The following is a 61,906-nucleotide window of genomic DNA, read 5'->3' as shown; positions in this document are numbered from 1 at the left end:
TCTTATATTTTTAAATTATTTCACACTTAATATTGATTGTCAATGTTCGCCTTTTCTTTGCACAACTCTTCATTCCACCTGTTTGCTTTGGATCCATTGTTGTTCACTTTGCATTATGCATTAACTAACGGGGAAAAAACACGGGAAAATGCAACGCCCGGCCCAGTGCTCGTAGAAAGAGATGCGGCAAAAAGGGTGCGTTACAATGATAAACAGCCTCTCATAACTTGGCCACCTGGCTTTTTCGCGTCTCAAAATGTTTCTCATATCTAGAGACAATTATTTGCTCAAAATTGTATCCGTATCTCGAAATGCTCGTATGTCGAGGTGCTCGTATGTCGAGGTACCACTGTAATATAAAAATTTAAGAATCAAATCCCGTTAAGGTAAATACTAAAAAATGCCTAAACTTAGATATTATTCCTATCCACGGAGATTCCGGTGGTCTCGAGATGTCCTCGGGGACATTGCGGGTTCGTTGGCAATCTGCAGTGATGGATATATGGCATCTTCTTCTGAGAGCAAACAAATCCTGGCGACTTTAGATAAGCAAGACTGAGGAAACAAAACACCAAACTAGAGGGCAAGAACCAGCTGCACCCGTGTGCGCCGCCATCTTGAATTACCTCGTCACATACCTTCAATCAGCCAGCAGGAGGCAGATCGCCACCCAATGTCTTTCATGTTACCTGACCCCAAAGTTATTGCACAGAAGGGAATGTGTCGCGGTAACGCAAGTTCAGAGTCCTGATGGCTGTGGGAAAAAACTGTCCTTAAGTCTATTTGTCTGTGCTTTGTGAGACCTGTAGCGTCTGCCAGAGGGCAGCAACTGGAACAGGTTGTGACCAGGGTGGCATGGGTCTCTGACAATGTTCCCGGCTCTTCTGGGCAGTTTTGATCACTCTCAGAATGGCCTTTTTGTCTGCTGCCGTGCTTTCAGCGTAGTACACTGTAATGCAGTTTGCCAAGATGCTCTCCAGTGGTTCTGTATAAGGTTACCAGAAGCTTGGTGTCCAAGTTGTTCCTCTTGAGTACCCTTAAGAAATGGTCGTTTCTGGGCCTTCTTCACCACTGCCGTAGTGTTGGTAAACCAGGAGAACTTGTCCGTGATGTGGAGCCCCAGGAAGTGGAATGACTGGACAATGTCTATGCATAATCTACTTATGAGTGAGGCCAGATCTGTGTTGCGTTTGCGAAAGTCCAGGATTATTTCTTTAGTCTTTGTGGTGTTCAGTGTGAAATTGTTCACCAAACATCACAGAGACAGTTTGTTGACCTCATCTCTGTAGGCAGACTCATCCCCTCCTGAGATGAGTCCGACCAGTGGTGTCACCGGCAAATTTGATGATGGAGTTCGACTGGTGGGTCGGTGAATAGTTGTATGTGTACAGGGAGTACAGAAGAGGTCTCCGCACACAGCCTTGAGGGGAGCCAGTGCGCAGTGTAATGGAGGAAGAGAGGTGGGAACCAAGGTGGTCGGTTGGTTAAAAAGTTCCTTTTCCAGCTGATTTTAGGCAGGATGGGATGATAGATTGTTGCAGGTAACAATTCAAAATCTTTGTGAAAACACAAGTCAGCTGGTCAGCACAGGCTTTGAGCACCTTCCCAGGTACTACGTCAGGCCAAGCAGACTTCCTGGTGTTCACAGTCCGCAGTACCTGTCTCACTTCATTTTCCTAAAGCTTCAGTGTACTGCTGCAGGGTGGTGGTGGATGTGTTGAGACTGGGTCTGCTTTGTCAATCTCAAAGGCATCTGCGTTAACAGATACATTATTGCAGGGTGGTGGTGGATGTGTTGAGACTGGGTCTGCTTTGTCAGTCTCAAACGCATCTGCGTTAACAGACACATTATTGTCATTGTAATTGGTAATGTGTCGTATTCCCTGCTACATCTTCTTTGGGTTTTTTCCTTTGAAGTGCTCCTTAATTTTCCTTGTAAATGCTGCCTTGGTCTTTTTAATTCCTCTCTTCAACTCTGCTCTGACAGCTCTGTATTGTCCCCTGACCTGAAGGCGGTGTTACGGCTTTTGATGAGTGCCTGTGTCTCACTGGTCATCCAGGTTTTTTTTGTCAGGAAAAACCTGTATCCGTTTATTAACAGTGACGTTGTCCGTGGAGTTTTTGATGTAGGAAAGTACAGTATCCGTGTAGTCTTGGAGGTTGTGGTGTTCAAAAAGTTCCCAAATGGTGCGGGATAAACAGTCCTGCAGCTGATAAAGGGAGTCCTCGTGCCATGTTTTTATTATCTTTATTTGTGGCCTTGTTGTGTATATACACGCAAAGTCCACCCCCTGCTTTTACCTGATTCTTTCGAACGGTCATGACGGTGTTGCGTACGGCTAGCCAAAAAATACCACGGTGTGTGAGATTTGCGGGTATAGCCACGTTTCTGTGATGAAAATAATGTTGCAGGTCCCGAAAAACCTGTTGGTAGCAAGCTTTAGTTCCAAATTGTCCATTTTGTGGGTGATGAATCTGGCGTTGGTCAAGAAGATACTCGGAAACGGTGCTCCGTGTGATTGTTTCCTTAGCTTAGTGCAGTGCTTCTCAATTATTTTCTGTTAGGCCCCTCCTAGCAAGAAGAAAACTATTCGCGCCCCCCCCCCCCCCCACTTCCCACCGTGACTATAAATAAAATCATTTTATAAAATTGTTATAAGTACAACATTTTATCCTTATTAACATTAAAGAAAAGGAAAGAAATATAGTCAAACTTACAAAGAACAACTTTATTAAATCTTGTTTTAAGTCTGCAACAGAAAAGATTTTAAGTGCATCAATGCCTGAAATAAAAAATAAATGAGAGCGCCACCGCCAGGCTTACACCTATTTAAGAGCTACAAACCAAACAAAGGACTATAAATATCCCACATGGGCTGGCTAAAAACTTACTTAATTGAAAACAGATAAAAAATACATGATGTGATGACGTGATTATAAGAGGTGGCTCGGTGGCGCGAGTCGTTTGCGCGTCGGCCTCACAGCTGAAACACCGGTCATGTTTACCTACCTGTGCACAGTTTCCATGTTGTCCTGCGTGGCTTTCCTCCGGGTACTCCGTTTTCCTCCCACCTTCCAAAAACATGCATGGTACGCTGATTGGACACTTTAAATAGACCCTAGGTATGGGTTTGAGTGTACATGGTTGTCCGTCTCTTTGCGCCCTGCGATCGGCTGGCCAATGATTCGAGGTGTCGTACGCCTCTGGCCCAAAGACAAGTGGGATTGGCTCCAGGACCCTCCCTTACCCAAATGAGAATAAAGCGGTTCAGAAAATGAGATGAGATAGATGAGTATTTCTTACAGTTAGACATAAATAAAATTGTAATTAAATTTCTACCTGTTATCAACTTTAACATAAAAAAGATAACAATTTACAATTGACTTCAGATATAAATTGCCAGTCTAATTTAATTGCATGCATGAAACACAAAGTGTTAAAAAATGAACTCAAAGTCAGTTGTGTTCGGTTAAAAAGAAGAGGAAAAAAATGTATCAAATGGAAGTAGCTTACAACACTAATTAGAATTCTGAAAAATCAAATAAAACAACATTTAACTTACCGTATTCATTCGAGTATGGCGTGCAAAATTTTGTACCAAAAACTGAAGCCAAGGCGCGTTATATACAAATCCCGGTGAAACACTGCCCTCTGCAGATGAAAACGTCCACTTCACAGTTGATACGTATAATGGGAGACATACAACATGTCTTTGTATGCCAGATGGCGACAATCTACCTTCTTTTACAAATCCCAGCCTTCTCCAAAAAGCCTTTGGCAAGTTAATAGGGATATAGGGTTGTAAAAACAAAACAAAAAAAAGTTACTCCGAGGAAACGAGTCCGACCAGGGAGTGCTATCCTTGATCAAGAAGAAAGCAATCAATTGTTTGGTGAATGAGATGATGATCAATCATACTTTGAAAAATGTTAAATATTATGATGATGAATTAGACTTTAAAAATTAAAATTGTAAATTCCTTATGAGAATTGTGTTCATATCGGTAGTGGTCTGTTTTACTAGGTTTCCGTACCATATGTTGTGAATAAATGTTTTGTTATGTTTTCAGCATTTGCCATTTACCCGTTCTGGTGCAGATCTTGGTGTGAGCTGAAAAAAAAAAAACGGAAAAAAAGATTATACCAATTTTTAGTTACAAATTATGGGTGTGCATTATACATGGGTGCACGTTATTTATAATCCTTATTATGCGTGATTTATGGAAGTCGGAGTGTGTGTGAGTATGTTAAGATTCTCTCGCTACGTTTGTCCAATCTGTCCAACGTAGACGTATTTTTTTAGGTGGCCAGAAACGGCTGTCGTATTCTAATAGACGAGTGATTGAATTTTTTCGACTTCTCTAAGTGTTTAAACTCAACTTTTATATGTTGAAGCTGAAAGCAGAGTTGATGTATGAAGCGTCGGTTTTACATGGTGTGCCCCAAACGCACTCCGTGGCTGATTGGTCGTAACGTAGGACGCCTTTTCGCGTCTTTTACAAACGTCATTTTCGGAAGAATTTCCACCAGCGAGTTTCCCGTTGCTCTCCGAAACACTTTTTCCCCTTGTCGTTACGGTAAGACTCTGCGAGACATGTTGCTGCTGGCTGTGCTGACCCAATTTAGTAGTAAGGTAGGACCCCTTTCCACGTCATTTACAAACATCATTTTTGGAAGAATTTCCACCGGCAAGTTTCTTTTTTTTTCTGGCCAGAGGTGACACCCTGAATTTGTGGCCAGCAGATCAAAGGGCACAAGGAAACAAACAACCATTCACGCCGACACGCATACCGAGGGGCAATTTAAGAGTGTCCAATCAGCCTACCGTGTATGTCTTTGGAATGTGGGAGGACACTGGAGTACCCAGAAAAAACCTACACAGGCCCAGGGAGAACATGCAAACTCCACACGGGTCGACCGACCTGGATTTGAACCCAGGACTCACGCTAACCACTCATAATAATTGTTATGGTTATAATTAGAATATTTATAATTATCATCACCACTACACACTGAGTTCGGAGAGAGGGAGCTGAAATTTTTATCATTACCAATTGTTAGACGGATAGTTTTAGCACCTGACTTCAATTCTTTAACTCTGTCTTATCCCGTCTAACAATGGAGCGTGTTCAGCATCAGAAGAGACAGACCAGGCCAGAGTGAGTTGATCCACAGATGCTTTATTCCTAACAAATTGATCTATACAGACCTCTGGGTCCCCCTCCCAAATAATAAGCCCGCTGAGCGTTTCTATGCACAGCAAAGGATGAGAAGAACAGTGTCCACACGCAAGTTTGCCTGGTTATAGTGATACAAAAATCAATATTCATTAGCTGATTAACAACACTATGTTGACTGATTCACAACTGTCCAAGTGTCTGTCTTTGCTCAGGATTCCCTAGTCCATTGTCCACGTACAACTTTCCTTGTTCTGTTAGCCTGGCATCTTTCGGCCACTTCTTTTTTTTGGGGGGGGGGGGGGGGGGGGACCAGCCAGCAATGCCTACGCTGTCACACACATGGTACTAGCTGTTACAATACGCAGCAGAAGGAGCAACACCTCGGTACCGTCGGAGGTCTGGAGCTGGACAAAAGTGCTGGGAGAAAAGGCAACGCTTCTGACCAACCATTCCATCGTGGGATGGGATGGAAGAGCTGTCGGCCCCTACCAGGAACGGAGTCGAGGTTTTCTGCCCTGCTGCTGTTTTCTTCAGCTTCAGACTACTGAGTAATTGTGCGGATAAGCTTGCAAGAGCGACTCTGCGTATTCTCCACCTTGGTCAGTCTGCAGCAGTTCCCCATCTCGTGGAAGACTTCCTGTGTGTGATTCCAGTTTTTGTCCAACTTTAGAAGGTCTTTTTGAGTCCGACTCAGTTACCGCAACCAAAATGGCGCTGTTTAAGCGGCAGCCGGCGGCCACGGTAGCTCTGTCCACTCTTGTTTTTTGTGTTTTTGCTGCTTTTATGTTTTAATGATTTGATGATAACATTTACTTTGTTTTGCTTTGTACTTGTGCTTTTGATTTGCTGTTCTGTGGGGTTCCAGTTTTTGTCCAACTTTACGTCTTTTTGAGTCCGATTCAGTTACCGCAACCAAAATGGCGTTGTTTAAGCGGCAGCCGGCGGCCACGGTAGCTTTGTCCACTCTTGTTCGTTTTGTGTTTTGCGGCTTTTATGTTTTAATGATTTGATGATTCCATTTACTTTGATTTGCTTTGTACCTTGTGCTTTTGCTTTCCTGTCTATTCTGTCTAATCAACCTCTAGCTACTGCCACAATGTAATTTCCCGAATACGGGATGAATAAAGTTATCCAATCCAATCCAACCTCACAAGGATTTTGGACAAAGGGCCCGTTCTTTGTAAAGGCACAAGGAATTTTGACGAAGGGCCTGTTTTTGTAAAGGTCTCATTATAGGGGAACCTTGACAGTCTGTGTGATACTAAGTTAAAACAAATGCTCAATAATACAACAGAAACATACAAAATGAATCAGCTACAATAAAAACGAATAAGCAAAATTGATAGGTTCATCAATGATTACCCTTCTTTGTAATTATCAATAACTGCAGGCAGACATCTTATTCAATTATTGACATTTAATTAAATAGATTGGATCACAGATAAGAACCTTAGGGGAAGATACATCTTCAAAAGTGTTGGGTCTGAAGTAACAGATCAACGTAATTACCAACCGTGCACAAAGGAAAAACGAGGCAGAGACTGTGTTATATTTTAAAGGCACCGGCCGGCGGAAGAGAGGTCGAGGCGCGAGGTGGTGTCTCGCCCTCGGCCCGGTGGTTCTCTCTATATCTTTTCAAGGTGAAGGATGCCTTTATTGAATTTCACCATGATGTCATGGAAAAGTACAGAAGTTGAGATTATAGGCATCATGGAAAAATACAACAGTTGAACACTGAGGCGAGTTGTTAAGATATTATAGACATCATGAAAGAGCATAAGATTAAGACAGAGATTATAGACAGGATGTTCTTTAGAAATGCACATTATATTAAGACTCCTGTTTTAAGCAACTTCACAAAAAGTATCCTCTCGAACAGTATTTCGCGTACGGCTTTAAGGCATTTGGATAAAAACAATCACTTCATTTGACCTAACAATCATATAACAATTACATATAGAAAGACCGAAGTGCAGAAACAACATCTTTGTGATTGGCCAGTGACCCTGGCTCCGTTGCAAAAGAGAACAACCGATCTCGAAGCCCCAGATTGGGTGAGTTGCTGTATAAACAATCCTTGGATAAGAAGTCCAGGTGAGAGAGGACTTGAAGATTGTTTATGACCTCGAGCACTTTAAGACTAATAAGAACAATGATTTAACAAAGAAATGAATGACTACAAATATATGTATAATAGTACTACAGAATAAACCCAATAAAAGTATATCTTCATTCAACAATCATACAACAGCAATATATAGAAATGAAGCATCTATTATAAAATGAATGAGTAAAACACATCATAGTCTTCTTTAGATTATATGGTTAAAATATGTCATCTTCTTCACCAACAAAGGGCGCTGAAAATAATGTAGTTCAGGCTATCAAGACATGGATTAGAGCAGGGGTGGCCAACCCGCGGCTCTTTGCCCGGTTTCATGCGGCTCTTACGTCCATATCAAAGTTTGTATTTGTGTTTTATTTGCGTGTGCGCTTCGCTTGAGTTCAATACGGTATTTTCGTCAAATGCGCATGTGCTTGGGATGAAAACACCTCAAAGTTTCCCAGTAGGAGCAAGGTCATTTGAGTAAACGTTTTTAACAGAGTGGGAGAGCTCCCGTGAACCAGAAGCGACAATGAACGGCGTCGCGCACACAAAAAGTATCCCAAAGATCGAGCGTCGGCTGAAAAAGCCACACCCCCTGCGAGGCAGACCAAGGCGAGAGTGCTCAGCCGGGAGCAGCCAATAGGAGAGCGAGGGGTACACCCACGTGGTGGGCACGCTAGTTAAAAGCCATTCATAATAAATGACAGCTCACAAGGAGCGAATGTTGCGCAAAAATAGGCTCTGATTTTATGACAGAAGTCCCACTAAGTAACATGCATAGTAAAAGAAAAACGCTAGTGTAAATTATTATATTTTTGTTTGTGGACTTGGTTGAACTGAGAGTTTGTCTGTGTGAGACAGTGCACACAATGTTCATTGTTGATAATGACTGGCCTGTGCTGTTAGTACTGTAGGAGTCAATTTATGTCATTACTATTCTGGTGTGTGACATTTACAATAAATCTGTGTGATGTGGCTCTTTGCGGTAACACGGTAAAAAATGTGGCTCTTGGTCTCTGACTGGTTGGCCACCCCTGGATTAGAGCCTGGCAATTGTTAAATGAATCATATATGGTAGTTCAAAAAAGTGCGAGTGTTGTGGTTGGAACATTGCAATGTTGTAGTACAAATGAGTGTTCAGGCCCGAAAAAAATAAGACTAAGACGTTCTTACAATTTTTTTTTCAAGTGAAGGGTTAATTTGTCTTAATGTGTCTCGACCGTAGTCCAGTTCGACTTGTTGTAACAGAACGTCATTAAACCAACAACATGAGACGTTTAACAGACCTAAAAGGGACTTAAGTGTCATCATACTGACTGTGAAGATACCTGCCATTATACATTTAATCATCTCCAGATTCTTTGGGAGGATATGTCGAAAGACGCCATTTTGGCTGCCATCTAAATCGTCAGCAAACTAAAGTCATGAAAAAGTACGAATTAAAAGCAATGGGAACTTTTGGTGAAGGAGGGTGGGGTTAATATTTCTTACAAGCATATAATTTTACTTTGATGGTACCAGAAATCAGGAGAACGTTGTTTTTATATCGACTCCACAATCCATCGGAAAACCCCTTGAAAAGCGACCGTAAGTTGCATTTCCATTGCAAAAATCAATGAAAGTATGCGCTTTTTTAAAATAGTCCCAACATACACATGACTGAAATTTAATGCACTTACCCAACGTCTGATATGATCACTTCCTAACATCTGCGCCTACAAAAACAAACGAAGTAGGTTTGTGGGTGAGACCGTGCTAATATAAACGAGTAACAACACAGACCAGCTGCAATTTTAAACGTCGAATAATTTTACCAAGACAGACTTACTGTGAATAATGTTGAACGCATAATTCTGCAAAACGATATGATATATCTATTGACATTTGATAATACATTTTATATTCAAGCCATCTGGTTTATTTTGAAGGTACCGGATGTCAATTCCTGAATCACTTCGAAATTCTTCGGGTAAAAACTTTTCCCAAGTCTGATAAATATTTAACGACTACCACTCCGATTGTAAGTTTGTTTTACTTTTACCATGGTATAGTGATGGGTTATTAATACAAACCTTTCACGTTCGTTGCAGCAAATGCCTATTTTAAGGTATCGGTTAGTTTGTGTACGCAGACAAAAGAAAACAAGAAATGGGGCTTTCTCCGTGTTTTTCATTGTTCCTAGTGACATTATTGGCGGATTAAAGTTTAACCATGTTGTTGTAATGCGAACCCCGATTGTATTATTGTATCATTGTTTGTCGGATTAGCAGTGCAAACTGAATGACCCCTTTTCAAAAAAAATGCCCATCACGCGCTCTGCAGGTAAGCTAACTTGCTAACGTGAAATGGTGGATTTCACGTTTTTATGAAGCACAATTTATCTCACTCAGAACCCAGTCCGGCTACTGCTTGTGTTGAGGAAGCATTGGGGTGATTAACTGCAGTGTTTTGATTATTTTTTTCTCCCCGGCGAAGCCCGTTTCCACAGCAACGCGGCGTTTGTCCTCGTGGCTGTGAGAGGGCGGAACAACATAGAAAGACGGCTCCTCGATTTGCGATCCTTGCGGGAGTCCCGAATTTAAATATGGTAAGGGGACTGGGCTACTAACAGTTTAAAAGTGACATGAAAAGTTTCTGTCAAAAATGTAGGTCTCACGATGTTGTGCGAATTGTTCAGTTTAGCGGATCTAGTCACACGTCTGAGGCATGGTTTATTGTTTGTTGCAGCCATTTCAGGGCGGAGTCTACTACACTTACGGCAGTGACACTCATGGAAATCATTCGTCCGCAGGAATCCCATCCCTCTTGAATTCCCCACTCAGCCAGCACTCAGTGAAAGTCCAGTCTTTACTAGGAATGGCTCCGTCCGACGCACCACAAGCCACTCTGCCTTTTAGGTTCCGGCAGCGCAGGGAAAGCGTAGACTGGCGGCGGATCCATGCTGTAGATATTGACCAGGTGATCAGTCAGCTTGATGTGGATGTCCTTCAGGAGCACATAAGCACAGTAACCTTCTGCAGCTTGGATGGGGAGCGATGTCAGCGGTGTCAAAGCCCTGTGGACCGAGCGCTAATCAAGATCCTCCAATTGGCTCAGCTCACGGTGGAATGGCTCCTTCATTGTCAGGAATGTCTCACGCTGAATCTGCAAGGAGCAGAACAGAGGTTGGCGAGTGCCAACATGCAGCATGAGCAGCTACTGGCTCAGCTAAAGGAGCAAGACGAAAGCATGATGGTGATGACGGCTGAGCTCAAGAACAGGAGGAAAATCATCCGCAAACAGCAAAACCTGTTCGCTCCACATATCACCAACAGCCAAAAGGTATTGGTTAGTTGATGAATTATTTTTTTGTTTGGGATGCTGCATAACTCTAGAAGTAAAAGAAATGACAACAGAACTGATATAATTTTTGTGATTGTGTGTAATTTGCAAAAACTCCAAGGCTGTATATATATATTTTTTGATTACCAAAAAAAGACAGCAGGGGTTAGAGTTACTGCTGGCCAGTAGATGGTGAGTTCAATAGTTTTAATCCACTTACAAAGGGGTACCAAGTGTTATCTGGCTTGTGACACTCATTAATTAATTCATTTTTTGAACCGCTTTATCTTCACTATGATCACAGGGGTTACTGGAGCGTATCCCAGCTGAACTCAGGCCAGAGGCGGGGGTTGTCCTGAAGTGGTGGACACGAATTAACATGCCCACTCACAATAATACCTAGGGGCAATTTAGACTATCCAATTAGTCTACCACGCATGTTTTTGGAATGTGGGATGAAACCAGAGTACCACGCAGCCCCGGTGATAACATGCAAACTGTACACAGGTGGACCGACCTGGATTTGAACCCAGGACCACAGAGCTGTGAGGCCACCGGGCCACGGTTCATCACACTCAATCGATGACTATTCTTTTGTTTCATTTTTTTATATGGTATTTGTATTGCAATAGAGAAGTTATGGATATACAGAGTTCAGAATTTTTAGGCAACTGAACTAAAAAACAAATGTATTCTCATCTCATCTTCCGCTTTATCCAAGGTCGAGTAGCGGGGTCAGCAGCTTCAACAGGGAAGCCCAGACTTCACTCTCCTCGGCCCCTTCATCCAGCTCTTCCGGGAGGTTCCCAAGCCAGGAGACACAGCGTGTCTAAGGTTGGCCCCGTAGCCTCTTCCTGGTGGGACGTGCCCGGAAAACCTCCTGAGGGAGGCGTCTAGGGAGCATCCTGATGAGATTCCCAAGCCAATTCATCTGGCTCCTCTTGATCCGGAGTAGTAGCGGCTTTACTCTGAGCCCATCCCGAATGACCGAGCTTCTCACTTTATCTCTAATGGGGAGTCCGGACATCCTGCGGAGGAAACTAATTTCAGCCGCTTGTATTCGTATCTTGTTCTTTCGGTCACGACCCACAGCTTGTGACCATGGAGATCATTGCCTTTTGGCTCAGCTCCTTCACCACGACGGACCGAGGCGGACTCTGCATCACAGCAGACGCAGCAGCAATCCCCCTGTCGATCTCCCGCTCAATTATTCCCTCACTCGTGAATAATAACCTGATCCCTGACCCAGAGAAGGCATACCATCTTTTTCCGATTGAGGACCATGGTCTCAGATTTGGAGATGCTGATTCTTATTTCGACCGCTTCAAACTCGGCTGCGGATCGTTCTAGCAAGAGTTAAAAGTCACGTCTTGATGAAGCCAACAGAACCACATCTGCAAAAAAAGCAGAGGGAATATGGCCAATGAATATGACCGTGAATGGTTGTCTCCTTGTGCCCTACCAACTCAGGGTGTTCGCCGCCTGGTGCCCATAGTTGACTGGGATAGGCTCCAGCCCTCCCTGGAACCATTGTAAGGATAAGCGGTACAGAAATTGAATGAATGAATTTTCAGAAGTGACCATCAATGACCAACATCTCCTTTGGGGATCAATAATTATCTTATCGAATTATCCCATTTTACCTGATTCACATATGAGACATCAATGAGTTCTGTTTTGTTTTATTAACACCAGTTTTCTTGTCTTTCAGTGCGGATTTTGTAACAAAAAGTTCCTCACCACTTCATTTCTCCAAGGTCACATGCAGCGGCGTCACCCTGATGAGAATGGTATGCGTAAATCAAACTGAAACAATTTGAATAACCTTTTGATTGTAGAACACTTAATACTTAGGTAGCACTAGAATTATCTTTTGTTTTGTTTTTTTCAAACCAGAGTTGCAATCAAATGGTGAGGAGAAAGCACAGATAGAATACTGGAAATCGGAGATGAACAGTCTGAAGCAGCAGATCATTCAACAGCAACAGACACTGGAAGCCAAGACAGCTGAAGTAAGATTGAATAAAATTATAAGGAATGTGCTTTATTTGAAAATAAATAGATGAATAATTAATAATTCATTATATTTCTCCACAGAATCAAAAGCTGCAGCGACTCATTGAAGAAAGTGAACTACGTGAGTAAGCTACCAATTTGGCAATTTAGAAGGCAAGAACATGTACCACTATTTAAATCCATATCTAACAAAAATATTTGATTTAAATCTTTTCAGAGATACGTGAAAGTGAAAAGAAATCTCAGATTGAATGCCTCAAATCTGAGATTAAAAACCTAAAGGATTTTATTCAAAATCAACACGTCATACAAACAAGAACAGCTGAGGCAAGGAAAAGCATTACATCACATTTCTTTCTATTTGGCTACTTATTTTTCATTATATGCTTTGCACTTCCAGGATGAAAAGCAGCAATTCAAGGATATAGATATGCTGAAGGAAATGGATAATTTCAAAGCACTGGAAATGGTACACATTCAAGCCTTTCAAAAACTGGAGCACCAACAAAAACAGCAGGTATAACAGAATTTTGTATTTTTTTAATTGCCTAAGAAAGGTTATTGTAGTAAAAACTACCCTGTTAGGACAAAAAATGGGAGACCAGGCTTGGAAAAATCACAGCTTTTCATGAGGCAGAAAAGAACAATGTACAGTATATTTTCTTTTATTAAATCTCACCTTTTACTAAGTATAGCACTGAGCGAACAATTATCTTTTCAGTTGCAAAAAAAGTTACACAGATTGCAGTCAACTGTGTTAGAAAACCAGGAGAACAGCAAGAGCCAGCTGCAAGTGATGCGGAGGAAGTTGCAAGAGAAGGAGCAAACCATCCGGGATCTGGTTAGTACTGTTTGGCTTCGATCAATGTTCACTGTGAGTGTGGATAGCAGGGAAACCAGAGTGGGATGTTAGCCCTTGTTCAGGATATCCTATATTCGCCATGTGTGGTGAGTGATGTGATGATGATGCTTTAAATCGGATAGAGAGCTTAATCCACAGGAAGCTCATACGTTTCCTGGAATAGTTAAATTAAATGTTTGTTTAAAAAATGCACTACTCCAACTGCAATATTTCTTCCACAAAATGTATGAGACGCAAGAAATAGCATGTTTTAAAAATTTAGAGTCTAATAACACTTCATACGGCTTCCGGCTTCCCATGTTCTGAAAGATATTTTATTGCTGCAAAGGATGTATTTTCCCATTTCTTGAATATATATATATATATATATATATATATATATATATATATATATATATATATATATATATATATATATATATATATATATATATATATATATATATATATATATATATATATATATATATATATATATATATATATATATATATATATTTTATATATATATATCTCTATCTCTATCTATACACACATACCTACACTTACATATATAAGCACATATATACATACCCATACATATATTACATACACATAGATGTACATGCATGCATACGTTAGGTCCTAGCAGCCATTTTTTTTGTTAAAGAGCCTGACAGCTGATGGGAGGAAGGATCTGCGGAAGTGACCCTTCCTGCAATGAGGGTGCACCAGTCTATACCTAAAAGAGCTTCGAAGGGACTCCACAGACTCATGCAGGGGGTGGGAGGTGCTGTCCATGATGGACATCATCCTGGTCAGCATCTCCCCTTTCCTCCAGAGAGTCCAAAGGACAGCCCAAAACAGCTGGCTCTCCTGACCAGCTTATTCAGCCTGTTCCTGTCTCTCTCCGTGCTCCGCTATCCCCAACAGACCACTGCATAAAACACTGTAGATGCCACCACAGTGTCGTAGAAAGTCCTCAGCAGTGTCCTGCACACTCCATAGGACCGTAGACTCCCCAATAGGCGGCTCTGGCCCCTTTCGTACAGGGCTTCTATGTTTGTGGACCAATCTAGTTTGTTGTCGAGGTGAACACCCATGTATTTCAAATTCTCCACGATTACAATGTCTGTACCTTGGATGTTCACCGGAGTGGTCTGTTGAGGAGTACTGCCATGCTTCCAGCGTACCACACTGTAATGCAGTATGCCAGGATGCTCTCCCCAGTGACTCTATAGAAGGTTACCAGAAGCCTAGTGTCCAAGTTGTTCCTCCTCAGTACCTTCAGGACATTGTCGTTTCTAGGCCTTCTTAACCACTGCAGTGGTGTTGGTAGACCAGGAAAGATTGTCCGTGATGTGGACTCCCAGGAATTTGAAGGACTGGACCCTGTCTATGCATACTCCATTTATGAGGAGTGGGGGCAGATCTGTGCTGCGTTTGCGAAGGTCCAGGGTTATTTCTTTAGTATCCGTGGTGTTTAGTGTGAGATTGGTCACCAACACCATGAAGACAGTTTGTTGACCTCGTTTCTGTAGTCAGACTCATCCCTCTGAGATGAGTCCGACCACAATAGTGTCATCGTTAATCAAGTTAGTGATGGGTCGGTGTACAGTCGTATGTTTACAGGGAGTATAGAAGAAGACTCAGTACATAGCTTTTATCATGATCAGGTTGCACACCCAAATGTGAGTGACAATAGAGCAAAAGAGTGTTTTAGCCTGCAAGCACGAGAGAGAGATTTGAGCCTCACCAGTAATTGCATGTTTGGGGTTGTGGTTTCTTTTTAATGGCTTAATAAATAACTTATTTTCACACCTGTACGTTTGAAAGGGTGCAGTCTCATTTGTGGGTATATTTTGTTTTCGTCAATATATTGGGTGCTTCTTCAGTAAAGGCGCTAGCATGACACTGGGCTAGCGTTTGCTATGCTAGCCGTACCTATATTAAGCTATCCGCCAGCATAGATGCTAGCATAAGTTAGCCTGGCCCCAAACGTGTTTGTTTTTAAAGACATCAAGAGCTAAACTAAGTTTGATAATCCTTTCTAGAGGTAACAGGTACACTTATATAAAGACTTCAGTGTTCGACATGCTAGGCTCACCTGTCAGTCAGAGTTGTGTATTCTGGGAACTTGGCGAAAGCTCAAACAACAGTGCTGGCCAACACTTGAGCCCAGTCATCCACAACCTATTGTAACTCGTGACATGCATCACTCGCAAGCCTTCGACTCTCATCACTGTTACATCAGCATCAACAATTTATTCCAAATCCCGATCTGATATGTTGGCCATCCGTTAGCAATCTGTTAGCAAAGCTGTTAAATTGTGGTCGATCCATGGCTTCAGTCCATTTTCCAAGCGCTCACACCACATTTGGATGTCATTCACGTCAGACATTTCCTCTGTATATCTGTAATATGCTGTTTGAGTATTGAGTGTTTTGGAGAGTTAAAAGCACTGCAAGCAAACGGAAGTCAAATGCCTTGCCACTCCCCCTGGAGTCATTGGATGGATTTACCGTAATGCTCGGGGAGGCTATTTTAGGGTGAACATCTTCAGGGTTGATCACGATAAGTAGCGTGGCGGCAAGAAATAAAATCAGTCATTCAAGCAGTCAGGGCCATACAAAAATTGAATTTAGTACATACAAGTCACATACATACATTTGCATTCATATTTCATACATAATTGGTATATTTTTTTCACTTTTAAAGGGTTTGTAGTGGCAAGTATTAAATATATTGGAAAAAAGTATGCTGTTTCAATGGAAAATCCTGCTCTTTTTAAGAAAAATCCATGACATGAAAAAAATCCAATACATGCTAAATTAATGTATCAATGGGTTAACAACGGCAAAACTTCCCGACATTATTCATTGATTTCATACTTATATTGTGGTTAAAGTGCATTTTAATGAGCGGCATGAGATCTGGAAATTACTCAATAAATTAGCCAAAAGCACCTCGATTCTATATTTTCGCTAGATATATTATTTTGTAACTGATGTTCCCTGTTTCTGATTCATCTTCCTAACCATTTATCCTTATTTTTCAATAATTCATATTTATCCACATCATATTCATTCATTTTCTGCTGTGTCATTTCCAGTTTCTAGTCACAAGATAGCCGTTTAACGAAATTGTTAAATTATGTTTTTAATTATTATCATTTATAATTTAATTATTGAATGTATATATCCTAATGTTTTATTTTGTTTCTTTGGCAGATCCAGACTGCTACTTTAAGTCCCTCTAATAAAATATTCAAAATACCAGGTAACCACTCTGCTTTGGACAATATTATCAGGAGAAATAATATAGTAGTAATCTGCCAATGATACGATTTTGTTCTCTGTTTGTGTCAGTAAGCGCACCAGCTCCTGAGCCTAAACCAAAGAAAGTTTTAGTTGGTGAGTTCTGTAGTTAAATAGTGAAATTACCTTAAATTCCCATAATCTCTGCCCCAGGGGTTGTTGCATGAAAAATTATTGGAGGAATACACCCACCCATCTCTCGTTCCTCTTTTCTTAAGTCTTATTTTCTCTCCCTAACCTTTAATGACCCACAAATCTGCTCTGTTAGAAGAGCTTGTCTTTGTTACTTAGCTGGATCCAATACACGGGCTCTCAAAAGAGGACCAAGGTAAAACAGAACCAGAAATGAGCCAAATCCTGTGCATGCTGTTTGCATGATTAATCATCACGCAGCATTTTTTTTGTTATCCTCAACCACCCATCGATCTTAATTGTTAATTCTTGGGCGGTTCAATCTTTTACAGACTTGACAAGTATCCATGAGAAAAAGGAGAAGGAGAAAGGGCCTCAAACTGTTATAGAAAAGAAAATTAAGGTCTCCTCCAGAAACAACCCAAATGAGGCCGAAATCAAGCTACATCTTGAGCAGATGGTAATGGCAAAGCTTGAGAGCCTGGGAGTGAAGACAGTAAGCTGCACCTTCCTTATTTGGACTATGTTCATAATGATCTGTGCATACATTTATTCTTTATAAGAAATGTTGGGTGAGGGTTCAGCACGTGTACCTCAAAGTTCTGGGATCGAGGGTTCAATCACTGGTGGGTTCCGACTTTCCTGTGGACTTTTCATGTAATCAGTGGGTTTTCTCTGGCTAATCCAGTGTCTTCCCACAGCCTAAAAAACACCCATGGTAGGTTGAACACTGTAAATTGCACATAGGGAGAGTGACTGTGAATGGTTGTTCGTCCGAGTGTGCCCTGCAATTGGCTTGCAGCCAAATAGGGTGTTTCCCAGGATTATTTCATTAGTTTTCGCGGTGTTCAGTGTGAGATTGTTTACCGAGCACCCCGAAGACAGTTTGTTGACCTCATCTCTGTAGGCCGACTCATCCCCCCCCTGAGATGAGTCCGACCACAGTGGTGTCATCGCCAAATTTGATGATGGAGTTAGACTAGTGGATTGGTCTGCAGTCGTATGTGTACAGGAAGTACAGAAGAGGAGTCAGTACACAGCCCTGAGGGGAGCCAGTGCTCAGTGTAATGGAGGAAGAGAGGTGGGAACCAAGGCTCACAGTTTTGTGGTCGGTTGGTTAAGAAGTTCTTTATCCAGCAGCAGGTGGAAGAGGGTAGTCCTAGGTGGGAGAGAATGTCCGGTTTTATGGTGTTGAAGGCTGAGCTATAGATAATGAAAAGCATCCTCACGTAATTTCCATGGTGCTCCAGGTGGCTCAGTGCTGTGTGCAGAGCAACGGCGATACCGTCCTCAGTGGATCTGTTTGCTCTATAAGCAAACTGGTGAGGGTCAACTGAGGGAGGGATTGTATCCCTAATGTGGCGGGCGACCAGCTTTTTGAAGCGCTTCATGATCGCAGGTGTAAGTGCAACGGGCCTTTAATCATTCAACCTGTCAATGGTTGGCTTTTTAGGAACAGGGATTATGGCGGCAGATTTCAGGCAGGATGAGATGATGGATTGTTGCAGGGAACAATTGAAAATCTCTGTGAAAACCCTAGTCAGCTGGTCGGCACTGGCTATGAGCACCTTCCCAGGTACTCAGCCAGAGCCAGCAGCCTTCCTGGTGTTCACAGTCCGCAGTACCTGTCTCACTTCATGTTCCCGAATCTTCAGTGTACTGCTGCAGGGTGATGGTGGATGTGTTGAGACTGAATCCGATTTGTCAGTCTCTAAGTGGGCAAAGAAACATTTCAGTTCCTCAACTAGTGAGGCATCTGTGTTAACAGACACCTTATTATTGTCATTGTACTTGGTAATGTGTCGTATTTACTACGACGTCTTCTTTGGGTTATTTCCTTTGAAGTGGGAATAGGGGGGATATATTATAGTTTATTTTGCGATATATTATAATTTATTGTTTATCTTTTATTTGATATTTATTATTTATGAATACAGTGAACCCTCGCTACATCGCGTTCCACTTATTGCTGCCTGCAGAGCTTCGCAGATATTAAATTAAAATTCTAAATTACATCGTCCTACAGGGTGTGGAAACAAAATATTCAATTTGAATTAGTAATTTCATCATTTTATAAATTGTAAAACACAAAAAAATGCACGTATGCGCAAAGCATCATGGAGGATCACGGCCGTGTCACGGCCGCGTCACTTCCGCATCACGGCGTTTCACTTCCGCATCACGGGCTTAAACGCAAGCTGATTGGCCAGCTGAATGTACTCGACTCCCCATTGGCCCATTCACCACGGAAACCCAAACTTCTCCCTATGCCCATTCTCAGTCCACGCTTGTCTCGTGCTGTACAGGACGCTTCTCGCCAAGTTAAGCTCAAAAGTTTTGTGAAGTCCTTCGTGATGCCTCCCAGACGCTCTTCATTCCTTGGTGCTTCTAGTGAGCCGAAGAAAAAGCGGAAGATGTTGACAATCACCGAAAAAGTGAGTTTATTGGACAGGTTGAAAGCAGGAAGTAGCTACGCTAGCGTAGCTCGACATTGCGGCCTGAATGAATCCGCGGTGCGGTACATAAAGAAGGAGGAGAAGAACATCCGCAGAACTGCTACAACATCTTTCACGAAAGATGCCAAAAGGGTTGTGAACACCCAGAACAAGATCATGGTGCGAATGGAAAATGCACTGGTTATTTGGATCTGTGATTGTAGGGCGAAGCAAATCACCCTGGACGGAAACTTAATCCAAAGCAAGGCTAAAACTTTGTTCGACGCCATGGTGCTTGAGAGTGGTGACGACGACCTCAGCGTTCTGGACGAGGAAGAAGAAGACGACGTCGGCGAAGGTGATCCTCTGCCCAGTGCCTCAAGCCAGACTAGCCCACTGCCGGTTTTCAATGCCAGCAAGGGCTGGCTTGAGAGGTTTAAGCGGCGAGTCGGGCTAAGAAATGTGTCGCTGCATGGAGATGCAGCCTCTGCAGACAAAGCAGCAGCGAAGCGCTATGTTGAGGATGTGTTTCCGGAAATGATTGAAGAAAATGGCTATGTCCCGGAGCAAGTCTTCAATATGGATGAGACAGGACTTCTGGAAGAGGATGCCGTCCCGGACCTTTCTTTTCAAGGACGAACTTCAAAAGACGGGTTTCAAAGCCCACAAGGATCGAGTGACTCTGCTCTTGTGTGGCAATGCAGCAGGATTCATGCTGAAACCCGGCCTTATCCACAGGTCACTGAATCCTCGAGCATTGAAAAACAAGAACAAAGCCTTACTGCCAGTGTACTGGATGTTAAATAAAAAGGCATGGATCACCAAGGCCCTCACACTTGATTGGTTCTTTAACTCTTTCATACCACAAGTGAAGCTTTACCTGGCCGAAAAGGGACTGCCCTTCAAAGTGGTTCTGCTCATGGACTGCGCAGGAGGACATGCAGCTAATTTGCACCATGAGGGGGTGCAGGTGGAGTTCCTTCCCCCCAACACCACTTCCCTCATCCAGCCCATGGATCAGGGGGTTATCAGGACCTTCAAAGCCCTCTACACCAAGGCGACAATGGAGGGTCTCATCTCTTCCATCAAAGAGCCCGATGAGACCTTCAGTATGAAGGCATACTGGAAAGACTATAGCATTGCTACGTGCCTGAATAATATCCAGAATGCTCTAAAGGACATGAAAGAGCAGACCCTCATCTCCAGTTGGAGGAAATTGTGGCCAAACAAAACCACCCAGGACTATGCGGGTTTCACGCCTACCGAGATCCATCAGTCTGCCGTCGATAAGGCTGTCAGGCTGGCTCGGTTGGTGCAGACTGAAGGCTTCTCGGACATGACGGCTGATGAGATTACAAATCTCATCGACTGTCACCCAGCCCCACTGATGGAGGAGGACCTGCAGGAGATGACCAAGTCGGCGAGTGAGGAGGAAGAGAAGCCTGCTGCCGACGACGACGCTGACGAAGGTGGCCTTACTTTACATAATTTGCAGGACCTCTTTAATACAGCCAAAGACCTCCAAAGAAAGGCCAAAGACATGGACGATAACATGGTGAGGGCAGTCGAGTTCAGCAATCGCATCGATGAGGTCATGGCTGTTTACAAGCGCATCCTCACCGACCATAAAAAACAACGTTCCCTACTCCCCATAACAATGTTTTTTACGCGCCGCCAAAGAACTGGGGAAGATCCATCCTGACTGTATGATGTTTTTGAATTGCTGCTATGATGTTTTGTGAATTTCTCAGTTTTCTGAATAAAAGTTTACATTTATTACATTTGCAGTGATTTTTTTTTTGTATGCACTAACATAACACCTGCATTCTAATGTGGAATAAAACACCTGAATGAACAGCATATTAGCCTGGTGGTGGTTTTGGTCACGTGTTATACGTTTCTATAAGCGTTTTTTTTTTTTTTTTTTTTAATGGCGCCCGGCTACTTCGCGGTTTCACCCTTCTGCGGGGGTGTCCCGGTCCCCATTAACCGCGATAAGCGAGGGAACACTGTATCAAACCGTATTAGCGCTACGGAAGCAGCCCCAGACGCTATTTCCGGTGCTGGGATGTATAGTCCTTTTTTCAATACACCCGGGTTGACGGCTGTGATAATTTTGCACTAATAGTAGCAATATACTACAACGGCGAACATCAATTCCTGAGGAAAGTTACATCCCCCAGCAAGTTTTCAAACGCGATGAAACAGGTCTTTTTGGGGAAAAAGATGCCCAGGCGGACATTCATCGTGGCAGAGAAGAAGGCATTACCGGGACACAATCCCATGAAGGACCGCTTAACGCTAGGGTTGTGTGCGAATGCGAGCGGTGACTTAAAAATTAAGCCGTTACTAGTGTACAATGCTGAGAACACGCATGCCTTCAATAGACCTACAAGTGATGTGGCGCACTAATTCTAAAGCTTGGATTATGCGTATTGTGATGATATTTGTGTGAGTCATTTTTGAAACATTTTGAAGGGGTGACAAGTTCCTAACAATGCTTGATGCGTTCGTTGTGAAGACTCAGGAAAACGGCCGGGTGGGGTCAACCCGTATAACTAACTATCTAACAAAATTAGAATTCAGTTATGTGTGAACTTACATTAAAAGTTGAGTGTTTGTATATAGTTATCCAAGTTAATTTAATGTGTTTGTTAATTTACGAGTGCGTTGTTGCCGTGGATAAAGTCCCCCTAAACAGCCCCCACCTCCGCCTCTGTGTCTCTATCCCAATGCGTCTAATTTTACACCCATTAAACACATTTTATTACAATTAAACCACTCGTTATTTACAACTTTGTCAATATATGGTGAATTAGAAGAAATAAAACCTATTTTTCAATCAATATCCTGTTTTTGGTGTTTTTTCAGGGGGTTGGAACCAATCAATTTGTTTTCAATTCATTTCAATGGCAAACGTCCGTTTGAGTTACGGTATGCTTGTCATATGATCACAGTCTCGGAACGGATTACAATCGTAAGTCGAGGTACCACTGTACTACATATCCCAGCATTCACTGCGCAGTACTTTGTCTACTGGAAAATAGTAGCATCGGGGACTGCTTGCCGTAGTTTTCCTATCGACTGATTTATTTTATTTTTATTTGAGGCTGCTGGAGATCATCCCAGCCAACTACCTGGAATGGGAAGGAGACTGAATTACATGCCTGCCAATCACAGGTTGCAAGGAGACGAACGACCATTCACACACACTTAGACTCCAATACAAAGGGAGTTCAATCATTCTATCATAAATGCTTTTTGTTTGTGGGAGAAAACCAAAGTTTGAGAGCATGTAAACTCCAAACAGGGAGGTAAGAAATATCCAGGGTTTTAACCGTACGTCTCATAAATGTGAGGTGGACATGCTAACCACTCTTCTGCTGTGCCACCCACCGAAACCATGATTAGTTTATTTTTTTCTGGTTCAGTCTACTAATTGAATCGACCTTCTGAAACAGATTTTGTTTCATACTTTTGATTTATCTCAACCACTTCTGCCAGGAGCAGCACAAACTGAAAACCAAGGATCTGAGGTCCATTCTTGCAAATTTGCACATAAAGAAGCAGAGCCTTGGAAAGCAGTTGCCTGCCTATTTGCGCCATCGGCTGGACATAACAAACACTTTGGAGCGGAAGTTGGCCAAGTGGAAGAACAGCTGCCAGTCCCCAAACAAATCCAGACACGCTTTTCAGGGTATGACAAAGTCATTTAGCCTCAGTGTTATTTTCTTTGAAGTACTCCTCAATTTTACTTGTATATGATGCCTAGGCCTCTTTAATGCCTCTCTTCAGGTCGGCTCTGGCAGCGCTGTATTGTACCTTGTCCCCTGACCTGAAGGCAGTGTTACGGCATTTGATGAGTCCCTGTATTTCACTGTTTTTTGGTTAGGAAAAACCTGTATACGTTTATTAACTGTGACAATGTCCGTGTAGGTTTTGATGAAGGAAAGTACTGTGTAGTCCTGGAGGTAAGGGTGTTCAAAAAGTTCCCAAATGGTGTGGGAAAAACAGTCTTGCAGCTGAGACAGGGCGTCCTCAGGCAATGTTTTTACTATCTTTATTTGTGGCCTTGTCAGCCTCCAGATCCAGCAAGGTGAGGAAGGGGTGTGGCTCTATAAGCATTTTGATGTTAGAATAAACATGGTCTAGAGCAGTGGTCTCAAACCGGTCCTCAAAGGGCTGCAGTGGGTGCAGGTTTTCATTCCAACTCAACAAGGATACCTTTTGCAAGTGCAATCAGTTAATTAGAGTCAGGTGCTACTTATTTTAAAGACACCTGATTGGTTAAAATGTCGGCACTGGATCGGTTGGAACAAAAACCAGGACCCACTGCGGCCCTATGTGGAACCGGTTTGAGACCACTGGTCTAGAGTTATCTCCTCTGGTGTGACACTTCACGTACTGGATAAACTTAGGCAGAACAGTCTTTAAGCATGCTTTGTTGAAGTCACCGGCGACAATAGAGACTCCATCGGGGTGGTCAAGCTGCTGTTTCTTTACAGCCGCTAGCAGGAGGCTAAGTGCCGTGCTAATGTTAGCATCCGGTGAGACGTAAACAGCCATTACAATGACAATCTTTAGCTCTCTAGATAGAACCATACTGACAAGAGCTCTAAATCAGGGGGAACAATGAGTGTTTAATGATCCTACTGTTGCACCACTAGTCGTTGTGTATGTACTCCTTGCTCTCCCGGATTCTGTTGATCGATTGTGCCGATGTAGCGTGCAGCTATTGATGAGAATAATGTTGCAGTTCATGACAAAGCTGTCGGTAGTAAGTTGCAGTTCCAAATCGTCCATTTTGTGGGTGATGGATCTGGCATTGGTCAAGAAGATACTCGGAAGTGGTGCTCTGTGCGGTTGTTTCCCTAGCTTAGCAGCCAGGCCCGCCCCGGCTTCCATGCTTTTGCTTTCTTTACCTTTGCCGCCTCCGTCGTGGGCTGACTATCCACAGAGATGCCGGTGGTCTCGAGATGTCCCCGGGGAAATTGTAGGTTTGTTGGTAATCTGTTGTGATGGATGTCCTCCCGAGAGTGATTAAATCCTGAGAGTAATTAAATCCTGGCAACTGTCGAAAAACTTTGCCTCGCAGATGTTTGTAAATAAGGATAAGATTGAGAAAACAAAACACCAAACTGGGGAGCAAAGAGCTGCTGCACGTGTGTGCTGCCATATTTGATCCTCATATTTCTTGTTTGTTGGGTCAGTCCTATGTCAAGTTATTATTGTATTTATTTATTGTTATGTTATGTTAACGCTTGTCCTTCCCCGTGATGTCAATAATAGCTTAAATGCACCAGTGTTTGAACCTCATCAATAAATACTTTTTGCGTTGGTTTAACTGACGTCACAAATTGGCTGCGTCATTGACGACCCTAAAATCTTTCATGTTTAAACTACCAGAAGGGAGGGCTCATGAAGTTATTCGCTTTGTTTTCAATTTGAGGAGACTAACTAAATAGGCACCTCTCCCTCCATTATTCGTGGAAAGATCATAATAATTTTTGTAGCTATATTCTAGGGATGTACACATTTCAATCCTCTTAGCCTGATTTTATTCTATTGCTCTCAGGACTGATTAATTAAATATGTAATTACTCCAATAATCAAAAAGATGGCAGTATTGGGTCGCATCAAGACTTTGTGTTCGTTTGTCTTTAAACATTCCTTTCTATATTTTCAGAGGCCTGAGAAACTCCCATTTGCATACTTCAATTCAGTGGGGGGGTTGTGCATTTCACATCTACACCTTAAGTATTGCTACATCTGAATGAATCCACCCTTCAATAACTATTTTATGGCTATGAAACCTTTACTCCAGCTACAGCTGCGGCACATAAAAAGCATCAATAATAACCTCATACAATTGAAATATTATTTAGGAATAAAACCACATTTTACTCACTAAAAATCCTTTTTATTTGTGCACAAAATCCATTCTCCTTTCTTTCCTTCTTTACTTTCGCCATCAAAGCTAATGACTGAACATGTCTGTTCCCACTTATGTCAGGCTTGCTTACTTCGAAGTTGTCCGACCTTTCTTAATGGTGTGCAACGTTTCTTGAAAATTCCGTCTTGAAAATGGCTTTGACTGTAAATCTGCGACCATATCCATTTCTTCTCCTCCAACCATTGTGGTTTGACAAAACCGCTATGAAATCAACACAACAATATATTTGCTTGTGCAGCTCGCTGCAGATACAGTTTGGTAGCTCTGGCTAGTCCACTCAATTACTGGCCAATCATAGTTTGTGAAAGCGATAATTATCCCTACGCCTGCGAGAAGGCCTTGGTGTCGCCAACTCAAAATGATTGGTTAAAGCAACAGTTTTATCGACACTTGTTTTATGCTGCAGGGCCTGGAGAACTGATTGTGAAGGCCTCCAGGTAGATTTCTGATCCTGTTAACAAATAATGGCTGAAATGTGATTGGTGAAGCAGCTCAACCAGGGGAAAATAAATGAAAGGAAACTGACAGAAAATTTGGAATTATTTATTAAGTATTCATGGACAAGATATACTATATAACATCGGTCTGTGATTCAGATATTTTTTAGGCCAACAGAGAAGGTGTTGCAGGCCCTAACGGCCTTCAACTGTTTAAACTGCCTTTACTATTCAGGTCAATTTTTTTTCAAAAAGCTGTTTGTCCCTTTACGTTAGCAATGGCTAAGCCTTTCGGACAGACATGATCATTGGGGTTCTCTGTAGTGTTTCAGACACGACGTCGAGCAAGCAGTTTACCCTCAAGGGTGACAAAGAGTGTCTCTGAAGCTGTAGCTCAACAAGCTAAGACCCTAAAATCTTCCCCAAGAGTCCAGACCAGCATTCCACCAAAAACATCTACACCTGAAAACGAAGCTGGTCAGAGAGAACGCAAACACAAGTAAGTCAAATTTAATGGAAAAAATAGATAATAACATGAATGCATACTTTGTTGCTTTTTTTGTTACATAGTAAAATTTACATACAGTGTTCCCCCGCTACTTCGCGCTTCAGTTACCGCGGACTCAGAGCTTCGCAGATTTTTTTCTGGAAAAATAAAAATTAAAAATGTAAAGATATTAATTTTAAATTATAAATTACATCATTTTACAAGAGGTGGAAACAAAATATTCAATAAGAAGTAGTAATTGCATCCAAAAAAAAAGGCCAAAGAAATGGTCAATAACATGGTGAGAGTTCACAAATCGCATTGATGACTTCATGGCTGCTTAAAGGCGCATCTTCACCGCCCAAAAAAACAATGTTCACAACTCCCAATAACGATGTTTCTTACGTGCAAAAAACTGCAGAAGATCCTCCATCCGGACTACTATGATGTTTTTGCTTTGTGGTGCTTTTGTGCACGTGTTATACGTTTCTTTAAGCATTTTTAAAGCGGCACGCCTACTTCGCGGAAATGCAGCTATTGCGGGGTGTCCCGGTCCCCATTAACCGCGATAACCGAGGGAACACTGTATATGATTTGAGGGATTACGGTATTTTACGGACTTTAAATTGCAGTATTTTTGTTTGTTTGTTTGTTTATGTTAACTATTTGGCCATGTGTGCGACTTATACAGCAATGCGTTTTATGAGAAGTTATTCACACAATATATCATTCCACCTTTTATTTTAATACTGACCCACAAGAGAGCGCTCTCTTTGTGTTAACAATTTCAGAATTGGGGCTGGGTGAACTTTCGGTTTATCACCTCAGAGAATGCCACGGGAAACCCGTAAAATCGCCTCTAGCATATAAAAAGACTGAGATGGATTTAAGAAATAACACTTAATATTAAAAAAAATAAAGATTGTACTTTGTTGCGATGATAATAACAAGGCTATGTTCTTTCGGTCGTTGGCTATCCAGATGGCCAAAACATGTTCCAAGGAGATGATAGTGTTAAAATTGGACATAACAACCCTCTTTGCTGTCGTATTTTAGTCTCCCCTCTTGAAAGAATGAATAGTAGACTCATTTAGGTAATAAAACTTGAGCAAGTAGGTGTGTCTGTCTGATCATTTTCTTCTCCTGAGCATTGGTCTGGAACTAGCATTTATGTCGCAACATCGCTCCCATTTTCTGTATGGCCGGGTGATGCAATTGTAGTTTTAATTTTTTAATTTTTTTATTGAGTTTCTTATTGTTGACAAAAATAATTTCACAATAATTATCGTTATCGTTTTATCGCCCCAACTCTAGATGGACACTAATTAAGAACAGAGGAGCCAGGGGAGATATAAATATATTGTACCATCGACTAAGAAGTTGCCAGCTTTGTCAGGTTTTTAATAATTTATTTGTAATTCAAAGAAACACGAGTACCGTCCACCACAGCACACACAAACGACAACAACCTGCGTCGAACTCTTCCGCTCGTTTGATCCTCTTTCCCTTTGCCTACTCCTACGCTGTGTTTAAGGACAGTACGCAAGCACAACTTCAACATTGAAGCCCGATTTGTTGCAATAATTTGACACTGACTAAGTATGGAGAGATCCTGTAGTATATACCTTGGAAACTAAATGAGCGAGGAGAGGAACAAGGGGAGATGTTTTAAAATATATTTTTTTAAATGGTGCGGACGCCCGGGTAGGCGCCAAGTGAGATATCCTGTTGGTTTTATTATTCCTACAATATGAACAGGTCTGTTCTTTGTTTTGGATTTTATTAAATATAATTCCTCCAATAATTCGAATTATACTCCACAGTTTTTTTCCATTTGATTTTGTATTTTTGGGCTAGTATGACATACAGCCCGAAAAATATGCAATTTAAAAGTGAGTTTGGTTTTGCTTCAGAACATTGCCTTTCAGTTCTTTTATGGATTCCGAAGAGGGCGATACAGATGTGGAGGATGATGAGCCCCCTCGGCATCACTTGAGCAAACCTTCACAAGCCAGAATACTGCAAGAAGATACAGTTGAAACTATTGCAAGAAAATCTAATTTGATCAAGGCCAGACCAGCTCCAAATGGGCACTCATCCTCCAAAAGCCAACTGGCCGGAGGCGTGACTAAGACAACGATTATGGAGATGAGGAATGTTCATGATGATGATGAAGAGGAAGAGGAGGATTATGATGATGACTTCTCAGAGGTCAGTGAGCTGCAAGAGATTGTTTATGGGAAGCTACAGAGTATGAAGGACCAGAATGGCAATGAGAAAAAGGCAAGCTTTTCTGTAGGTAAGTTTGTCAAAATCATCTTTTTTTTAAAAATCAGAGTCAATTGTAGTTGGCAAAAATGCTATTCAAATTTTATTCAAGCAAGAGTAGCATTAATAATGTTATTTACAGTATTAATTCAAGTATATAGTTAGTAATATAGTTCAAGTATAAATCAAATAAAAAATAAAAACTTCAGTAAAACAATACTCAAGCAATGAGTGACTACTTGCAATGTCTGGCACAGTGGAACTGACGTTGTTCCAGAAGTGGGTTTATAACTTGGATTCTTTTACATTGAATTCATTCCTCAATCTTTAATGTCTTTAAATCTTTAACCCATCAACTATTTAAGACTACCAATTTTGTATGAAATATGTATGCATAAATGATAAAAAAAAATGTAACTTATTTTACGCACACTTTGGAAATATCAAGGAACATCTCCATTACGAGCGAGGGTCGTAGGCACACAATTCGGGAACTCATTGCTGGCTGGATCTGATTAGCCATGGGCCCTAAGGCCCAAAACGAAGCTAAAAGTCGGACGATCACACTCAAAACTGTGCTGGTGGCCATTACCCCATTTCAAACTGTCTCGAGTCCATTTGGCGCAAACCGTTGTTGGTTGGCACTGTGACCTCTTCACGGGCCTGTGTTGGCTTTAGTGTCTGCCTACAGAGCGCTAACCTGGGCATCATGGAGACGCCTTCTTTCGTCCCCAGTGATGAAAGAAAACACAAATCAGGGACTTACAACTGGCCGAAGCTTCTCCACCATGGTGCCGGAAAAAGTGCTTTTGGTCGAATGGTCGTGCCCAATCTCTGTCGCTGGCCACTATCCTGCACAGACTGGGTCTCGTGTCCACCCACCTACAACGATTATCTATATTTAAATTTTTTACTTTTTTTTCATTTAAATCTGTATACCAGATTTTCACGACTATGGCACATTTTAAACCGCAGTGTCAGTAATGAGTGCCATTTCTGTATTTGATACACACAAAGGATGCACCATTTTTAAAGACACAGCCAGGCATCGTAAAACATACGGACACGCTAAAAACATGTTTTTAAAAAGGCAACGGAAGCAAAACTGAGTTCGGTTGTACTTTATTTAGCCATTTTACAATGTACTCTCGTCATCATCAACCACATCATCATCCATCAAAGTCCTAATTTTTCTGTGTCCAAATTGAACAAATGTCCAAATGAGTCATCAAAAACGCTGAGTGTTATACGTTCGTCGAGGCGGCCACAATCCATTCGCAAATAGTGTTCCCCCGCTACTTTGCGGTTCAGCAATCGCGGACTCCGAGCTTTGCAGATTTTTTTGGGAAAAAAAAAAAAATACAAATATTACATTGAAACAACATATTTTACAGTTTTTTTTGTTATAACATGAATTTCACTCTCTACCCATATTCTATATGGTGTACTGTATACAGGGGGTAAAACATTTTTTTTTAATTCTTTTTTTTTGGAATTAAATTCAAATTAAGCATTTTTGAAGGGGAATCCCTACTTCGCGGAAATGCACTTATCGCGGATGGTCACGGTCCCCATTAACCGCGATAAGCGAGGGAACACTGTAGTAGCTAGCGTAACTAGCCCGACGCTGGCTGCCGCCCACCGTAAAGCTGTGTTGATGTCGATGTCCAGGTTACAATCCATTCGCAAATAGTACCTAGCTAGTAGCTAGCTTAACTAGCCCGGTGCTGTCTGCCACCGTTCATAAAGCTGTGTTGATGTCAATGTCCAGGCCACAATCCATTCGCAAAATAGTTGCTAGCTAGTAGCTAGCGTTACTAGCCCAGAGTTGCTTGCCACCGTTTGTAAAGCTGTGTTGATGTCGATGTCCAGGCCACAATCCATTCACAAATAGTAGCTAGCTAGAACCAAATTAGAGTGTGCTCGCCGTCATACTGGGTGTATTGACAAAATAACATCAGTCACTGCAGAGTACTTTTTCTACGGGGAAGATAGTAGAGTTGGTGGCTGATTGCCGTAGTTGTGAGAGCTGTAGAGGATGGTGTACCCTATCGACAGATTTATTTTATTTTATTGTGATAACGATTTTAGTATTGGTCCATATATAAAGTGCACTGGATTATATGGCGCCCTGTCTATTTTGGAGAAAATTTAAGACTCAAGTGTGATTTATAATTGTGAAAATACGGTATTACAATGGAAAAACATATTTTTACTTGTTTTAATTCGCCACCTACTTAAAAAGTAACAAATACCTATCTGGACGTAATGATCTTCAATATAAAATGTGATCTTATTCAGTACAAACAGACGGTAGCGCGGAGTGCTCGGTAGATGGAGAGTGACTTGACGGCAACGCACTCGTAATTTTAAATTTAACTTAAATGAACTTAGATTAGTATACACACACACACACACACACTTAAAAATAAGTTTTAATCTGACCACACAAAATGTAAAAAGTCTGGGATAACCAAAGCAAAGGTGTTAATGTATTCCTTCCTGGCATTCGAGTTGGAACTTCCTGACTTCTGCATGCCTAAGACCCGAGTGTTGGTTTTTTAAAATTATCGAACCAGCCATTGGTGTCTTTTTCAGATGCTTGCTTCACTTTCAAGTCCATGTAGATTCGGTCTTTTTTGCACGGTCACGCTATCTCCAGTAAAAAATGTAACCTGTATGGCCCTGGTGCTCGTAGATATCTTTATGCGAGGGAGATGTGGCGAGAAACACAGAGGGATACTGTTCTCATAGTCAGCGTCACGCATACTCGGCCACCCAGACCGCTGCATCGGGAACCATCTGGTATGGTCGTATCATAAATTTGTCTCGTATCTGAAGGCAAAAATTTGCTCCGAACTTTCCTCGTATCGAAAATTTAGCGTGTGTAGGGACACTTGTATGTCAAGGTATTGCTGTACCAAGTAAAATATGTAATTGACCCAGGAATGCTAACTATTCTGTTGTTGTTTGTCCTTTTTAGAAAACAAAGTCAGTGACCTCGCAAGAAAAATTGAGTCACAGGTTGGAAATACATCCTCAAAGAAACCAGTAGGGGGAGTGAGCATCTTACCTGAGATAAAAGATGAGGTACAGGAATTCTTGGTAAGACAGACGGAACAGCAATGTTAGATTTTTATTTCTTTATTATTATTAGTTTTAATTGTATTAGTATTTCAAATTTGAGGTGAGTTATTGATGGAATATTTGTTCAGTCTTCAGGTTTGGATGAGAGCAGCGAAGATGCATCTTCCTTATTTGATGACAGACAAGAAAAAACAAATCAACTTCCTGGAACAATGATGAAAAGTCAGGATTCAATCAGCACTAGCGTGTGGGACTCCTCCACAGGAAAAGACACATCCCTGGGGAAAGTTCCCAGATCAGGTGTGTGCCTTGCCTATACACCTCAGTGGCCTTTTTTACTCAGCATTGGTACAGTGGTTATAATCTGTGCCTAGATTGAATTCACTAACTTCTTGACATTGGATTGGATTGGATAACTTTATTCATCCCGTATTCGGGAGATTACATTGTGGCAGTAGCAAGAGGTTGATTAGACAGAACTGCAAAGCAAAAGCACAAAGTACAAAGCAAATCAAAGTAAATGGAATCATCAAATCATTAAAACATAAAAGCAGCAAAACACAGAACGAACAAGAGTGGACAGAGCTACCGTGGCCGCCGGCTGCCGCTTAAACAGCGCCATTTTGGTTGCGGTAACTGAATCGGACTCAAAAAAGACGTAAAGTTGGACAAAAACTGGAACCCAACAGAACAGCAAAGCAAAAGCACAAAGCAAATCAAAGTAAATGGAATCATCCAATCATTAAAACATTAAAATATAAAAGCAAGTAAAATTGGACAAAAACTGGAACCACACACAGGAAGTCTTTCACGAGATGGGGAACTTCTGCAGACTGTGACCGAGGTGGAGAATATGCAGAGTCGCTCTTCCAAGCTTATCCGCACAGTTACTCAGTAGTCTGAAACTGAAAAAAAACAGCGGCAGGGCAGAACACCTCGACTCTGTTGCTGGTAGGGGCCGACAGCTCTTCCATCCCATCCCACGATGGAATGGTTGGCCAGAAGCGTTGCCTCTTCTCCCAGCACTTTTGTCCAGCTCCAGACCTCCGGCGGTACCGAGGTGTTGCTCATTCTGCTGCGTATTGTAACAGCTGGTTCCATGTGTGTGACAGCGTAGGCATGGCTGGCTGGTTCCCAAAAAAAAAAAGAAGTGGCCGAAAGATGCCAGGCTAACAGAACAAGGAAAGTTGTAAAAACATTAAAGTAAAAAGTATAAAGTACAAAGTACAGTAAAAAGGAATATATTAGGAAATATTAAAATGTCATTTAAAAAAAGATAAAAGGGCTGTAAAACATGAAAAACATAAGAGTCTGACACCCTTGGTGCAGAGCTACTGCCACAGGCTCCCGCTTAAACGGCTCCATCTTGGATTGCCAATAGACCAAGTGTGAACTATTCCACAAAGGACGGCGGTGGGTGCGGACTTTCATCCCAACCTATCAAGAGGACACCTTTTCACCAATCTGGTGTCCAGTCAGGCGCTTCTTGTTTAGTGCAGGAAACTCATTGGTTAAAGTGTCTGTGGTAGATTGGATGGAACAAAAACCTGCACCCACAGCGGCCCTCGATGACCGGTTTGCCCACCCTGCGATAGACGTTGAATCCATTTTGACTGGGACGGATGGCAGGAATCATTGATAATACAGTCATACGTCTGCTTACAAAATTAAGTAGTTCCAAAACTTTTTCGTAACTTGAAAATTTCATAAGTAGAGGTGTACTTTATATATAAATTATCTAATTTGTTCCGTGGTCCTCACACAACTGCAAACTAAACCCTTGAAAATTGGTCAGTGTTCCAATTTTGTATGAAAAATGTGACCAAACACAATTGAGATCAAGTTAAAAGTAAATCATTTTATTAATGTCTAAAAATGAGGAAAGCGTGTGAGGGAGAGAGAGATGTAGAGGGGGAGCGAGGGGAGAGAGGGAGTTATTTTTAATCTCATTTAGCCAAGGTGGACAGGTATGTAAGAGATAATCTTGAAACATGGATAGTGGTTGTTGTAAGACAGCCACTTCAATTGAATTGAATGCTTTAGCTGTCATTATATAAGATAGACTGAGAGCCTAGTTGATTGATTGATTAGCCTCTCTGGTACTAAATTCTGGGGGTCAAGCTTCTTTTTGTTCTGTATTGTATTGTATGTCGGAGTGATAGAAAAACAGGTTACAAATGTTCTCTTAGTCGTCTAGTTTTAAAAATTCTGCGACCAACTTTGGTCTTGTCCAGAGGTCTTGGATGGTTAGATTTGTGGGGTCATTTGTACACGAAAAAAGATGTTCAGTATTGTGGGGGGGAAAGTTGCATTTTGGGCAGGCATCTTGTATTCCTGGATCGATCCTGGACAGGTAGCTGTTTAGTTTCCTGCTGTAGCCTGATCTGAGCCTGGCGAGCTCGGATCTCACCTTCCTGCTCAGCAGTTTTTCTTCTTGGTTTATTAGAGGTGGTAGGGCATTGAGGACTTTGTTGGGTTTTGCGTTGTTGAGGATGTTTTGAACTTCTTTGGTGTGAATGGATTTGACGCATTGTTTGTAGTCTTCTTTGGTAGGATTTGGCTTGTCGTATTCTTGTTCTATTTCCTTGCCATGCTGTGTGATGATGGTCTTTTTCATCTTTCTTGGTTTCTGGTTTGCTTGAAGAAGTCTGTGACCTGGATGGCCTTCAAGATGGCATGCCGCCAGGTACTGCTTTCCGATCATTTCACAGTGCTCCTTCAGAGGCATAACCGCACACTCAGCATGCAGGTGGTCTATGGCTGACATAGAGAGACATCCGGATGCTATCCTGAGTGCTTGGTTTTGAATTGATTGAAGCCGGTTCCAGTGTGTGTCTTTAATTATTGGCGACCATACTGGGCTCGCATATTCAAGGACAGAACGGACGATAGATTTGTATGTTAGGAGTAGTGTTTCTTTTTCACAACCCCAGCTGGAGCCTGCTAGTGATTTAAGTAGGTTCAACATTTTCTTTGCCTTTGCAACTGTCTGCTTGATGTGCGGGCCAAAACAAAACATAGTGTCAAATGTGACGCCAAGTAGTTTTGGCGTTTTTTCCAGTTTTACTGGTACCCCTTTGATGGTGATCTTGGGATGGAGGTTAGCTTCAGCAGTGGCTGGGTAAACCAGGTCACTGTGGATTTCTCCGGGGACACAACCAGCTGTCGTTCTTCTAAAAAATCTGCCAGCTTCTCCAAGAAGTTGTTGGCTTTGGCAGAGAGAGATTCGACGTTCGTACCTTTTGAAGTTGAATAGTATTGGTGAGGTAACCGCTCCTTGCGGCACCCCTGTCCTGACATTGCGCGAGCTGGATGTAGCATTCCTGAAATTTACTCTTGATTGTCTTCCTGACAGGTAGCAGTTGAGCCATCTCTTTATACAGCTCGGTAGGGTGGTCAAATTCAGGTCTTTGAGTAGCTTTTCATGAGAGACCATATCAAATGCCTTGCTAAGGTCGATTTGGACTAGCAGGGTACGGTTTGCCGGTTTATTCTCATTAAAGCCGCCTGCCACTGATTCTGTGAACTCGTGCAGAGCTGTGACAGTGGAGTGGTTTGACCTGAAGCCATGCTGGATGTCAGGGACTGGTAGATGTTCTGTGAGGGTTGGTAGAATAACTCGTTCTAGGATCTTTATGCTGGGACATAGAAGAGAGACGGGATGGTATGATGAGGATTCATTTGCAGGTTTACCAGGTTTAAGAAGAGGAATAATGCTTGAGGACTTCCAGATTGCAGGAATCGAACTTGTTTTCAGGGACAGGTTAAAAATGTCAATTAAATATTGTAGTCCTTTGTCGCCTAAATGTTTAAGGTGAAGAGTAGATATTTTGTCTGGGCCTAAGGCTTTCGAAGCCTTAGCTTTCTTTATTGCTTCCTTTGTCTGGCTTATAGTAATTGGTTCTATGTTGTTGTTGTTTTTCTTCAGGTCTTTTGTAACTCGTCTTGCTGTTCTTGTTGTCTTGTGGGGTATTACTGATGAATATTGTTTGTTGAATTTGTCCGCTATTTTCTTTGGAGTTGTTATGTACTTACCTTTAAATTTTATTGCTTCGTTGTTGCTTGCTTGTTTGCCGCCATTTAAATGTTTTATCAGTCGGAATAGTTTGGTTGTGTCCGATTTTTTTGTCTTCAATTGTTTCTTTCCATTTCTCTCTCCTATGTTTGTTTATAATTGATTCTATCTCTCTATTTAGTTCTGTTATACGTTGGGAGTCCGGGTCAGTTTGTCTTAATTCGTCTCTTGTTTTTATCTTGTCTATTGCTTCTGTTGGTACCTCGGGTAGTATCGTTTTTATTCTTCCTGCTGGAATGGTTTTGTTGGCTATCTTATTTATAATTTTCCTAAAATGTTGTTCACCCCTGTAGACATCTGTTGGGGCTGGAAGTCTGGAGAATTTGTTTTCTGTGTCAGTCTGAAAGTCTTGCCAGTTAGCTTTACGAAAGTTGATGAAAATCCTATTTTCGCTGGTTGTTGGTCTGATGTCAGTTTCTATCTTGATTATGATGGGAAGGTGGTCGGAACCAAGGTTGGTTTTGACCTCCCAGGAGGTGTAGGACATCAGGGATAGGCTTGCTAAGGATATGTCTGGTGATGATGGTTGTCCGTTTGTTGGTAGTCTTGTTGGGTTGTGTTACGGCTGGCAGCCTGGACACACACTATGTAGGAGGTGTGTGCTTTCTTTTCTTTACAGGTATCTGCAACTGTGGCTCCACCCCTGTGACAGAGCCCTGCCCAGGCCAACACAGCTGTAATTAATTCCCCAATCATCCCTCCTGCCCTTATTTAAAGCCTTTTCATTTGTCAGTTCACCCCTTGCCCTTTTGCCTTTGCCCTTGCCATTGATGCCTTGATGCCTTGCTGAGTTGCAGGCTGTCAGGTTTAAGACCATATACATTCAATAATATCGGAGCAGAGGAAACACACAGCCAGTCGTGATGAGAATTTAAACCACTTCATATGAAGGAGGACGCCAGTGTAGCCAGAGCAGAAAGATAGTCTATCTTCCTGAATGACCGCTTGGAATTCCTGGCGACTCCCTACAAACAACCTGGTTTTATTAGAGACAAGTCATAAAAATGGGAGGCGTTAATACAAATGAAGGAGGTGGAAAGCAAAAGGTGTAGTGCACATTTTAACCAATAGGTGTAAGTTAAATTCTATTCTAGTAACTTAATACATCATAGTGAAAAGGGTGCAATACTAAATATAAGAATACAAATGTATTTCACATTTCCCCCCTGAAGTTACTTTGAAAGAATTTTCATTTTCATCAATCTATATCCCTCCTCTGCAGGTTTTAGAAAACAAATATCATCAATAGTCACTCAACAGGGTATGGAAAATAACAAAATCACTTGTGAAGGCAAAGGTGAAAAACGTGAGGTAATTCAAGGTTATCTAAGAAAATTCCTTTGCGTCCCTCTTTATGAGCGAACACAGTTTTGAGGTTAAGACATGTACAATTACCCGCAGGACTCGACATACCGGCACTCGTAAAATGATGGGATATTCTTCATCACGGCATGTCACACGGTGATACTGTATGTCGCTGTAAGCTACCAGCGTGTGCTGGTTAGGTTTTTGAATACTAACTTTCATACCAAGGATTGCACACATTGAAAAGATACAGTATAGAAGTAAAACCGCAAGAAAGGGAGTTGCAAATTTAATCTGAATAGAGAACCATGATCCGGTTGGTAACCACGACCACAGTGATACCCATTTACGGCTGAGTGATCTTGGGCCATGGTGTTGGCTAAGATTTTCATTTCAGCTATGGCACGAGTTATGTTACCTTTGTCACCGGTTCCATCTTGGATGAAGGTGCAACAGTGCTCTCCAACTATGGCACACTCACCTCCATCCTTGGCTGTTATCAAATCTAGGACCGTCCGGTCTTGCAACTCCATTTCTCTAAGGGCTTTTAATTCATCTGCTATACCTTGTAGGGCTTTGAAAGTTTGGTTAATGAACACTCATGTAACAATTCAATGTCCAAGTTGGGAAGTTAGTGACAGAATGATTTTCTGGGGGGGTGGACCACAACTTATGGTCACCAGGAACATCACTGCCCCAGATTGAATTACGTGGTTTGAATTCCACTGACTTTGATCTTATATATCTTACTGTTGTGTTCACTCCCCTTCAAAGGAATGCATTTTGGACCACCTGCATCACTGCAGATGTGCTAAAAGTGACACCTAGACCCAGTGAATTCAGGATATCAGGATACCTGTGGAAATGGGTATACGGCTACACACATAACAACTTTCATTCACACCAGTTAGTTTTTGTCTGAAATGCCATGAAATGATACCACATATTTTCTTCAAAGTGGTTATTTGGATTGCTCTTTTCATACCACTTCACTTTCCTCTGTGACAGCAGCACGGCATTGTCTCGTTTTTCGACTCGAATCTCTGGGGGCGGGGCATTCAGCCACACCCAGGCTGCCACTGATAGTACAGTCACAGGAATGGGGGTGGCAACTGATTTCATTTTGGCTTCTGCGTGAGGGTGTAAAAACTATGAGAGGTCAAGGTTAGGTGAAAGGTGCTCGTGGCAGGTGAGTAGACGTCAGATGATTTTTTCACGGACAAGGGTTTTGCAACCGCCCGATTTCCAGTCTACTCAGAGTCACCGTTGTCTCGAACTACTTTGATTTGGGATTGGTAAATCCACGTCGACCTCTCAGCAATCTTTACTGCGGTGGGGGTGGTGAGTTAAACCACGAAGGGGCCTTCCCAACGTGGCGAGGACCAGGACTTTCTTTTTATGACTCAAATCAGGCTCTGGTCACCAGACTTCACCACCTCCTGCAGGATAGACAAAAAGATCACGGCAGCTTACATGTTCTTTGGACAAGTTTATCGGTTTCTTGGTCTTATTGTACCATTTGTTCGCTCTTCAAGTCCCACGCTCTTTTGGACGTTGCACTTGTTGTTGTTATTGTTGTTGTTAGGCCATCCAGGCGTCTAGGGGTTACCCTCAGTCACATTAGTTCATCCGGGGGCTAGCCAAAGGTGTGTAGTAGTCGAATTCGAAGGCGGCGACGGGCGGCCTCTCAGGAGACACCTCGTGAAGGTTCCAACTTTGTCTCCCCGTTGCACCTGCTTGGGCCTGAGGCTATCCCGCACACCCTCTGTAACAAATTAAACAGTTCCTACAAAAAATTTTAAAGTAGGTATTTAGACCTCTGGGACATGGAACACATGCTCTGCCATGTCCATCTTCCCCCCTGTTGAGACATGGCTCCTTCCATGGCTCAATTTTGGAATATTTTTTGGTAGGCCCGCTAGGCCTTTAGCTGTGAATAGGCTGACTGTTCTGCTTCTTCATGTATCTATGCATCTTTTCTTTCTATGGTGCAGTGTTTTTAAATCAATTAACACAGTTTTTAGATCGACTCAGTTTTTTGTTGTTGTGTATGCTGTTTGGTGATTTCTGCTGCTGCTTTCCCTGCTGTATTCTGTCATTGTCTTCAGCGTGTGCTTAACATTTTCTTACCGCTATGTGGTTGGGCTTAAAATCCCAATGAACAAAAATCATAACAATCTTACTTAATTTCTAACTACATGCCTTATCAGTCAAAAGTAGATATGCTAGCTGGTATTCTATTTTGATCACTGCTTCCTTGTTAAAATCAATAAGTATATTTGTTTTTTCCTTTCCTGCAATTACACAAATTAACTAATCATGCTAAAAATATGAAGAATACATAGAGCAAACCAGGCTGCCTTCTCCTCAGGAAAACAGCTTTCCCGCTCTCTGCAACAGTTACATTCACATCAATTAATATCCAGAAACAAATGTAGACATTTATAATTCTGAAAGGAATTGAACCCACTAAACTGTAACCACCCCTTGTTTATTAGGGTTAATATTTTCTAGCATAATTGTCTTTTAGAGCCATTAAAACTCATTGCTTATAAATTGCATACTGATCAAGTCCCAATTCAATTAACAATGTGTATCGCGTTGCATATTAAACTCAATTATTTGAAATTCTAAAATATCCCAAACTAGTAGTCTTTTTTATCAAATGTAACATTCCATTGTCTTTGGAGTTTGCCAATCATCTATAAAACTTTCTTAATTAACATTTTCCAGTAGTCAGGCATAAAATTAAAATTTAGTTACATATCTATCCATTGTAGTCTCTTTTTCTCTCTAATTGTTTACTTTTAAAAATCTGTAAGAAGGTTTGTTCTCAATTGAAACGCTTTCACTTTTTGTGGAGACAATAAAACCAAAATAAAAGTTCCTTATGGTTTATGGCATTGCTCCTCGAGCAATAATCTTTCCAATCAATATTGGATGCTTTCCATTACGTCTGATCGCGTCAATAAGCTTATCTTACCTGTCTCCTCAAACGTTTCAACTGAGAGAACCTCCTTACAGTGCAAAGATGGATCTGCATCCTCCGCTATTTTCATGTCTGCTGTTTGGTCAGCAACAGTTGTACGGACGTTCTCATTTTGGGTTGCTCGTGCGTCTTCTCCATGTTTCCTGTTGAAAAACACAGTCTTCTTCTGCTAACTCAAAATTAGTGTGTTTCTTTAAAGTTTTTCTTTTATACAGATAGCCAGATTAGAGTCATCCTTCAGCTCCAATCGTGTAGTGAATAATGGCGTTTGGTATGGTAACGAAATTCTGAAACATTTTGTCAATTCAGTCAATTAATCTGTTAACACAATTTGGATGCCATTATCCCTATACATCAATGGTACTTTGGAATTTCATATGATGCACTGTTTTTGTTTTTCTCAGTGCTTCAAATTTTCGCATTGCAGATTTGTTCCTCCAATCCAATGCATTATCATCAAAAAATTTCTTTGGACTAAACTATTTTCCTTGATTTTTCATCGCCATCCAAAAAGGCTTATTGGCGATTTCAGAAATTGATTTCAAATTTCCAATCCTTCGCTGCCATCCCTGAAAAGGGCTTATTGGCGGTTTCAGATAGTGATTCCAATTTGCTAAATCCTTTTCCACCTTGATATCTAAATGATCAATTATATCTTGGTGGTTGGCCAATCAAAAACACAAAAACACAAACAACCATTCACGCTCACACTCATTCATAATCAGACATCAGTGGTCTGCAATTTTTTTTATCACTAGTGGAGAGCGCCATCCCTGAAAAGGGCTTATTGGCAGCTAACCACCTTTTGCTGTCCTATCAGCACTAATCGATCTCAAAAGAACTAGGTTAATAGTCATTAATATGACTCACACTAAAGCATATTTCATCTAGTGATGGAAAAACAATGAATCATATTTCGTGCACTAAACATGATTCATCTTATTCCATCCTATAGAAATCATGCTTATCCTAAATTAATTATTTTATCTAAACTTGTCAGGTACAATTTAATAATTTGGATCAATGCCATTTCTGCATTGTAAACTTCTCGTTTGATATCATTAACAATTTGGATGAATGCCATTTCTGTCTCCTCTGCCTCTAAATTCTTATCTGCCTCTGCTATTGTTGATGCGAGGTAACCTGAGACATCTTGTCTGGCATTCCAGGAGGGACCCCCCCCCCCCCCCCCCCCCCCCCCGTGCCTGGTACGAGAGGGGGGATAGTAGGGGGGCACTGTCATTTAGCAGGCCTGGCATCCATCAGACCTGTCATGCTGGCGAGTTTTGGGATGGGTTAGGGAAAAAAGGCTTTTTTCACTCCATTTGGCCGCCATTTTTCCTTTGTCCTCGGCTCAGCCATTTTTTCTTCACATGTGCTTTGCCCTTTTCTCCCCCGCACCCTTTGTCTTTATTCTTCCTCCACTCTTTCATATATGTGCAATTATCCTGGAAAATGCTTCAGCATAAACTTCATGTTAGTTGAGAGTTCTTTGCTGTTTGTTAAACCCATTTTTGCAACTTTTCTTTTGTTTGAAGATTTTTTGAACTTTTTCCAAACAATGGTCAAATGTTACTCTATTAATATATTTCTTTAGGATTTTTTAGGGACGTCCCAACCAATTTATTATATTTTTAATAACGTTATTATCCTATTTATCCGTCTACGTCGACTTTATAACCGTTATTCTTTTATTTCGCAAGGCCTGCGCGCGTCACGGCGTACTTCCGTTTTTATTATATCTCTATATAATGATTACTTTTTATTTAGCGCTTTTTACTCATCGAGTGCATTATTTTTGGAAGGTTTCCCTTATTTTGAACAATCTGTGAAATCCTTTTAACACAGGGGGAACCTTACTCCCGCCTTAAGTAAACGTCACGTCACCGACGTACTTCATGGAAACACTTAGTTGCCGACTAAGCATTCATCCGTTGCATACCTTACGTTTCTATTTCAATTTTAACGACATACGTAATCCTCACATGTATGCATCCCTTATCTCCCACTATTGGAGCGTTTTTCCACGACTCGTTCGAATGGAAAAACGGGATTTCACCAGCCTTGTTATATATAAATTTTAAATGCACTTACCGTCTGCCTGTCTCCTCTTTTCTCCGGCCGGGTTCCTTTCTTCAAACGGGCCGCGATCGACCGAAATGCCCCCTCTTTCAAAGTAAGAGGGCTGACGTCAGTAATTCTTGGCCTTCAGTCCACCGCGGTCCGAGAAATTCAGAAATGAATCTCCGGGGTTTTCGGCACCAGAAAATGTCAGGTTTAAGACCATATACATTCAATAATATCGGAGCAGAGGAAACACACAGCCAGTCGTGATGAGAATTTAAACCACTTCATATGAAGGAGGACGCCAGTGTAGCCAGAGCAGAAAGATAGTCTATCTTCCTGAATGACCGATTGGAATTCCTGGCGACTCCCTACAAACAACCTGGTTTTATTAGAGACAAGTCATAAAAATGGGAGGCGTTAATACAAATGAAGGAGGTGGAAAGCAAAAGGTGTAGTGCACATTTTAACCAATAGGTGTAAGTTAAATTCTATTCTAGTAACTTAATACATCATAGTGAAAAGGGTGCAAGACTAAATATAAGAATACAAATATATTTCACACAGGCTTGTGAGTATGTTACTCCCTGTTATATTTTGTATGTGTTGTTAATGATTTTGGGTTGCATAGGGGGACTTGAGATAAGTTTAGACACCTTTGGGTATACATATAGTTTGTGCATTTAGACACAGTTATTCCCCTGTCTAGATTATATTACATCAGTTTAACAGTGGCATCCTTCGGTCTTATTTCCTGTATTTTTGTGGGTGTTCATTTGGACACCTGTCTGGGAGGGGGTTTTACCGTGTTTATTTGAGGGTGCCACTTTAATATCTCGTGCTTCCCCTATGTTATCCCGTAGTCTGTTTTATTGACTTTATTGTAAATAGAAATAACTGAAGGCTACTTGCAGTGTGTGTCCGAACTCATCTTTGACCGAACCTGTCTGCTGTGATAGTTGCGACTCCCTGGTATATCATACCCCAGGGGGAGTCGTAACAGGTTGTCTTCGTTAATAGTTCCAAAATCTGCATTTCCTATTTCGTCAGCAATGTCTGCCTCTGTCATTACTTAGTTGTGAATGCCAGAGTGTGTCGTGAGCGTTCAGGTCTCCTAGGATTAGGGTATCTTTCATCTGGAGGAAAGGAAGGATAGATGCAGTTTAGCCTGTGCCGCAGCTGCTAATGGGAGGGATGTACAGATTGATGATGTTGATGTTGTCGACCTTGATGCCCTGGCTTTCCAGGTGATTGTCCTTTGGCAGGTCATGTATTTGCTGGAAATGGATGGCCTTGTGGACAAGGAATGCCAGGCCTCCACCTTTGTCTTTTGCCCTGTCTTCTCTTATAAGGGTAAAATCGGCCGTATTTGGGTCCTTTTGGTTTGGCATTAGTTTTGTTTCCTGGAGGGCAGCAATTTTCACCTTTTGTTCATCCATCCAATGGATGATTTCTGAAATCTTGTTTTTTATTCCATTGCAGTTAAATTGTAGAATTTTCAAGTTAAATTTTCTTTGGTCTTGGTCTGAGGGTGTGGACTGGGGTGGTTGACTTGGTTGACTTGATTGGCTTGATTGGCTTGGAAGACTGGTTATTCTTGTGACTAATACAGATCAGACAAGTAAAATTGACTGAGTATTCTTTTTCTGACTTGAGGTTGCTGCAGTTGTTCTTCTGACGCAGATGGCACCAGCCGAGGCAATTGCTGCATCTTACCGACTTAGTATGATTATAAACTCTTTTTTGACAAACAGGACAGACGTAGGTTAATGGTCCAGGGATTGGTCCAGGATTAAGATGGATTCCGGCTCTGATTAATAGTATACGGACCAAACAAGCCGGAGTATGTTGGTCCTCAGTTAGAGACACAAAAAAACACAGAAGGTAGAAGCTTGACCCCCTTCCTTGTAGGAGAGGGGGGGTCTGGAGACTTTGCAGCTGCATAGCAGCTGGTAGTTGCACGCGAGGCAGGTGTTGAAGTTGTTGTAGTTCCTGCTCTCTTCTGACATTCTCTCCAATGGCAACCCTGAGAGCCTAGTAGTGAGGTTCTAAAGTGAGAATACCGTATTTTTTCAAGCGTATAAGCCGCCACTCTGATTTCCAATTCCCACCTCCATATCCATGGTTTTAATATGGAGTATAAATGTGTTACTTTGGAGGGAAAATCTTAAAATAATCACGTCGTATTTCTGACATACTGTTTGAATCAAATGTACATTATTAGGATCAATATCATTAGGAAGTTAATATGCCTCTTTTTGTAAATGCATAATATCAATTTTTTTTGAAAAATTTGAAAATGAAAATCTTATCTTGATGAGAACCTGTTGCTTTCTAATTAAAGAAATTACAATTTTCTTACCAGAAGTTTAAGATGTGGTGGCGACCATATTGCTTCTAAAAATATCTCAATTCTTTTTATGGTTCATATTACTCCCAATAGTTGTCCCTTTCAAACAAGAAATAAAACGGGGGAAAAATCAAAGTCGAATTATGTTTTATTTCAAAATCAAGGCTACTTGCGTCATGGCGTCGTTAACTTTCAGTTTTGTGCATGTCGTGTTTTTATGCGCATATAAGATGTACCCTCGATTTAATCCTTTTTGTCCGACAAAAGCAGCCTACATGCGAGTAAATACGGTACATGCATTTGCGGCAATACTTTCAAAATACAATAACGAATTAAGAAATGTATTTTTGCATTTTGAGGTTTTCGTAACTTGGATCTTTTTCGTATCTCGAGTCACTCATTTGCATATGTAAAAAATCATAGACTGAAACATTCTTATCGAGAGGCATTTGTCGGTAAAGGTATGACTACTAAAAATGGCAGCTAATGAGTTAAATGAGTGCCATACAAAGAATCTAAAGATGTGCTGTTTTCTTTTGCTTTTTAGGATTGACTGAAGGTGGAACAGGGAGCACTGTGAAGAGCAGTCTGGACCTCAGTGACTCGGAGGAATTAAACAATTATCAAGAATGACATACCCGCTATTTAGATGCTAATAATCTTTTAAACTAGACCTTCACACCACAGATAAGGACAGGTTGTGTTGGTGACATAAATAACATACAATCTCAAGTCCTAATATGATGGAAGGTTGACAACAAAAATTAGATATTAGGTTAGTTTTAGCATTTTCAATCTTAGCCCATCCATGTGCCTTGTGTTTTGCACCTTTTCAAATTTTAATGGACATAAAATTATTAGACGCCTTGTGGGGCGAAAAATTGTCAAGAAGCAGTATTTCTTTCTCAACAGGTTTAATTGTTTTTTGTTTGGCCTTTTATTTATATTCAGGAATCCCTGTAAATAATCTGCTGTATAACAGAAAGTGTGCCTTACGATTTTGACATTTTCTTTGTTTAAGGAACATTAAGGTTATTCATGGATAACAATACAGTGGTGCCTCTACTTACGATTGCTTCTCTATAGGAAATACAGGTTACAGTCTCCATGGGAAACCCTTTGTAATACAAAATCCAAATCAAAGTTATATAACGTCAACCGAAACCAAACAGCCCCAAGACATGATTACACTTGTATCTCGTATTCTATTTTCGAAATTGTTGTGGTAGACTTGTTTTTTCTATTGAGGATATCCCAACACTCCGCCTCCCATTCATTAAGGGAAGCCGTCAAAGCGCAAGTCAAGATCTCTTACCGAGTGGAAATTTGCTCAGCATTATGTTCACAAGACTACTTTAATTTACAGTATTTCACAAATGTGAATGCACCCTTTTCATTTCTGGGATTTCTTTAATTATATCTTTACATAGGACAATGCTGACCAAATTTCAATTACTTTGATACAATGTAAAGTAGTCTTGAAGAGCTTGGATAATTCATTCAATTGCTGAAGCCTATCCCAGCTGACTTAGGGCACAAGGTGGGGGACACCCTGAATTGGTGGCCAGCCAAACGCATGGCACCAGGAGATGGACAACCGTTCATGCTCACACATAACCTAGGGGCAGTTTAGTGTCCAACCAACCCACCATGCAAGGATGGAATGTGAGAGGAAACCGGAGTACTCGGATAAACTCCACGCAGACTCGGAGAACATGCACACTACAAGGGTGGGGTTACCTGAATTCGAACCCAGGGCCCCAGAAGTGTGAGGCTGACACACTAACCACTCAAACTATATGCCACCGTAGCTTGGATAATAACAAACTCATTGTATATCTTCAAAATAAGTCAAAATACAGCAATGAATGTATACAATGGTGCCAAAAAAGTGCGTACACCCCCTGTGAAAATCTCAAAATTAACCCAAAATTGGGACCAATGAGGCATTTCTCCCCTGTGTGATGCGACTAGTTAGTATGACTAGATGCCAGGTGTAAATGGCGAGGAGATTATTAAATTCGGCATTGAAACTCATGACACCCGTTCCCGGGGCTTCTGTTTGTTTCCTCGGATGGCGGCAGCTTTCCTTGTTTGACGTCCAATCTGGAGCCGAACAGGTTTCTAGCACTGACCTGTGAAGCTCAGGTCAACTCCATGCTTAAGAGGGTTTATACAATGCAGGAAAATACTACAAGGAAGAGGCATTAAAATATAAATTACAAACCAGATAAATGATAAATGTGAATGAAGGCAAACATAGAATTGCGTTATTTACTCGCATATTGTCCGTCCGCGTATATGCCGTATCTATTAAAATTGCCTTAAAAATATTGAATTTTACGATTTCTCGTATAAGACGCCCTGTTTCACAATTTTCACCTCCATATTCATGCTTTTAATAGGGCATATAAATGTCTTTGAACAGAAAATCTTAAGAAAAATCATCGCACATGGTATTTCTGCAATACTGTATGAAACGAAAGGATCGTCTGCTGGCTTATTCATTCAGCAGTACAACCAGGAAGTGTGTCTGAGTCAGGATGCAATAATAGCATGAAATACACATTACGCAGGTATCGAGGGTGATATTTTAATGATAATGATGACTAAATCAAAGGTTTTCCTTTTATGTGCAAGGTGACAGACAAAACGCAAGACAATGAGAGAGAGCGAGATCGATAGAGAAAGACAGATCAATAGAGAAAGACAGAGAGATCGATAGAGAAAGACAGATCGATAGAGAAAGACAGACATCGATAGAGATCGATAGAGAAAGACAGATCAATAGAGAAAGACCGATCGATAGAGAAAGATCGATGGAGAGGTAGAGATAGATATATAGATAGAGAGATAGATACATGGATAGAGATGGCTTCGAAGGCGATAGGAAAGAAGGATGGATTTTGTGTAGAAAAGGATTTTTGGTGAGTAAAATATGGCTAGAGATCAGTGGCAGGCCATGCATTTGACACCTAGGCCTTCGGTAGTGCTGTGTGAATCAATCCAACCCTCAATAAATATTTTATATCTATAAAACCTTTAATACAGCTGCGACACAAAAATAATCAATAATAACCTAAAAAAATATATTATTTAGGGAAATAGACATTTTACATACCAATAATTATTTTTATTCATAAACAAAATCCATCCTCCTTTTTTTTCCTCAAGAAGATTTCAATTACTCTGTCGTACAGAATACACGTGTTTCAGGTCCATCAAGAAGTTGTTTTCTATCGCCATCAAAGCTAATGATGACAGTCGAGTCTGTTCTGTTGTATTTCTTTCATAAGTTTTGATTCTGCTTTGGGCTGAAAATGTTCGTTCGACAGAAGCAGTGGACACGGGGATGGTCACTGTCAAACCCACTAATGTGTACAGCAGCCCCATGCTCTCACTCAGATATTTCTGCTGAAGGAAGTCAAGGAGATCAGTAGGCGATTTTCCTTTGAAATTATGCATGGCATACATTACAATCAGTTCTTTTCTTAGCCGAGGCAGATCCAAAAGTATACTATGGCTCTGCGTTAAGATGGAGAGGGCTGCATGTGGGAAAGTTTTCTGATATTCCCAAAACTTCTGCGGGTCTATGAGGGAGAGAAACAGTCTTTCGTGTTCTTGAAATCTGGTCCGCGTCTGGCAAATAATATTGTCCAGAATCCTGTTGAGGAGTTGGTGGTAGTGCGCGTGGGAATCTTGCGCTTGACTTCTTTGTGCGCTTGAAGCACCTGTACAATCCAATGCTCCAAAAAAATGTTATGGCTATAAAATCTTTACTGCAGCTACAGCTGCGACACATACAGAAATAATAACCTCATGCACTTGAAATCATATTTAGGAATATAGCCATATTTTACTCACCAAAATCCTTTTTATCTCCACAAAATCAATCGTCCTTACTTTCCTTCTTTTCTATCCCCATCGAAGCTAATGCTGAAAGTCGAGCCTATCCTGTTGTATTTCTGGCAGATGTTTTTATTTGATTTAGTCCTGAAAATGTTCATTCCCGGTTGTGACTGGCTTGCTTGCTTTGGAGTCGTCCGACCTTTCTCAACGATGTCCAGCTATTCTTGAAAAGTCTGTCTTGAAAATGATTTGGAAATCTGTAAACTGCGGGTTGACAAAAAACGCTTTTAAAAATCAACAAAACAATAATTTGCTTGGGCAGCTTGCTCCAGATACAGTTTAGTAGCTCTGGCTCGTCAACTCTATCAATAGCCAATCATAGTTAGTGAAAGCGATGACGTATTTGAATTCATTTATTTCTAACATTTAGCCCACAATGTCAGCTCAGAAACAAAAAAGAACTGTCTTTACGCTGCAGCAGAAGGAGATAATCGATGCTGTGAAGGAGTCAAATAGGGATATAAGCAAGAAATGTTGCGTCAAAGTTAAGAGAACCAATCAAAGTTACAGGCTCAAGACCCAAAGCTCGATGAGGGGGTGCTCATGTGGCTGAAGTAATCAAGAGGACAGAACCTACCTGTCAGCGGCAATCTCACCTAGGTGAAGGTGGTGAAACTGGCCGAGCTGATGTACATCCCGGAATTGAAATAGACAATGAGAGGTTCAAGTTCCACCGAAAAAAGATCTGCCAGCCGACGAGAGCTTTGCACTGAACTGAAAAAATAAAACCGTAAAAAAAGAAAACCCTCGTTTTTATACCACTCTCGCTACTATGTCGTTTTTGCTCGGTCCCGACGGGTGGCATAGTAATGAGATTTGACTATCTGCTAGTCCAAATGAGAACATTATTTACCGAATGTATCTAGATTATTTCGGTCCCGGCGGGTGGCATAGTACTGAGATTTGACTGTCTCTGCTACTGGAAATTAAAACATTTTATTGACCGAATGTATCTAGATTCTATCTATTCTAGCTCTTCCTGTTGCGTACCGTTTTTTAGCTTCCTCTTGTTCCCCTGCGTTTCAACACGTATAGCTTTTGTATGCTTGTTAGTCATTTTAAGATGTTGTTATAATTTTCTCTAATTTTGTATTTCTCTCTCTTTTCATACAAAATTACAACACTGACCAATTTTAAATTCATTTTGTTGGTAGTTGTGTGAGGATTATGGAACGAATTAGAGAATTTATGCATAACTGGAACCAATTAATTTTGTAAATAGAGGTACAACTGTATTGTTAATGACATCCTCCCCTTCATACTGCAAGCCCTTCTGCCTCCATCTGTAGGATACCGCTTTGGTATTGCTGTAAAACAAATCATTAACATACTCCAGTTTATGCTCCCCTGCCATGGATTGTACCAATCACAAAGCTTGGCAGATTAATGCAGTGGGCGTCATATTGAATTGTGCATGTTGCCTTTATCTAGTCATGACTGCATGTACTCCCTAATTTCTTAAATAGAACTCGATAGTATACTGTTAGTGGAAAATCCTAACATAAACAGTCTTGGTACCACCCTCTTAGGGGAATAAAAATTATTGTAAGTTGTCTGCACGAATTTGTGGACAACAGCCTTTGTCTGTAGTCCTCCTGTGCCTGGAATATTCGGTAATAAAAGCTTCGAAATCACTCTTCACCCCCTCCAGCCAGTGGCGGGCTGTCAGGGCCTTCAAGGCCTTCTCTGCTGGCCTAAGAAATATCTGAATCATATATTTTGTCCATCAATACTTAAATAATTCCAAATTGTCTGTTAGCTTCCTTTCATTGCTTTTCCCCCTGGTCACACTGCTTCCAGATGTGTTTTCATATTGAAGCATTTAACCAATCACATTTGTTGGGTTTATTCTGTTTTATTATTATAATAGTTATATTAATTCATTTCTTTATTAAATCAATCTCTTTCTTTTCTTTGTATTAATTCATTACTTTGTTAAATCATTCTCTTTCTGTTTTTCAAAAGTCTTGAGGTCACGCCAAGTCATCTTTAACCTAGACAGCCTGTTCCAGGATGGTTATACAAACAATCCACCCAATCTGGGTCCTTGAGATTTGGTGGGCCCTTGGTGACGAGGACAGGGCTATTCGGACAATAACAAGAATATTGTTATCGTTATGTAACCGTACACTTCGGGTTTTTCTGTATGTAACGATTATATGATTATGATTATATTATATGATTCTTAGGTCAAGGAGGTTGTATAATTACTCTAATCTAAATGTTGTTAGGTCTAGTCCCTGTTTTTGTTATTAGTAAAATACTTTGATTGTTATTGTAGTCCCAGATGTTGTTTTTACTCATACGTGATGGAATGATCAACAACTCTGTAACTTGTGACCATAAGAATGGGACGAAAACGTCTATTCGAGGAGACGTTCGGAAGTTGTAAGGTGACACTTGCTGACTCTCCCCTTCGGAGGCTTTTACCCATTGTTGTATCCATTTCTATTTAATTAAATGTCAATAATTGAATAAGATGTCTTCCTGCAGTTATTGATAATTACGGACGAAGGTAATTATTAATGAACCTGACATTTTGGTCCTTCTGAGCCATGGAGGTCAATATACCGGAGCGAGAACCCAGGCGCTGCTGTTCGACATCTGGTAAGTGACCGTGCGCACGGCGTCTTCAAAACCCTTGGTGGGCCGGAGTTTTTCGACGGGGGCGCCTGGATTCTCGGCGGTTGAAGACTTTTCCTGCTGGAGGGAGACATCTGATGGATCTCGGGTAAGTCCACATTAATGTCTGCATGTTGTGAAGGTGTTTACAAATGCGTTAAAGGGACATTGTATGTGAGGCCCATTGTTGGGCTGGTTTCGCGTCCTGGGTGACGGCGATAAAACCCTGTGTTTATACTAGTCAATGGCAGGTACGGTGGGGCACTTTGCTGGAAAGTGTCCTGTGTCTCAGGGGTAGGCACGAATATATTGTACTAGAGGTACAATATTGGGGCCGGGGAGTGTCCTGTGTCTAAAGGGTAGGCACGAATATACGTTGTATGTTGTTTGTGTGGTTTCTGCAGTAAAATTAAGATAAGCCTAGGAAATACAGTCGAAGGAGTGATAATAATAAAAATAGATATAATAAAGTTAACTCTGTGAGGCACACGAACTCACTACAAAAAAGTAAAATATGGGAAACACGTGTTGTAAGGCGGGTTTGGATGACGATCCAAAAAATACGTCTAACTTGTAAGGATTGGAAAAAATTGGAAAGACAAAGCGCTTTAAAAATATTACACAGCTATATTTATGGATAAATAAATATGGGTTTGCTGGCCAGCTTAAAATGCATAAAATGCAGGATAATATATGCACTAATGCATAGAGGTAATATACATATATAAATAATATGTGAGTGGATAAAAGTGTAACAGCTTGTTCCACAGACACTAATGGCGAAATAAGGCCGGGGAGAAGTTAAAAAATACTATTTTGGGAAAATAGTGGGGGCTCCCTCGGATAACGGGGATATATTTAAGACCGTGGCGGCGGGAAAGTACTGTTTGGTAAGGAAAAATAGCGGGGCCTCCTCGGCTGACGGGGAAAATATTTACCGAGATAGGTGACGGGCGCGGAGGAAGTTTAACAAAAATAGAGGGAGAAGAGATGGTGTAAAGTTCGACAAAAATCAGAGATAAGTTGAGGGTCTCTGAAAACAAGGAATGTCGGCTTAGAATGATTTGGAATGTGGATTTTGGATACGAGAATGTTGAGCTAGAAAAATTAATGGGGACACTGGTATTTGATTTGGTTAATCCAGGTATGACGTTTTGTGATTACAATTAAATTGGGTTTTTTTGTGATGCTTGGGCTTGTATAACAACAATTAGAATGGTTATTTCCAAGTGCTGGTGGTGCTTTGTTAATATAACCTATATGTACTGTCAATTTACAGCAATGTGATGGCTTATTGCAGCTTGGTTTTTGATCCCGTCCGCTAACGGGAAGATGGTGTTTAAAAAGACAAAAGAATATATACAAAATGATCATTTAAATTTTAGCAGGGAATGTCACTTGTGTTTTTATTATGCTCTAGACTTGCCAAAAAATGTGTCAACTGCGGGGGAAGCGTTTCTGGTGCAGCGGCTGCTGATTAGATGGGAGTGAAACATGTGGGCCGCGGGGCAGACGATTTAACTATGTTGGGCTTTCGGGAGCGTTCGGACCGTGTAAACGACTAAAATTTTGTGATCCCTTCCGTGAAGACATTATAATAATAATAATTGGCCTTGGGGGTGCTGAAGCAAACTTGAGGGCAGAAAATGGGTTTTTGCCATATTGTTGTGCTTGCAGCATACATATTCTGGATATATGGGGTCTTGGAAAAATATTGTTATATAGTTGAATATCGGAAGAGGGGTTAATTTGACGTTTTAATGGTTGTCTTCTCTAAAAAGCGTTGTATTTGGGCACAGGGAAAAAGCTGGTTTGTAAACATAAGATAACAATGCTGTTTTCGCAGCAAGAGTGGAGGTCATAGTTAACGGCTAATTGCGTTTTCTGTTTGGACTTTTCAGAATAAGAACAATACATGGGCTGCAAGAAATGCAAGGTTATGCGAATGCTTTCGCATTGATATTTTGGGTTTTAAAATGAAATGTATTAAGAGGATAGAAAAATCTGTTCAGTAAAAGGTTGATTTGGCAAAAAGCTTTGGATTTGGGAAATAGACCAAAATAGTCATTTTTGAGCAATTGTGGATTTCAAAGGGCTCTTAGTTAAAGGAAACTAGCTTTTGGAGGATAAAATAATATTAATACTATTTCAGAATTTTTTGATTGTTCAAAATACTTTAATCCAGGGGGTTGGCTGGTTAAAGAAAAGGCCAGGATGACAAAATTTACAAAATTATGGTATATTGGTGACGATAAGGTTTTTAAAACATTAAAGTTTGTAATTAGGAATTGTCTAACAAAAGGTTGATTTCTCTCATTTAATTGTTGTAGATTTTTGTTTTGGTAACAGGCTATGGGAAATGACTCGTGTCTTAAGTAAACATCATATGAGGTGATTTACAAAGTATAGTAGGTATTGAATTATTTGGCTGTTAACGACATCAGATGGGAAATTTACAATGCAATAGTGGCATGATAAAATTCATGGCATTCATCCAAATAATTAGGGGAATTGTAAATAAAATAATTGGTTTAGGATGAGCATATTTTCCCTAAGAATGGAGTAACATGGAATGTTTTTCAAAGTGCACTTGAAAGAACATTGTCTGTTGTCCTGGCGGGAGGAAATATGTTTTGTCACAGGTCATATTGATGACTTTAAGGATATTACGGATTGGATAAGCATTGGTCAATTGATACAACCAAATAACGTTGCTTTTACGGCATTAAGGGCATGCAAATTGGTGAGAACTTTAGCAACGATGGGGTTAATACGCCTGAATGTTACAGTGATAACGAGTGACAATAACAAGCTTAGATAAGGGAGGGAAAGGAGAAATTCTCCAAATTCCAGAATCTGGCTTAGAAACAGGTTATGTTAGTCGTTTTGGGTTTTTGACAGGATGTGGTAGTACATTAATTCTGGGAAATTTTGGGAAATTGGGGACCCCATATCTAAAACAAGTTTGAGACAAATGTGTAAATAGGCTCTATTTGGCGCTGGATGCACGAATTCTAGTGGGGCCTTTCATGTTTTGAAACAAGTGACGCTTTAGGTAGATGGGTTGTCTATGAACAAAATGGGATGGGCGAAATTCGCTTACAAATTCGGCGTGTTATCTTGGTTCATAGAATTTGGAGTCAAGGCGACGTAATAAAGGCCATAGGCGTCATGTTGTATAAAAGAGGCGTGGATAAATTTGTTTTACAAATGGGGGAGATTATCTTATCACCTGAAACAAGTAGAAACAAAATTGGATGGCCGCATTAAAAGGTGATTGGCATGCTATTAGAGGGAATTGGGATTTTCCAAAAAACCTGATAGGGAGCCATTAGGTCATGGCGGCTGTGAAAATAAAAACCTTAGATGTGAAACTATTCCCACCTCAATTCGGGGAACAAACAGCTAAACTGATAGCATTAAAGAGGATATAACTTTGTGTGAAACTTGAAGGTAATTTTTTACAAACGGTTAAAATGCTAGAGTGGGGGTGTGTATATTAAAGGATCTACTAATGAATGCGGGGTGGATCCAGACCTTCCGGAATGTGGGGTATTCATGGCGTCCTCGAGAATTTGTGGATTTTCTCCGGGTACTCCAGTTTACTCCCACAAAATGAAATTATGGATGCTAGACTGGTTGAACACACTAAATTCTTCTGTTTATGAGTGTGAGCGTGAATGATAGTTTGTCTTTTTGTGTTTTTTGATTGGCAGACCACCGAGACATAATCTATCAATAAAAGATCAATAAAGAAAATAATTTGGGCTTGAGTCAAGGGAAGACCTATGTCTCGACAAGGGGGAGGTGGCCTTGCTACAACGGCACTACAAGGCTTAGGGTTTAAATCTATATGCATACCCACATATCCATTTCAAAAAATACATATAGATTTTATTTTATTTTTGTTAGATCATATGGATATCATTCCACGATATGGAATTCCAGAAACTATTTATAGTGATAATGGCTCCCATGTTGTTAATATAATAGTTGTCTACCATCCACAATTGGCGGACCTTATATGAAGTCCTGTTTGGTAGACCTTACAAATTGTTATTATTCACTACACAATGACAATTGGATGATGAGGCGAATCTATCAGAGAAAAAAAAAAAAAAAACGCACACACCAAATTTAGACTATCAGAGGGAGATTTTGCTTCTCAACAGGAAACGGACGAAGCGACGGTGATTCTTGAAGACTGGATGCTGATAAGCAGCATAAAAGAAGAAACATCGGAGCAACGCAAAGTGGGAGGGTCCTTGTTACTGAAAGGGGACACGGATGCACCTTTCCCACAGTAAGAAGGTTGTCTAAATTGAAACGTTTCAAGAGGAAAACTCCCTAAACAAAGACAAAAAGTCATGTTGAAAACAATTATTGCTTTTGGGGCAATGAGATTAATGATGATTGTGATTCTATTCCTTTCCACAGTAGGGTTGTTTTCTCCAGTTGGAGAAAAAGGCGGAGGCGTTTCAATTGAGGATACACCTTCTTACGGGAGGGTAAACCGAGAAACATACACATTTACATTTAATTAACATTACCTACTAAATCAAATTTCCAAATTGAAAATATATATTTGGACTCGGCGACGTCCCGGTTGCCATACAAAAAGAGATGGTGGGAAATATGTGTGGTACATTAACAGCAAAAAATTAAAGATTGGGAAAAGCCTTGTTGCAGAAATTGGTCAAGATTGGAAAGCTTGGACTGACATATTAATCTGTGAAAATTATTTCTGAAACAGGGATTTCCCAAACGGGGGATAATTGGGCGCTGTTAATGGAGTGTAAAGAAGGCAAGCACTATGTGGAGCTACTTTGGTAAAAGGGTGGTCTCAATTGAAACATTGAGGGGACGGGTAAGATAAACTTTCTGACTTAATAAAATACGGGAAACACCAATATTAATTGAAAAGATTATTGCTCAGCAAGCAATACCATAAAACTATAGGGAACTCTTTTATATTGGGTTTGACGTCTCCATATGGTTTCAATTGAGACTAAACCATCTTACAAAAGATTAGGATAACCTACCAGACAAGGGAAAAAACGATGGGGTCTAACAACTCCCTCAATCACCATTCTTTTGGGGAAAAGTGTTTTTACAAATGAAAAAACGTGTCCTACTTGGCAAGAAAGAAAAAAATATTGAAACAGTGTTTATCCTGTTACGCGGTAAATAGGAAGTCAATTTTTCCACTGTTTAATCATTTTACCTGCTTAAACCTTACAGGGCATGGTCTGAAGCTGGGGGCGATAAATGAGACGTGGTGTACCGGCGTTCTAAAACAAACTACACCCCTGATACCACGTTCTGGCCTATGGTGGCGGGGTGGTAGATAAATTATACGACTCCTGCCGAAACGCGGCAGGACTAGGTACTTTGGTCTCACTGCTCTTACCGGTGTCTGTTTTTCCATCCACAGTGGAGGAGATACAATTGGCGGCTCATAATTCGGAGGTGAAGGGTCGACCCTCCCGACATCGTCGAGAGGCATGGAGGGAAGGAGATCCAACATACATTGATGCGATTGGCATCCCCCGGGGCGTACCAGATGAGTATAAGCTGGCTAATCAGATCGCAGCAGGTTGGGAGTCTATCTTCCTTCTAATCACCCCAAACAAAAATGTGGATAGAATAAATTACTTACATTACAATGTTCAAAACTTGGAAATTATACTGAACAGGGATTTGTGGCCATGAAGGAACAACTGGCAGCTACCAGTCTGATGGCGTTCCAGAATCGCATAGCGGTGGATATGATCCTTGAAACAGGGGGCGTGTGTGCAATGTTTGGAAAACAATGTTGCACCTTCATACCGAACAACGCGTCACCCAGTGGATCTCTCACCAGGGCCATTACTGGCCTGCAAACACTGAACCGCAATATGCAAGAGCACTCTGGAGTAGATACGTCCGCATTGTCAGATTGGTGGGATAAGACCTTTGGAAAATCTAAAGATTTGGACTATAGGCACAATTACCGCTATCCTAACATTGTGTGGGTGATGTAGTATCCCCTGTTTGCGCTCCTTGCTAAGCCGACTTATAACTACTGAAATTGCCCCTACAAATTCTAAAGTACATGAGTTGTATCTTATGGGACGGTTTGGGGAAAGCAGTGAGGTCCAGGAGTACGGTAAATCCGAGGACCAATTGGACGAATATAATTATGTTTTTTCTCTTTCAGACCAGCCATGGGAGTAAGGAGTAGGCGGATAAAATCGCAGTCACCGACATTTCCATTTAGTGATTACTAAGAAATGACTAATAACATACATATTATAAAAACGGGGGAATGTTGGGTTTATTCTGTTTTATTATTATAATAGTTATATTAATTCATTTCTTTATTAAATCAATCTCTTTCTTTTCTTTGTATTAATTCATTACTTTGTTAAATCATTCTCTTTCTGTTTTTCAAAAGTCTTGAGGTCACGCCAAGTCATCTTTAACCTAGACAGCCTGTTCCAGGATGGTTATACAAACAATCCACCCAATCTGGGTCCTTGAGATTTGGTGGGCCCTTGGTGACGAGGACAGGGCTATTCGGACAATAACAAGAATATTGTTATCGTTATGTAACCGTACACTTCGGGTTTTTCTGTATGTAACGATTATATGATTATGATTATATTATATGATTCTTAGGTCAAGGAGGTTGTATAATTACTCTAATCTAAATGTTGTTAGGTCTAGTCCCTGTTTTTGTTATTAGTAAAATACTTTGATTGTTATTGTAGTCCCAGATGTTGTTTTTACTCATACGTGATGGAATGATCAACAACTCTGTAACTTGTGACCATAAGAATGGGACGAAAACGTCTATTCGAGGAGACGTTCGGAAGTTGTAAGGTGACACTTGCTGACTCTCCCCTTCGGAGGCTTTTACCCATTGTTGTATCCATTTCTATTTAATTAAATGTCAATAATTGAATAAGATGTCTTCCTGCAGTTATTGATAATTACGGACGAAGGTAATTATTAATGAACCTGACAACATTTCAGCCATTATTTGTTGCCAGGATCAGAAATCTGCTTCAAGGCCTTCACGAGCAGTTCTGCGGGCTCTGCTACATCAAACAGGCATCGATAAGACTGTTGCTTTAACCAATCAGAATTTGATTTGGTGACACCAAAGCCATTTTGTCAGCATAGGGATACGTCATCGCTTTCACCAACTATGATTGGCTAGTAGGCAAAAGATAGCCAAAGTGAGCTAGCCAGAGATCGCAAACTCCACCCACAATGGCCGACGAAGGAAAATAAATGGATTTGGTTGCTGATTTGCTCACAAAGCTATTTTCCAGACTGACTTTTCCAGAAAAAAAATGGACATCATTAAGAAAGGGCGATCTACTTTGAAGCTATCAAGCCTGTTACAGCCGGGAAAAGGGTGTGTTCGCCACTTTCAGAATGTGTTGAATTAAAGCAATTTTTAAGACGGCTATGCCAGAAATACGCCAGGACAGGCTCGACTTTCATCATTAGCTTTGATGGCGATAGAAAAGAAGGAAGAAAGAAAGGAGGACAGATATTGTGTACAGTTAAAAATGATTTTTGGTGAGTAAAATATGGCTATATTCCGAAATAATATTTCAATTGTGGGCCCGGTTCTGATATCTGAAAAGCTCCAGTGTTTGTATTTAATCACTAAATCCTGTTAGGAAGTGGATTTTACCCCATCTTAGTGCATTTTTTTCTGTTTGATGTTCATCGCTGTCTTTTTCCCGGGCAAATTATACTAGGGGCCCGGTTCTGATGTCTAAAAGGCTCCAATATTTGTATTTAATCAATAAATGCTGTGTTCGGCTGGATTTTACCTCATTTTCTGGCAATGTTTGCCCGTACGCCATTGACATTCATCGCTGTCTTATGCCCGGAAAATCACAACTCTTTTGGAATGTCTGAAAAGCTCCAGTATTTGTATTTAATCATTGAATGCTACTAGGAAGTGGATTTTACCCCATTTTTGTGCATTGATTTATTGATATTTTTTTGTGTCAGAGCTGTAGCTGCAGTAGAGGTTTTATAGCCATAAAATAGTTTTTGAGGGTTGGTTTGATTTGTTGAAGGCGCTATGTGAAAATGCACGGACCGCCACTGCCTCCAGCCTGTATTTAGACAACCAGCATCTTCCATATACAAAATTAATCGAACCCGAAAAGGAAGATGGAGCTATCTTCCTTCAACAGTAGCAACAGTATCTAAATGGGGCAGAGCTATTTTGAAATTGTCAATTCATTTTCCGTGACAATTTCAAAATAAAATAACTTTTTGGGGGATTTCATAACTTCGCTTTATTCGTACCTCGAGGCACTCATTTGCATATGAAAAGCTTATGTAACCTGGAAATGTTGTACTTAGAGGCATTCGTATGACTAAATCAATTTCATTATGATCCTGTGTTTAAACAATGAAAGTAGAAGGAAGCCAAGTTACCCTTACAGCTTTAAATTTTTCTGAAAGTGGCTGGTGTTCGAATAGGTTTGGACGTTTTTGCAGGACAAATAGTGACTGCCATCTAACACACTAATCTCATTTCTTGTCCAAAAATCAAGATAACATTTTTGCTTCATAAAATCACTTTTGCTCAAACAAAGTCGTCTCTGCTGAAGGTGGCGGTCGTCTCTGTTGCAACTCTGCTTTGTTGACTCTTCCTGCCTTCATAGAACAGCTGTGGCCCCAAAGTGATCCTAGAAGAAGTAAGTGGCAGCATGTAGGTCTTCTGGGTCTGAGCGGTAGCATAAGGGACTGGTCTCCGTGAACGATTTGAAGAACTGCACAGTGCCAGATTCAAGAATTTATCACAGCACAAAAATCTTTAGGAAGTTAAAACTTTTTTTATACCTATGAGGAAGGCCTTCTTTTCCAGATAAGTAAGTTAGCACCGTCCCTCCAGAGAGCAAGAGAACAGAACCGCCCCAGCCAACAAAAACTGCAGCTCCAAGCTCGTATCTGATTATTGATGTAAAAGTTCCATGCCAGATATACAAAATTCATGCACATTTTTCTGCTAATATACTCACTTTTGTGCTCTGAAGTTTGGGTCGAGGAATTCTGTGATGACCCTGTTGGCCCACCATGAGTAAGTGATCATACCACAGATGCCTAGCACAAAGATACATTTTTTAAAGTACCTGTTAAGTAGTCTTCCTACATTTGGCCAAAATTGAAATTTACCCGAGGCCAAATAGGTGATTCCACCTGCCAAGGTAAGTCTTGCATTTGCTATCTCTGATCCGCCAATTTTGGTGCACTTCATTCCAATGAGAGTAAGAACGCCACCAAAGAAGCCAGTGATGACTGCGCAGACTGCCAAAGCTCGGCAAGCATGTAGGAATGCTTAAAAAAAAAGCATGTGCAGAGGTGCTCAGTACTATGTTACTTTCACATGATTATCTAACTTTGGAAGAGAAATGTACTTCTAAGAGTAGTTTTACCATGTCATGTGTTTTACCTTAATAGATTTGTGGAGAAAACACACTACTTTTACACCGCTACATCTAGCTGCACTACTGCCGTTTCATATTTCGTTTCTATTGTGCATATTACGTTTTACTTTACTTTTGCCTTTCTACAAATATTTACTAATGAGCAACAATAATCACCAGTCCCATATCAGACATACATAATACACAGTCACTTGACCGCCAGCCTGTTCAATCAGGGTGACTTTAAAGCACTGTAAAAATAAAGAATTTCATAGAGCGCTGCATAAACATTATTCATAGGGGAGTTGTTAGACCTTTATCCCAGTTTTTATTTGGCAATGATAGTCCACGGAAAATTGAAGATAAAATTGTTTTAATTTCATCTGAGGAAATGTTTTTTTTGACTCGTGGGCACCCATTCTGTTTAGGTGGAGCTGTGGTGGGGTTGTATTGTTGTAGTCAGATTTTTGGGTATTCGTTCATACAAATATGGATGGTCATGTAATGGATTATAATACAGTAAAGTAATAACAGTTTACATAGATGATGTAGTGGTGAGAAGACATTATACCATTGTTTAAAAGAAATCTGACATAAGTAGTCACTCATTACTTGAGCATTTATTTGACTGAATACTTTTTTACTTTTGGATGACTACTCTTACTTGAGATTTTTTTTTCTATGTAACGCTAATCTTGCTGAAGTAACACCTTTGTGTGTAAGCCTGTCTGTTCTCTTCTATTAACAATTAAGGAAACATTCTTAATTTTGGGCTATAATGATAGTGCCTGGTTGATGTGTGATTAGGGTTAGGCTGTCGAGGCTTCGATCCCAGTTGGAGTCCTCACTGTGTGGAGTTGACGTTCTCCCCAGGCCTGCATGGGTTTTCTCCTGGTATACTCTGGTTTTCTCCCACATCGCGAAGACATGCATTTTAGGCAACAATAGTTGTTCATTTCCTTGTGCAATGGCATTGACTAGCCACCATTTCGAGATGTCCCCCGCCTGGTGCCCATAGTTGGCTGGGATAGGCTCCACCACCCGCCAAGACTAGTTTTAGGATAAGCAGTTCCGAAAATGAATGAATGAAAGAATTTTAAATCATGTATCAATAAGAAAGCTCAAACAATGTAAAGTCAAAGTTGAACCAATTAAAATTTTACAGAGCACTACTGAAAATTTAATAAGGTAAATGAATATAAAATATAAAACATTCGGAACATGGATTATTGTGGAGTAAAACATTTGCTCAAGGTTCTAAACTCAAAAGAAGATAGACTGAGTATCATACCAGGTAGAGCCAGCATGGATGGATAATCTTTACAGTCAGAAACCCCAGTGGTGTCCGAGATGCAGTCCCTCCACAGGTTTGAGTAGTAGTTTGAGGTGGTCATCACAATGCTGCCCACCTCAGAGAAAGTCCAGTACTCCGTGGGAAGGGTGGAGCACACCAGGATCCAGCCACAAAGACAAGACACAAAGCAACCAATTTCTGCGTACATTAGCATAGTCTTGTACTTCATGATGAGTGTCAAGATTTATTCCTTCCAACGGCACTGCTGATGTG

The 61,906-nt window shown here is 40.9% G+C and overlaps 2 protein-coding genes and 1 long non-coding RNA gene across 16 annotated transcripts in view; 1 reads left to right on the top strand and 2 right to left on the bottom strand.

The window, feature by feature from the left end:
• Positions 1-2,714: 2,714 nt before the first annotated feature.
• On the bottom strand, positions 2,715-10,499 carry LOC144197792 (uncharacterized). Of its 2 annotated transcripts, XR_013326597.1 has the most exons (4): positions 9,116-10,499; positions 8,967-9,002; positions 3,564-4,111; positions 2,715-3,243 (listed from the first exon to the last, which is right to left on the bottom strand). It is a non-coding gene; the product is annotated as an uncharacterized LOC144197792 (long non-coding RNA). The 2 variants fall into 2 exon arrangements; XR_013326596.1 differs by having other exon boundaries at positions 8,967-10,499.
• dzip1 (DAZ interacting zinc finger protein 1) lies at positions 8,616-50,752 on the top strand. 12 transcript variants are annotated; one of them, XM_077718294.1, is made up of 19 exons: positions 8,616-8,719; positions 9,763-9,874; positions 10,015-10,608; positions 12,320-12,398; positions 12,505-12,620; positions 12,706-12,745; positions 12,842-12,951; positions 13,025-13,141; positions 13,210-13,272; positions 13,346-13,465; positions 16,697-16,745; positions 16,835-16,879; positions 17,248-17,411; positions 22,855-23,047; positions 26,065-26,239; positions 28,156-28,526; positions 31,479-31,600; positions 31,711-31,882; positions 44,913-50,752. In XM_077718294.1, exons 1-19 carry the CDS (start codon positions 8,712-8,714, stop codon positions 44,996-44,998), a joined length of 2,736 nt encoding a protein of 911 aa, XP_077574420.1. In that variant the 5' UTR covers positions 8,616-8,711; the 3' UTR covers positions 44,999-50,752. The 12 variants fall into 12 exon arrangements, with proteins under 12 accessions (XP_077574420.1, XP_077574429.1, XP_077574413.1 ...); XM_077718303.1 differs by having other exon boundaries at positions 28,141-28,526; positions 31,479-31,585; XM_077718287.1 differs by having other exon boundaries at positions 8,618-8,719; positions 28,141-28,526.
• Positions 50,753-57,910: 7,158 nt separating this feature from the next.
• cldn10d (claudin 10d) overlaps positions 57,911-61,906 on the bottom strand; it is a 4,014-nt gene continuing 18 nt past the window's right edge. Inside the window, exons 1-5 of one of the 2 annotated variants that reach the window (XM_077718414.1) lie at positions 61,631-61,906; positions 60,046-60,250; positions 59,935-59,976; positions 59,756-59,863; positions 57,911-59,685 (exon numbers count right to left, since the gene is read on the bottom strand). The exon at positions 61,631-61,906 is cut by the window's right edge and continues 18 nt beyond it. In XM_077718414.1, coding sequence (XP_077574540.1) covers positions 59,499-59,685; positions 59,756-59,863; positions 59,935-59,976; positions 60,046-60,250; positions 61,631-61,862 — 774 coding nt within the window. In that variant the 5' untranslated portion in view covers positions 61,863-61,906 and the 3' untranslated portion in view covers positions 57,911-59,498. Of the gene's footprint in view, positions 59,686-59,755; positions 59,864-59,934; positions 60,017-60,045; positions 60,251-61,630 lie in introns of both variants that reach the window. The other variant, XM_077718422.1, reaches the window with a different exon arrangement.

This window comes from Stigmatopora nigra, chromosome 1 (assembly GCF_051989575.1).
Source record: "Stigmatopora nigra isolate UIUO_SnigA chromosome 1, RoL_Snig_1.1, whole genome shotgun sequence".
Taxonomy (NCBI): Eukaryota; Metazoa; Chordata; class Actinopteri; order Syngnathiformes; family Syngnathidae; genus Stigmatopora; species Stigmatopora nigra.
The sequence above is the reverse complement of the archived record's forward strand: the minus strand, read 5'-3'. Positions and strand labels throughout refer to the sequence as shown.

Excerpts from the sequence above, each read along its gene's own strand:
- dzip1 (XM_077718287.1), top strand. Across the intron at positions 13,273-13,345 it reads ATGAGGCAGAAAAGAACAAT|TTGCAAAAAAAGTTACACAG; the intron begins GTACAGTATATT and ends TTATCTTTTCAG. Across the intron at positions 23,048-26,064 it reads ATCCAGACACGCTTTTCAGG|TGTTTCAGACACGACGTCGA; the intron begins GTATGACAAAGT and ends GGTTCTCTGTAG.